Raw genomic sequence first — 72,089 nt, 5'->3', positions numbered from 1 at the left:
AAATTACACTGCGACTGACCCTTAGCAGAGATAGGGCAATTTGGATTTTCTATAGAAATTATGAATAGAATGATTGAGTTCTGTGGCGTTAAGCATGCCTGCACAGCTGGTTTATCTAATACGAAGGACAAGTGCAATGTTTACTCTGGCTTCTGAAGGCTGTTGACTTTCTTTTTCGTAGAATTCTTATCCAAAAGTTTTAGCTGTTTATTTAACGATGATCTTATCCCTGCTCATTCGATCGTCATAATTAGAAGTAGAATTTTGCAGATGATAACTGGAGCTTGGGCAGACAGTCCCTGGGCAGGTAAACACATTACTAATTTGATACCAGGTCACTGGCCACAGGTACACTTACAGTTGAAGTTCCCACATCTGTACTCTTGGATTTGTTTCTTCATCGCCTGTTCGATGCAATCAGCTAAATCCATGTATAGCACCGCCTAATCTCTCCCAATCTGCACCAGGCCCGATATGATCGCAAGAGGCTCAGTGTGAATTGCGCCCGTTCACCTTGTGATGGCAACACTTCGGCTGGATGATCCGTTTCCTCTCTGTCACCGAGAAGCAAAGGCTTTTGACGGATGTGCATTTACACTGTGTTATCGGATTCATTGTCACGTTGTTTAGCGGTGACGAGAGCGCGGATATGCTGAAAAATTAAATATAAAAGTTGCGATGAGTTTAATAATTGGTAGCAGTTGTAGGTCGCGGTCTGTTCAGTACCGTGACTCGTTCGTGTTCTACACTAGATTTATTCTCGCCGCTGCCACGTTCTCCAATGACCGCCAGTTCTGTAGTGTCAAGGTAGTAAACACCGTGAAGAGCATAAATATTTTTTAGTAATTATTTGAATAATTGACATGAGCAGGTATTTCACTTCGCTCATGAACGGCGCTCTGAACTTGGGCTAAGTTACCCCATAAATAAACGTATTTGTGCAGACACTTAATTTCATCACCATGTAACACACTCAAAATGCTGGTGGAACGCCGTAAGCCAGTCAGCATCAATAAGAAGAAGTATGGTCGACGTTCGGGCCGAGACCCTGACTCTAAACTAGAACAAAGTCTCTGCCCACCATTTTATCAAACTTCCGTTCCACCCCTGCATCATCCATAACCACATATCGCAATCACTCTTACGATTAATAGTTTAAGAGAGACTTAAGCACAAAACCCACTTGATCAATATACAGGCTAACCACACGGCATCCAACGAAACCGATCCCGGACGATACCCCCACCATGAACCGCTCCCCAGCGTCATTTCTCACATGGCACACATTCTACACCATCACTCTTCTTCAAAAATAACCCAGACGGGCTGAGAGTAGAACAAACTGCTCTGACAGAGCTGATAAATGAAATACCGAGATCATAGTAGTGAAGATATGAATATCTATCTATCTATCTATTTATTTATCTGTGTTGGTATTGGAGATGGAAAGTCGATGTGGAAAGGATGTTTCCCATTGTGAGAGAGTCGAGGACAACAGGGTACAGCCTCAAGATAGAGGGGAGCTCTTTCAAAACGGAGATGCGGAGACATTTCTTTAGTCAAAGGGTGCTGAATTTGCTCAATTTGTTCGCACATGCAGCTGTGGAAACCAGGTCGTTGGGTGCATTTAAGCATGAGATTGATAGGTTCTTGATTGGATTTGCATCAAATGTTACGGGGAGAAGGCCAGGAAATGGGACTGAAGAGGAGAAAAAAAAGGATCAGCCATGATTGAATGGCGGAGCAGACTCGATGGGCAAGATGGCCAAATTCTGCTGCTATGTCTTATGGGCTATGGTCTACAGGATCTGTAAACTGTCAACATCAGGACTGTAAACTGTAAATAAACTGTGTAAATGCAGATAATAAATGCAGCATCTGTGGAGAAGAATAAACGCCGCATATTTTGACCTCAGACCCTTCATCAGAACTGGAGTGGAAGGGTACAGAAGCAGAAGATAGCTACTACCATCCTTCTCTTCTCCTCCCCGTCCTCGTAATTACCCATCACCCCCTCTGGTTCCTGTCTCATCCCCTTACTCCACTGTGCACTCTTATCAGATTCATTCTTTCGACTACTTTCTTAACGTGGAGAAAATCCCGGAATCTGAGATGCAGAGGGACCTAGGAGCCCTTGTTCAGTACATCCTGAAGGTTAACTTGTAGGTTGAGTCAGTGGTGAGGAAGGCAAATGCGATGTTAGCATTCATTTCAAGAAAGATTTAATATAAGTGCAAGGATGCGATTGTGAGGGATTATAAGGCACTGGTGAGGCCTCACCCTCAGCGTTGTTAATAGTTTGGGTGGCCATCTTAGAAAATATTTTCTGGCATTAAAGAGAGTCCAGAACAGTTTCGCAAGGATGATTGCAGGAATTAAATGCTTATCATACGTGGAACGTTTGACAGCTCTCGGTTTGGACTCGCTAAAGTTCTGAAGGATGAAGTGGGGAATCTCGTTGAAACCTTTCGAAGGCTGAAAGGCCTAGACAGAGTAGATGTGGAAACGTTGTTTCCCATGGCGGGAGAGTCTAGGACAAGAGAGTATAGCGACAGGACAGGGGGTCACCCTTTTTAACAGAGATGCGGAGACAATTCTTTAGCTAAAGGGTGATGAATTTGTGGAATTTGTTGCCACATGCAGCTGTGGAGACCAGGTCGCTGGGCGTATTTAAGGCATGGATTAATAGCTTCTTGATTGGACATGATATCAATGGAAATGACCAGGAACTGTGGTTGAGAAGAAGATCAAGAAAAAGGATCAACAGTGATTGAATGATGGAACAGATTTATAGACAATAGACAATAGACGATAGGTGCAGAAGTAGACCATTCGGCCTTTCGAGCTTGAACCGCCATTCTGAGATCATGGCTGATCATCTACTATCAATACCCGGTTCCTGCCTTGTCCTCATAACCCTTGATTCCCCTATCCATAAGATACCTATCTAGCTCCCTCTTGAAAGCATCCAGAGAATTGGCCTCCACTGCCTTCTGAGGCAGTGCATTCCACACCTTCGCAACTCTCTGGGAGAAGAAGTTCCTCCTCAACTCTGTCCTAAATGACCCACCCCTTATTCTTAATCCATGCCCTCTGGTACTGGACTCCCCCAGCATCTGGAACATATTTTCTGTCTCTATCTTGTCCAATCCCTTTATAATCTTATATGTCTCAATCAGATCCCCCCTCAATCTCCTTAATTCCAGCGTGTACAAGCCCAGTCTCTCTAACCTCTCTACGTAAGACAGTCCAGACATCCCAGGAATTAACCTAGTGAACCTACGCTGCACCTCCTCCACAGCCAGGATGTCCTTCCTTAACCCTGGAGACCAAAACTGCACACAGTACTCCAGGTATGGTCTCACCAGGGCCCTGTACAAACGCAAAAGGATTTCCTTGCTCTTGTACTCAATTCCCTTTGTAATAAAGGCTAACATTCCATTAGCCTTCTTCACTGCCTGCTGCACTTGCTCATTCACCTTCAGAGACTGATGAACAAGTACTCCTAGATCTCTTTGTATTTCTCCCTTACCTAACTCCACACCGTTCAGATAATAATCTGCCTTCCTGTTCTTGCTCCCAAAGTGAATAACCTCACATTTATTCACATTAAACGCCATCTGCCAAGTTTCTGCCCACTCACCCAGCCTATCCAAGTCACCTTGAAATCTCCTAACATACTCATCACATGTCACACTGCCACCCAGCTTAGTATCATCAGCAAACTTGCTGATGTTATTCACAATGCCTTCCTCCAAATTATTGACGTAAATCGTAAACAGCTGTGGTCCCAATACCGAGCCCTGTGGCACCCCACTAGTCACCACCTGCCATTCCGAGAAACACCCATTCACTGCTACCCTTTGCTTTCTATCTGCCAACCAGATTTCTATCTATATCAATATCCTCCCCCCAATGCCATGAGCTCTGATTTTACCCACCAATCTCCTGTGTGGTACCTTATCAAATGCCTTCAAAAAGTGAAGGTACACCACATCCACTGTATCTCCCGCGTCTATCTTCCTAGTTACATCCTCGAAAAACTCCAATAGATTAGTCAAGCATGATTTGCCCTTGGTAAATCCATGCTGGCTCGGCCCAATCCTATCACTGCTATCAAGATATGCCGCTATTTCATCTTTAATAATGGACTCTAGCATCTTCCCCGCTACTGATGTTAGGCTAACAGGACGATAGTTCTCTGTTTTTTCCCTCCCTCCTTTCTTAAAAAGTAGGATAACATTAGCCATTCGCCAATCCTCAGGAACTGATCCTGAATCTAAGGAACATTGGAAAATGGTCACCAATGCATCCGCAATTTCCAGAGCCACGTCCTTTAGTACCCTAGGATGCAGACCATCTGGAGCTGGGGATTTGTTAGCCTTCAGTCCCATCAGTCTACGCATCACAGTTTCCTTCCTAATGTCAATCTGTTTCAGTTTCTCTGTTACCTTATGTCTTTGGCCCATCCATACATCTGGGAGATTGCTTGTGTCTTCCCTAGTGAAGACAGATCCAAAGTACTTATTAAATTCGTCTGCCATTTCTCTGTTTCCCATAACAATTTCTCCCAATTCATTCTTCAAGGGCCTAACATTGTTTCTAACTATTTTCCTTCTCTTCACATACCTAAAAAAAAACTTTTGCAATCCTCCTTTATATTCTTAGCTAGCTTGCGGTCATACCTCATTTTTTTTCTCCTCGTATTGCCTTTTTAGTTAAGTTCTGTTGCTCCTTAAAAATTTCCCAATCATCCGTCTTCCCACTCAGCTTAGCTCTGTTATACTTCTTATTTTTTAATACTACGCTACCTCTTACTTCCTTTGTCAACCACTGTGGTCTCCCCCCCCCCCTTTGAATCCTTCCTTTTCCGGGGGATGAACTGATTTTGCACCTTGTGCATTATTCCTAAGAATACCTGCCATTGCTGTTCCACTGTCTTTTCTGCTAGGATATCCGACCAGTCAACTTTGGCCAGCTCCTCTCTCATGGCTCCATAGTCTCCTTTGTTCAACTGCAATACTGACACTTCTGATCTGCCCTTATCCCTCTCAACTTGCAGATAAAAACTTATCATATTATGGTCACTACCTCTTAATGGCTCCTTTACTTCAAGATCACTTATCAAATCCTGTTCATTGCACAACACTAAATCCAGAATAGCCTTATCCCTGGTCAGCTGTCGTACAAGCTGCTCCAAAAATGCATCCCGTAGGCACTCTACAAACTCCCTATCCTGGGGTCCAGTACCAACCTGATTTTACCAGTTCACCTGCATGTTGAAATCCCCCAGAACTACTGCAACATTTCCTTTGCCACATGGCATTGTTAACTCCCTGATCAATTTGCACCCAATATCCATGCTACTGTTTGAGGCCTGTAGATAACACCTATTAGGGTCCTTTTTTTCCCCTTACTGTTCCTCAGTTCTATCCGCACTGACTCTACTTCTCCTGATTCTATGTCCCCCCTTGCAAGGGACTGAATCTCATTCCTCACCAACAGGGCCACCCCATTCCCTCTGCCCACCTTTCTGTCCCTTCGATAGCACGTATACCCTTGTACATTCAATTCCCAGGTCTGATCCCCCTGCAGCCATGTCTCCGTTATCCCAACAACATCATAGTTACCCATTTGCACCTGAGCTTCAAGCTCATCCGCCTTATTTCTGACACTTCGCGCATTCAGATATAGAATGCTTAACCCTTTGTTCCTCTCTCTGTTTAAATCGCTACCTATTGTGCATAACCCAGCTCCCCAAACTTTCAACGGGCTATACGCCCCTTGAATTTTGCTGTCCTTCTTAAATTTACTTACTCTCTCTGCACATTTAACTCCATGCTCCGTCAGACCATCCCTCTGCACATGTATCCTCCTTATCACTCGTTCCGCCTCACCTTTCTCTACTTCACACTTAATAGTCCGGAACCGTGTGGTCCTCACCTGTCCTTTATGCTTCATCTCGCTATCCTCTCTCACATTCTGGATCCCTGCCCCCTGCAAATTTAGTTTAAAACCCCCCAAGCAGCACTAGCAAACTTTCCTGCAAGAATGTTAGTACGCCTCCAGTTCAGGTGTAAACGGTCCCGTCGGAACAGATCCCACCTTCCCTGGAACAAAGCCCAAATATCTAAAAACCTGAAGCCTCCCTCCTGCACCATCCTCTCAGCCACGTATTGATCTGTATAATCCTTCTGTTCCTCGCCTCACTCGCACTTGGCACAGGTAGCAATCCTGAGACTGTTACCCTGGAGGTCCTGCCCTTCAGCCTCGCACCTACCTCCCTGAACTCACTACGCAGGACCTCCTCACTCTTCCTACCCGCGTCGTTGGTCCCTACATGGACCACAACATCTGGATTCTTGCCCTCCCTCTCGAGAATAACCTGCACCCAATGTGAGATGTCCAGGACCCCGGCACCATGGAGGTAACATACCATCCGAGACTCCCGATCTCCCCCACAGAATCTCTTATCTGCCCCACTGACTATAGAATCCCCTATCACTACCGCTGTCCTCTCTTCCCTCCTCCCCTTCTGAGTCGAGGGTCCAACCTCAGTGCCAGAGACAGGACCACTGCAACTTGTTCCTGGTAGGTCATCCCCACCAACAGTATCCAAAACGGTATATTCCTCCAGTCACAGGTCTCCAATCAGAGAGGCAACCATCTGCTACCACTACCTGCCTTCCCCCACAACGTCAATGTCTACTCCCATTTACTACCTCGTCTTGAATGCCAAGAGAATGACCAACATATTATGAGGGACCTTGTCAAATACCTTGCTAAAGTCCATGTAGACGTTATACAGTGTTTTGCTTTCATCAACTTTCTTCGTAACATTTCTTGTAACTTCTTCGAAAAACTCTACACAGTTGTCCAAAATACACAAAGTCATGTTGAATATCCCTATTCAGTCCTGTTGATTCAAATACTCATTATTCCGGTCCTTCCAATGCATTTCCACTTCTGCTGTCGGACGCACCGGCCTACAATTTTCTGGTTTAATATTGGAGACTTTTTTTTTAAACAGCGGAACAAAATTAGCTATCCTTCAATGCTCTGGTACCTCTCCTATCGCTGAACATTTTCAACGTATCGGTTACACTCCTACAATTTCCACACTCGCCTCCTTCAGGGTCCGAAGGGTGAACTTGTCAGTCGCTGGGATTTATCAACTCGAATTTGTCCAAATTACTGAACACTTACTCATCCGTAATATAACATTTATGGCCTCACTTCTAGAGATTCTGTGTCTTTTTCCCGAGTGAACACAGCTGCAAACATCCACTTAAGAACTCCTCCAGCTTTTTTGCTCTATGCATGCATTACTATTCTGATAATCCAGACGATCACTTTTGTCCACTGCAATCCTTTTGCTTTTAAAATACCTCTATAATCCCTCACCCTGTCTGCCAGGAGAACCTTATGCCACCCGATAGCCTTCCTGGTTTCTTTTTCCTGTGTCATTTTGCATTTCCTCGACTCCATTAGCACCTCACTTTTTTCCTACCTGCTTACACCAGCTATGCACCTCCTATTTTCTTTTCTTTTCCAGGTCCTCAATATCTGTTGAAAACCAAGGTTCCCAAGAACTGATATTTATGAATCTGATAGACTCATAAATACTTTGAACTCTAAAAATTCTATCTTTCAAGGTCTTCCACTTACCAAGTTCGCATTTGCCAGAATATAGCCTGACCCAATCCACACGAGTCAGATCCTTTCTGATACCATCAAAATTGATATTTCTCCAATTTGGAATTTCAACCCATGGAGCAGAGGTATCGTTGTCCGTACTTCCTTTGAATCTGATGGCACTGTGATTACCAAATGCAAAGGGTTCTCCCACACAGACTTCTGTAACTTGTGTCCTGTCTCATTCCCTACTAGGACAACAAGTATCACACACTCTCTCTTTGGGAATTCAATGTACTGATTAAGGAAGCTTTCCTGAACATATGAATCAAAGTCATCAGTATATCTGCTCGATATGCAGTATGAGAGTTCCAGTCCATATGTGGAAGGATAAAATCTAATGATAACATATAATGTTTCTTGCAATATTCAGTGACTTCTACTAACTTTTTCCTCTAAATCCCGCGGACTCTTGGGTGGTTTATCCCTCATGCTATGTCACGTCGAAACAACGGAACTTCAGAATATTGATCTGCTACTGCTCTGCAAGTCAATAATGGCATCGATATTATAATTCCATCTGTTGATCCACGACCTGAGCTCATCTGCCTTTCCTTCAATACTTCTTGCACTGAAATATACGCAGCTCAGAACATTAGTCACAAATTGGTTACCTTTCGATTCCTGACTTTGTCTGAGATCTTAACAACATCTGTTTGAGAAAGTTGGATAGGTACATGGATGGGAGGGGATGGAGGTCAGGTCAATGGGACTCGACGGATTAACAGTTCGATACGGAGACCGGAAACCGTGCACAGTAAAACTCCGGGCGTGGGAAAGGGAGAATGAAAATCATGCACCGTAAAAAAGCCGGCGTGATAGGATCCAGAGACCGTGCATCGTTTGCGGAAAAATACCCATGTGAGATTGGCGACCGGGAAACGTGCGTGGTAAAATCCCCGACTGTGGGATACCAAGACCGGGAACCGCAGTCTCACGCAGGATTAGTTCAGTGACTAGTGATAAGCCATGACGAACATCTTGCCACTGTGAAAGAATAAATATTTAGTCCAATAATTCTGGCCTCTTTCACTTGTCCATACCTCCTGACCGCCGCTCTTCAGCCTGCTCTCTTCACCAACCTTCTCCCTCACCCCTCCGAAGTCACTTCACTCTACTCGCCACCCGTCAACCTCACCCTCCTTTCTCATCATCGGATTAGCGCTCACCCTCCTACCCGTCCGCAAACCACACCTTCACTTCTTCTGCCCCAATCCCGGCTCCCACACTGTTCCGTCATTCATGTTATTCTCAGTCTCCCGTCTTTTCTCGTCGCCCAACTCGGTCACACATCCTCCTCACTGTACAGGCCACCACCCCTCCCTCCTCACCTTCCTCCTCGTTCATCCCTCTCTCCTTACCATTCTAGATGCACTCCTTCCTCGCTGCACCCCTCGCTCACCTAGTCCTCCTCGACGCCTCATGCACTCCCCTTCTTCCACATCCCATTCACTCATCCTGTCCTCCACACCATTTATACCACATTCCCCTCCACTCTCCCTAATTCCCTCTGTCACTCCCTCACTACTCAAGTCATTCACTCTCCCTAACATTTACTCCTTCAACGCTCTCGCTCCTCTCTCTCCCCTTTCCTTCGTCTTCTGTCCTATCCCACGCCCCTCACTCTACGCCTCCCATTACCTTCTCACTTCTTGTCTCTCAGTCACTCCATCACTCTACCAGCTTTTCTCCCCGTCTTTGTCCCTCCCTCTCTCTTCCCCTTCTTTCCGTCTCCGTATCTGTCCCACTCTCTCCGTCCTTCTCTCACTCCTCTTTCTAGATCTCTCTCACTCTGCTATCCCTCTCTCCACAAACCTTCTCCTCTGTCCCTCCTCCTTTCTCTTCCCACGTCTCACTCTTTCTTCCCTTCTCTCCGTCCATCGCTCTTCCTCCTCTCTCTATCGCCCTCTGCCCTCACTCTCCCCATCCTTCACTCCCGCAGTCTCCCCCCACACTCTCTACCTGCCCCCACACAATTTCAGCTTCACCGTCTCCACCTTCTACACACTCACCCTGCCGTTCCCCCTAACCTGCTCTCCCTATCACTCTCCTCCTTACTCTCACAGTCACCTCCCCTACCCCCCAACATTCGCCCTTACATCAACAGTATTGAAGGGTTTAGTGGGAACAGTAACTGGGAATCAGGCAGGATCATACCCTATATCCTATATCTTATCGTCGCATTATACTGCTGCCGCCAAGACAAAAATGTTTACGATATATGCCTGCAATATGACATCTAGTTCTGATAGCTTTTCCGGGATTGAATCCGATTTATCCATCGGGTTGAGGGCCACTTCCTGTGGTCTTCCTTGTTCCCCAATGACAAACTGACGGACAGAGAGGGACAGACGAACCCAATAACAGACGGAGGCCGTCGTGGGCCAGTCATGACGCTGTTCCGCTCGTTAATGGTGGAAACCCACCTTTTTCGTTTCACTTTCCGGAAAGCCGGACTCTGGTCGCTGCCGATTTGGAGCTGTGCTCACAGGGACATCCGAGGCTTTTTGAAGCAGACGCGCTCCCACCAACCTGAGATGGCACTTGTAGTGCGGACGGTGCTGTCGCAGCCCCGGGAATATCAGCTCATGGACTCAGACACTGGAAACTGGGCGACAGCACGACTACACAATTTCTTCCCCCATTTCATAACTTCCATGCTTAGTTTCTCCCCAGAGCAGTGAAAGTAAAATCGCTGTTGGTGGTCTGTTGTTTTATTTTTAATGTATTTGCATTTAACTTAAGCTGTTAACAAACTACTCGCAGATTAATGTTGTGACAGAAGGCAAAGCTCAGGACTTGACCATCAGTGCAACTTCTGAGAGCAACTGGGAAGCGAACCAGGATGAACTCGTCGAACCACATCCGCACATCACGCCTTCCCCCGTCCCGGGAATTCCTCGACCACCGGCCGCTGGCCACTGCCCCAGTGACACAATCCCCTCTCTGAGAAGAATGGCGGTGGATCTCAGGTGTGGAGCTTGATAACGGTCTCTTTCCCTTTTGTGTCCACAGGCTGGAAGTATCTAACTAAGCTGAGGATCCTCCCGTCCTTCCTGATGCCCCAGGAAACCCGGCGCCAATGGGAAGGTGAGATAAACCCCGCTCGGTGGCCTCCCCCTGGATACGGAGCATGCGCCTGGCGTACAGGGGGATTTGTACCCAGGCATGGACTGAGTCATTCCGCTCCTACCCGAGAGTGCAAAGCATAGAGAGAGGAACTGAACGGTCCCAGTCCTGCTTCCTGACAGGTGCAGCTGTTTGGAAAGGTAACGTGACAGGAGGAGCGGGGATAAGCCGTTACTGAGGAAGAGATAGATACAGACAAACATACAGACGGCGAAAAAGCTCATTGAGCCAAGTCGCACATTACCCGTTCTACAGGTGCCCGTCCTTCCCAGTAACGCAGTGTCTAATCCCGCATTACTCTGGTATTAACGCCCACATCAGGACACTCCGAAATCTGCGCACAGCATCCCCGCCAGTCCTGTTTCACAAACATACTGTCGCTCCAGATCCAGCTAATGCCGTGACGGGGCTGCAGATCGCTGGAGGCCTGTTGACTCAGCCACACTGGGAGGAGCCTGATCCCTCACCCAGCAGCATAGAGACATTCACAATATTTCTTATTTGTTTCACAGAGCGAAGCAAACGCAAACAACCTTTTTCCTGGTAGGTTAGCAACATACACACTGAGAAGCGATAAACCAGACTCTATAAGCAGTGAAAGCTTTGGCAATTGCTCGTTTGTCAATATAAAATGTATACCCTCAAATTCAATTTACGTTCGTCCAATCGAGAGATCTGAGTTTGGGTTCTCTGATACTGTTCCCATAACAACCACAAAATGCCGGAGGAAATTAGCAGGGCAGGCAGCATCTACGGAGAAGTATAAACTGTCGATGTTTCGGGTCGAGAAATTCCTTCCCATAGATGGTGTCTGAACTTCTGGATTTTTCCGGCAAATAGCATGTGTTACTCTAAATTTCCAGAACCTGCAGACTCTCTTGTGTTTACTATTTCGATAGTCTGATTTTAAAATCACACCCATTCTGAATTACCGCTACATCTATATCAAGGCTGAAGAATATTCGGATTCCTTCCTTAACATCTGCTCTACCCTTTGAGCTTCTGTTCTTTCACAGCATCCTGCAATTTGTAATAATGAGCACCCAGACCCAGTCATCTGTAAGCGCTATTTGGCCGGACTCAGACATAACGCTTTCTGAATAGTAAAGAAAACTATTGAGGCTTCTAGAAGGATACCCGCGAGTCTAGGTCCGACCTCATTAAATTGGTTTGCAATCACTCTGTAGTCAGAGCTTTTCTTGTAAAATAACAGGATTAAATTTGCCACCAGCCCACTGAGCCTTCTGCCCCAAGCTTTCGTTCCGCAACACACATCAAAGTTGCTGGTGAACGCAGCAGGCCAGGCAGCATCGGCAGGAAGAGGTACAGTCGACGTTTCAGGCCGAGACCCTTCGAATGCCGCCCGCCGCTTTCTGTAACTGGTCACCCCCCACTGTTTGCTATGTATCGAGGCCTTGAACAGACAAAGTCTTTGCTTCGACAGGACTTTCAGGACATCAGCTCAGAAACACCCACAATAAACACAGTCTCAAACAAAAACCAACATCATTCATCTGAAACGGCAAGTTTTGCTAAAAGGGAACTCATGTTGCCTGAACAGCTCTTCGCACGCTTGCTTTGCAATTGTAACACCTGGTTAGAGAACTGTTCCTAATCTCATCCATCTCTTGCAGACTCTCTGGTGTTCATTATTTTCGTAGCACGATTTCCCTGCTAACATTGATTTACAATCGCACCCTCTTTGCATTACTTGTAACTTATATCAAAATTGAAAAAACATTCGGAATCCTCACTTAACGTCGACGTCGCCTCTTTGCTTTTGAGCTGCTGTTCACACACAGCATTCTTGTGATCTGTAACAATGAGCACCCACCCGGTCATCTTACAGCCGTAATAAATTGAAACAAAGATCGGAAATAAATATCAGAAACTGAATTATTCTCAACTTAATTCACCAAGATAATTGCCAGGTTTACTCTTAATTCACTAAGAGTAAACATAGCAATTATCGGCCCGTGAGTTTGACGTCAGTGGTGGGTAAATTGGTGAAAAGTATTCTTAGAGATGGTATATATAATTATCCGGATAGTCAGGTTCTGATCAGGAACTGTCAACATGGACCTGCAGGGATGGTCATGTTTGACAAATCTTATTGAATTTCTTGAAGTGGTTATTAGGAACGTTGACGAGGGTAAAGCGATGGATGCTGTCTACATGGACTTCAGTAAGGCCTTTGACAAGGTCCCACACGGAAGGTTGCTTAGGAAAGTTCAATCGTTAGGTATTAATATCGAAGTAGTAAAATGGATTCAGCAGTGGCTGGATGGGGACGCCAGAAAGTAGTGGTGGATAACTGTGTGTCAGATTGGAGGTTGGTGACTAGTCGTGTGCCTCAGGGATCTGTACTGGGTCGAATATTATTTGTCACATACAGTAATGATCTGGATGATAGGGTGGTAAATTGGATGAGTAAGTATGCAGATGATACTAAGATAGGTGGAGTTGTGGATAATGAAGTAGGTTTTCAAAGCTTGCAGAGAGATTTAGGCCATCTAGAAGAGTGGGCTGAAAGATGGCAGATGGAGTTTAATGCTGATAAATGTGAGGTGCTATATTCTCGTAGCAGTAATCAAAATAGGACATATTTGGCAAATGGTAGGGCATTGAAGAATGCAGAAGAACAGAGGGATCTAGGAATAATGGTGCATAGTTACCCGAAGGTGGAATCTCATGTGGATAGGGTGGTGAAGAAAGCTATTGGCACGTTGGCCTTTATAAATCAGAGCATTGAGTATAGGAGTTGGGGTGTAATGTTGAAATTGTACAAGGCATTGGTGAAGCCAAATTTGGAGGATTGTGCACAGTTTTGGTCACCGAATTGTAGGAAAGATGTCAACAAAATAGAGAGAGTACAGTGAATATTTACTAGAATGTTACCTGGGTTTCATCACCTAAGTTACAGAGAAAGGTTGAACCAGTTAGGTCTTTATTCTTTGGAACATAGAAGGTTGAGGGTGGACTTGAGGGCGGTATTTAAAATTATGAGGGGGATAGATAGAGTTGACGTGGATAGTTTCCCCCCCCCCCCCATTGCGATTGGGGGAGCTTCAAACAAGAGGACATGAGTTGAGAGTTAAAGCGGAAAAGTTTAGGGGTAGCTTGAGGGGGAACTTTTTTACTCCGGGAGTGGTAGCTGTGTGGAAAGAGCTTCCAGCAGAAGTGGTTGAGCCAGGTTCGATGTCTTTGCTTAAAGTTAAATTGGACAGCTATATGGACAGGAAAGGAATGGAGGGTTATTGGCTGAGTGCAGGTCGGTGGGATAGGTGAGAGTAAGAGTTCGGCACGGACTAGAAGGGCCGACATGGCCTGTTTCCGAGCTGTAATTGTTATATGGTTATATGGAATGTTCAGTTTCCGTGTGGATATATTTACAAGTCGTTTTCTTCCAAATGCATAGCAGACAATCAGGTGAAGTTCAGTTAGTAGCTGTGGGGAGGGGCCGGTGTTGCTGTTCTGTGAGACTCACAGCGCGATTTTCTGTGTGCAAGCGGCTGCCTGTCAACCGGGCGGACTCCGACACGCAGACATTCCTCAGAGCAGGGAGCGGCCTCACGGCTGAAGACAAGCAAGCCAGTTCGACATTTCGCCCTCACATACAACTGTGAACAAAGCTAATTTAAAGCTGTATTTAAATATTTTTGTTACAGAAGAAAAAACTATTGGTGCAGGATAATATATAAAAAAAGTTCCCTGGTGTCTGCAGTCTGCAGGTTTCCTTGTTACAATTGCTATCAGACTTTGTGAGTTTCCAGTATTTTAATTTACCTCAACATCCGATCATCTGTGGCTTTAGTATTATTATTTTTAATGTAATTTCATAAAGAGATCTGCGGCATTCTGAAATGAGACAATTCGCACAGTAAAATTTCACGGATCTCTGTTATTTTGAGTAGTTAGTTTTACTGTGTGTGTGTGTGTGTGAGACAGAGAGAGAGAGAGAGATCGGAGATCGGAGACGGCACCCTGCCCTATGGTACATTTCGGATATCACTATCGGTGTGAAAGTTTCTTCTACACTGACTCAGTAGAAACCGACTGGACTATGTTTGTGATTGAAGGTAACAACATCGTTTCCCCTAACCCATTTGGTAAATAATTCATTCGTTAACTTAAGCATTTCAGAGCTTCTTTCTCTCACTGAATTCCTTCCCGGTCCGGAAAACAGCCGAGCCCCTCTGTAAACGCCCCCTAACTCTGAAGAGTCGGAGACAACACTTACTGTGATGTTGAAACCGGACGGAGTTCAGTGCCGTCCCGGGTGAGCGGTGTACTTACCATGCACAGAGACTTCAGTCCAAGCTGCTACCCCCGAGCTTATTCGGTTATATAGTCTCCGTCGTTCATTACAGATACACTGATCTGATTGAGCTGGTATACGCGCACACGGCCGCAGTTCTGGTTTGCACACCCTCGGCGGCCCGGGACATGTCCGACCGCGGGAGGAGAGAGGACTGCGGCAAGTGGAGCAAACACAGGCAGGAATATCAAAGGCTGCCTTATGGTCCTGTCTGGATTTCCGTGTAAATCTCACGATTTCCCTCCATATCAAAGGCTGCCTTATGGTCCTGTCTGGATTTCCGTGTAAATCTCACGATTTCCCTCCTTGCTCTTCAATCACAACCAAAGGGACGGAGATTCTTTATTTAATTCAGCGAATCACAGGCTGTGGATTTGATCCATCCTGGGTTCTGGAAGGTTCTGAACTCCACCCTGTGTGAGAACAGAGCTTCCCAGAGCAGGACGAGTTTCAGCTGGAACATCCCTCACCTACCCCGGTACAGGGAGTCACCTTTCTGCTGAAATCAAAACCAAACACGTTCGACAATTTGCCCCCAGGGGAAATCTGAACAACTTTTGTCATAGATTTTCAGTGAGCTTCTCGATTTAGGACAATTTATTAATATTATTTTATTAACACTAACATTCAGAGATTTTTGCTTTTCCATCCGGGCAGCTGTTGCCACCTGAATTCCCTCGCCCACGCTGAAAAACGAGTTTCATTTCACGAGCAATGGTTGCTGATCCACATCCCGCCAGAAACATTTGTGGTGTCTGTCGCTGCTAAAAGTCGCCTATTCCAATTGGACCGAAGTTTTACCGAGGGAGGAAGTTATAACTGACGGGATGGTGAGGTTGTGTGCGACTCACGCCATGGTGTACTCAAATTGTGGAACGCGCGTGGAAGAAGTTTGCTATGAGGAGGAGCTGCCCCCTCCCTATCTCGTCTCCAAACCCCGTCCCGAAATTTCCCGCCCTCTCAGAGGATAGGCCCGGACAGCTCCAGGCTGTGGAGCGGGAAGGGTGTTGTCAAATTGGCCAGCAAAGGCAGCAGTGGGATTCAGAATTGCTGGACTAATAGAGACGAGGTGTCGATTGCGAGATGGACAGCATGGAGCCCCATTATCTTTTGTAGGGACACAGGTGTGGGGAGAGAGTGGTAGTGTTCAGAGATAAGTGAGGGATTTTGCCAACAAAAGGGAGGAGAGAGGTAAAGAAGATAATAAACCGTCCTTCAAGCTCTGTGTCTTCCCTCTCTCCCTCGCCGTACCGCTCAATGCCACTCTCTCTATCTCTCTCTCAGCACCCTCGGTCTATGCCTTCGCGATAATCTTTGCTCTCTCATCTGTAGATCATCTCTCCCCTTCCTTTTTTCTCGCCTCTCTCCTTCCTTTTTCTTTCCTTTCATATTCTCTCTGTTAAACCGCTCGCCCTTTCTCCTCCCTCCACCTCCCCACCTCTCCATCTGTCTCATACCACTCCTCCAACCTTCTCATTTCCCCTCCCCCCTCTCCTCCACCCACTCTTTCTACGTCCCTTTCTCCACATACCCTTTTATGCAATACTTCTTGGAATGGAATGCACGCAGCTCAGAATATTAGTCGTACCAAACTTAATCTTTTCATTCCCGACAGGTCAGAGATATTAACATCTGTTTGAGAAATTTGGATATGTAGTGGGATGGGAGGAGTAGGGAGACCAAGTAATGGGTCTCGGTAGTTTAACGGTTCGGCACGGAGATCTGCAACCGTGCACATTAAACCTCTCAGGGTGGCAGATTGGGAATTATGCGCAGTAAAACTCCCATGTAGCATGCGGAGACTGGAAATGGTGTGCGGTGGGATATAGAGACTGGTAATCGTGTGAGGTAAAACTATCGATGTGGGACATGGAGAAAGGGAACAGTGCGTGGCAACCCCCCGGGTTTGCGATACAGAGACAAGGAAATATAATCTCACTGTGAACTTGTTCGGTGACTTCTGAACAACCGGGAATAACTTCATTCTCGCTGTGGAATGAATAAATAGTTAGTCTAACAATACTGGCCAGACCTCCCTCCACCTGCCTTTTGCCATCACCTCCCCTTCCTCGCCATATTCATCCCTCCTTGTTTGCTGCGTCTCTCTCCCAGCCGTCTCTCCTCACTGCCCCTTCCCACCCATCCCTCTTCTCCATTCCTCTCAACTCACCCCTCCTATCTCGCCCAAGTTTCCTTCCTTCCTCTACCTGCTCTTCTCACTCACCGATCGCGCATGCTCAGCCCTTCGTCCTTACCCCACTCCTTCACTCCTTCTGCCTCACGCTCGTCTCCCTCACACCGACTGCCTCATTGCCCTACCAAATCTGTCACCGTTCCTCCACTCCTCACATCCCTTTCATCCATCCCTCCTCTCTACCGATCTTCACCATTCCTTTCTCCTCGCTTCCTCAAACACTCACATTCACCACCCACTCCCACCCTCACTCTCCCTCTTTTCCCCACTCTCCCTCTCACCATAATGTCATCAACCGCATCAACTTTCCACATACCCATCCCGTCAACTTTCTCCTCGTCCCTCCGTTGCCCCTAGAGACGGTTCTTAGATTCACTTTTCCACTCCTTCCCCCTCATCCTCCGCTTACACTCCCCATCGCCCTCTCCCTCTGTCACCGCTAACTCTAAACCTCACCTTAAACCTCATCCTCAAACTCGCTCACCCTCCCCCCACACTCACTCTTACTCTCACTACCACCGCCCCCGACACTCACCCCGAACTTCGCTCTCGCCTCATCATAAACTGTAGCCCAATGCTCACCCTCACTCTCTCCCTTTTCCTCACACCCACCCTCACACTTACATATAGAGCATTGAAAATGTAAGTGGAAATTTTAACTGTTCCATTCTCCAGATAATGTTGTTGTTTTTTTTATATTAAAGAATGTTGTTGTTGAGACGCAATGGGCTGATTAACCAAAAAGAATCGTGAAGAATATTTTGTTGAGAAAATTGGAGTCTAACATCAATTAAAGACTCGTTTTAAACAAAATGTATGTTAGAGTATGAAGTGTTCGTCCCTGCAGCAGAAATGGTTAATTACAGTATTAAAGCGACTTTGCTCACATCTGAAGGTGAGTGTTTTGAGGAACGGATGAGACATGATTTCAGTCGGAAAGCCGCACCCTGTTCTCAGAAATGTGCTACAACACGCAGCTGCTTACGAGAGAACCTGAACTCCGAGTCTTACAGAACAACAACCTGCACCTGAAAAATCAGTCAATTCTCCTCCTTCCCTCTTCATTTCCAGTCCTCATGAAAGCTATCGGATTGAAACATCGACTGTTCACTTGCAGGCATGGATGCTGCCTGACCTACTGAATTCTTACAGTATGCTGTGTATTGCCGTGGTTGCAAAATAACCCCGATAGGACTCCTGTGGGGCAGTGAGTCGGGCGAGTTGAAATCCACGACTTGAAAACATCGACAATGTCAGAATATTCTTGGGCAATAGCCAACGCCCGCTAGATTTTGAAAACATCTCATTTCAGATGAGTACATGAATATATATTCTGGGTAGATTGTGAGCGTTTGTAATATCTCACAATGGCCAATGGAAGCAAAGTTTTCGATTACATTCAAGGGCCAGATGATCGATAAACGTGGGGGTGAAGAGCTCTATGAAGCGGGCGTGCTGGATGTGGGAATCTGACAAGCAAAGTTTAAATCAGTTTACTGCCAGGAGTAGCGTGAGTGGCCTATGCGCATTAGTATGTACAGAAGGAAATCAATGACACATGCCAATTGTTCGTAGGTTGAAGAGAAAATTAACATTGCACTAAATAGGCTTATTATATCCAAAGCGGTAACGAATCAGCATACGGGAAGGAGATTGACCAAGTAGCAAGACCAAGGAGCTGCTTATAAATTCAAGAGGAGGAAACCAGAGGTCCATGAGCTCCTTAACGTTATTATTTGGAAGGCCTGGACTGGGCCCAGAATGTAAATGCAGTTACCTAGGACGCATGCCAGTGCCTCTACTTCCTGAGTAGTTTGCGGAGATTTGGCATGACATCTAAAACTGACAAACTTTTATAGATGTGTAGTGGACAGCACATTGGCTGGATACAACACAACCTGTTATGGAAACACCATTGCCATTGAACGGAAAGTCACATGAAAAGAACTGGATACGGCCCCATCCATCAGGAATAAAGTCGTTCTCACCACTGGGCAGATCTACATGAAACGCATCATCCATCATCAGAGAACTCCGCCATACAGTCCACGCTCTCCACTTGCTATAGCATCAGGAGGAAAGTATACAAGCCTCAGGTCTCAAACTAGCAGATTCAGGAACAGTTATTACTCCTCAAACATCAGGCTTTTGAACCAAATGCAGAAACTTCACTTAACTTCTCTTGCCTCATCATTGAAAATTTCCTACAACCAATGGACTCACTTTCAGGAGTCCCTCAGCTTATGTTCTGAATATTTATCATTATTATTATTATTATTATTATTACACAGTTTGTTGACTTTTTTACATTGGTTGTACGCCCTCGATGGCGTGTTTTTTCATTGATAAATTATTCTACAATAGATTTATTGAGTAAGCACGCAAGTAAAAAAAAAGAACCTCAGGTTGGTGTGTGGCGATGACACATTAATTTGAACTCTGAACGTTGAGTGCGACAATGATGTGAGTTCCTGTTATAACGAGCTGAATAATCCGTCACCTTCAGACTGAATCAGAAAAAAAAAATCCGAGGGTGGTTGATATGTTAGAAGCAGGGCAGATGTAATTGCGTGTGTAGGCAGTACGTCTCCATCAGACCCCCAGTGAGATGGTTCAAGTTACAATGTACAGGAATGAAAGCACAGTGTTTTGGGCCCGGTTTAATCACTGATTCTGACACAGTGAGAGGGTTGATTTGCTGTAAGGAAGCGATGTTAATGGAAGAAGACACGGAAGCGTCATCAATTAACAGTTGTTTAGCAGAAATGATCAACCTGTACGTTATCTTGACAAAACAGATATTCGCAATGGCGACAAAGGGATGCCATCTGGTTTATTTCAGGTTGGAGAGGGGTGTGGGGTTTTGAAATCAATGCCTTGCGGTGCCACCATCGTTAATTTGTCATGTCCGGAGTGGTGGATCACACAGCACGGAAACAGGCCTTTGGCCGGCCATACCTGTTCTGACCATCCACTCACTGTCTACACTGGTCCAATTTATCAGCACTCGGTTCATAGCCGACTGTATCTCGGCAGTTTCAATGTTCATCCACTTCGTAATGTTGTGAAGGGACCTGCCTCCACCACCACCTCGGACAGTGTGTTCCAGATTTCAGCCACCCTCTGAGTGAAACATCACTTCCTCAGATCCCTCTAAACCTGGCCGACATGGGCATCAGTGAGGCCTTTGATAAGGTTCAGCATGGTAATTTCCCGCGGAGAGTTAGATCACAATGGATTCAGGGAAAGCTGACTAACAGGATGCTCATTTGACTTGATGGTAGCAAGCAGAGAGTGATGGCGGCAGGATCTTTATTGGACTCGAGGCCAGTGCCTAGTGGTGGTCCCCACTGTTACGCCAATTGCAACTTGTCAACTATATCAATAACTTGGTTGTGAATGTACAGGGTATGAGTAGTGAGTTTGCAGCAAGTAAGTTCCAACAATTACTTTTTTTGAAAGCTGATAAGTATAAACACTCCCTTCCGTTTCCTTCTCCCCACTTAGCCTCCCCCTTCCCCTCCCGCCTTCTGTCTCCACCCCACATACCACCTGTCTTCCCTCTCCACTCTATCTGTCCCTCTCTGTCCTTCAGAGTTCCCAGATTTGGGGTGAACGGTGAAATGTTTAAGGGAACCTGAGGGGCGATTCACGCAGAGGATGGTGACATTTGGGAACGAGCTGCCAGCAGAAGTGATTGATTGGGGCTGGATTTCAATATTTAGCAGAAATTTGATCGGTACAGGATGGGAGATTTGTGGAGGAGATGATGCAGCGGATCGAAACAGCAAGATAAAAACAGGTCAGCAGGGACTAGAAGGGCTGAAGGGCCTGTTTCAGTGCTGCTGGGCTCTGTTAACCTAATAGTATTCTGATTTGTAATTTCCACAGTCAGTGCTTTACTGCTGATGACTGAACCCAGAAATTTCAGAATGGGTGAAGAGGTTGCGCAGTGACTAGTCCTGTGTTCAATGTTATTGGGACGTCTCTTCACGGTAAAGATATTGTCTTCTCCAGTCGTTTTCTCTCAGTCTGTAACGGAACAAGTTCATTGCCTACAGCAAGTCACAGAACTGACAGAGAAAGGAACCCACACGGAGGGTTTCCCCACACTTTCTCAGTCTGGTAATGGAGAAAGTTTCCCAGTCCCAGGGAGTGATGTGGGAATTTTTTGTGGAAATGAGGAATGCCTTGGTAAAGATGGACAAAATGATTAAAGAAGTTCTCGAGCTCGGTGTGTAACACACTGAAATGAAAATTACATTGAAACATTGTAGACTGAACAATGTTATAGAACATAGACATAGAACATAGAACAGTATAGCACAGAAACAGGCCCTTCGGCCCACAATGTTTATAGTTCCCTGGAAGTGGCCAAGTAAATTTGCAATCCAACGGCTATAGATACTAATCCATTATTCTTTCAGAAAATCCATCTCCTTCCATTTTCCTCACAGTCATGTTCCGATCTAAGAGTCTCTTTAAAGTCTCTACTGTATATGGTTCCACCAAAACACTCGGCTCTCATCCTCGGCACTCCGAAACTGTGTAAACGAGCTTGCCTTTCACGCAAGGGTTTCCTTTCTTCTTTGAACGTACGACCTCTCACATTAAATGCAGATCCTTTGGTATTAGACATTTCAACAACTCAACAAAGATACCGTCTGACACGAGGAAATCTGCAGATGCTGGAATTTCAAGCAACTCACATAAATGTTGCTGGTGAACACAGCAGGCCAGGCAGCACTCTAGGAAGAGGTATAGTCGACGTTTCAGGCCGAGACCCTTCGCCAGGACTAACTGAAGGAAGAGCTAGTAACAGATTTGAAAGTGGTAGGGGGAGGGGAGATCCAAAATGATAGGAGAGGACAGGAGCGGGAAGGATGGAGCCAAGAGCTGGATGGTGATTGGCAAAAAGGATATGAGAGGATCATGGGACAGGTGGCCCAGGGAGAAGAAAATGGGGGAGGAGGGGAGCCCAGAGGATGGGCAAGGGGTATAGTCAGAGGGACAGAGGGAGAAAAAGGAGAGAGTGAGAAAGTATATATATATATTTAATCCGGACAGTAGAGGAGGCCGTGGATAGACATATCAGAATGGAAATGGGATGTGGAATTAAAATGTCTGGCCACTGGGAGATCCTGCTTTCTCTGGCGGACAGAGCGTAGGTGTTCAGCGAAACGGGCTCCAGGTCTGCGCCGGGTCTCGCCAATATATAGAAGGCCACATCAGGAGCACTGGACGCAGAATATCACCCCAGCCGACTCACAGGTGAAGCGAGTCGACCTACTATATATATACCTCTCATAATCTTATAAACCTCCATCATACTGCTCCTCACACTCCACCGCTCCAGAGAAAACAATACGTTTGTCCAACCACATACCCTCTAATCGGGCTAATAGCCTGGTAAACCTCTTCTGCACTCTCTCCAAGGCCTCAGAATCTTTCCAAGAGTGAGGCAACCGCAATGGTTCGCAATACTCCAGATATGGCCTGACTAGAGTTTTATCAGGTGCACATAACTTCCTGACTTTTGGACTCAGTGTCTCGAGTAAGAAAGTCAAGTATGACAAATGCCTTCTTAACCAAATAATCAACCTGCATAGCCAATTTCAGGGAGGTTTGAATTTCAATCCCAGATCGTTCTGTTCATTAACACCTAGTCAGCGTCTTGTACTTAACAGTGTATTGTATGTTTACATTTGACATATCGAGGTGCAAGAACTCATATTTGCCTGGGTTATACCCCATCTGCCATTTCTCTGTCCATGTCTGCAACTGATGTGCAGTACATCCCACTCTATTCTTTGCCAGTCATCTGTGCTATCCATACCCCTGTACATTTTCAGCCAGGTCAGTTATATACATCATAAACTGCAGAGGTCACAGTACCGATCCCTGCGGAACACCAGTAATCATAGAGCTCCAGCTAGAATAGGTCCATTCATTCATCACCTTCTGTCTTCAAAGGGCAAACTAATTCTGAATTCAATAATGGCCAAATCACCACTGATGCCATGCATCTTAATCTTCTGGATGAGCCTCCCATGTGGGACCTTGTGAAATGCCTTTCTGAAATGAGGTGAAATAGCAACCATAGTTCTACCTTTATCAATCATCCTCGTCACCTTATCAACAAAATCAATCAAGGTAGTAAGACACAATTTGCCAAACGAAAGGTCATGCTAACTCTCCCTAATCAGGTTTTCCAAATACTCATGAATACTATCTGTCACAATACTCCCGTACCTTCCCTGCCACTGAGGTGAGACTTGCCGGTCTATAGTTTCCATGATTATCCCTGATGTCCTTCTTGAATAATGGAGCAACATGAAATTCTCATCAGTCCTCCAGGACCTGGCCTGTGGCTACGGAGGACAGAAGTATATTTTGTCAAGGCCCCAGCAATCTCTTCATTTTCCTCTCAATTATCTGAGGTATATCCCATCAGGCACTCGGAACCTATCCAACTTATTGCTATTTAAGATACCGAGCACTGTCTCCTCCCATACTTCAAAAAGCCCCAGCATAATAGTACTCTTGGCAATGATCTCCGCATCCTCCACGTCCTTCTTTTTGGTAAATATTGATGTAAAATACTCATTCTGGACCTCACCCACATCCTTTGAACTCAAGCAAATACTCCCCCCACCCTCTCACTTTATCGTTGTGTGTTTCCAACCCTCTCCCTTGTTATCTCTTGCCCCTGATGTATATAGAGCATACCAAGGGCATTTCATTGTCCATCCTAGCTTTCCCAACTCCCCTCCTAAGTTATTTTCTGGCTTCTTTATAATCCTCCAAGACACCCTTTGATTCTAGCTTCCTCAGCTTTACCTATTTTTCATTTTTATTCTGGACTACACGCATGACCTCCCTCGACATCCACGGTTCTCTTACCCTGCCATCCATGTCCTTCCTTCTGACTGGAACATACCTGTCCTGTCGTCTGTGCAGTTAGACATTAATTACCTTCCACATTTGGTTGTGGACTTGCTCAAATGCAGCTGTTCCCAATTAACTCTCCCTAGGTACTGCACGGAGCTCTCATAATGTAACTTGCTCCATTTTAACATCCTTTCACAAACTCCATGTTTATCCTTATCTGTTGCTATCGTACAATTTAAGGAGATGTGGTAGCTGTTTGGTCTGAAATGTCGGTCAGCTGGCCAGGTTCATTACCTAACGTCAGATCCAGTACAGCTTCTGCTCCTGTTGGACAATATACATACTAATTTGATAAACCCACCTGGATGCCGCCTCTAAACCACTTGTACTAACAATGTCCCAGCTTACCTTCCTTTCTTTGCTATGATATCGGTGATCATGGTCTTTCCATGACGCTCATTGTTTGGCAATTTTTTTTTGACAGGAGCGCTTTTCTATTGCCTTCTCCCAGAGATTATCTTTACAAGGCAAATGACTCCAGCCATGATCAATGCTATTCAGATGTTGTCCGCCCAGTGTCAGTGATCACATAAGCACAACTTGAGACCTGCGTTGATTGCTCATGCTACCATCCACCACATTCTTCCACAGCTTCACATGGCCCTGATTCGGTAGAGACGCATCTTGTACAAATCTATCGAGTCGACTCTCAACCTCCTTTGCTCCAAAGAGAATGTACAGAATGTCTTATCCAAGCAGCGTCATGGTAAACATCCCATGCAACCTGTATAAAGATTCCGTATCCTTTCTGTAACGAGGCGTTCAGACCTGAAGACAGTAATCCAAGTGTGATCTAACCAGGATTTCAGAGTTACAACAGTAGATTGCGGCTCTTAAACTCAAGCCCCTGACAAATGAAGGCAACTCCCAATATCCCTGCTTAATCACCCTATCAACTTGCTAAGAAGCTTAGAGTGATCATTGGATCTGGACCCTATCATTGTTCTGTTCCACCACACGGCTAACATTCCTGTCATTAACACTGTGCTCTGCTTTCAAATTTGTCCTTCCATGGTGAATCACTTCTCAGCTCTGCTCTGCATTCTGTCCATGTCCTGTTGTAACCTACGACAATCTGTAACACTGTCCACAACTCTACCAACCTGGCATATCATCCGCCAATTTACTAATTCCTCCCTTCCACTTCCTGATTCAAATCATTTATAAATATCACAAAAGTGGAGGGAGTGGGTGTGGTCCGAGACCAGATCTCTTCAGAACACCACCTCTGTGTGTAATCATCCCTTGTCAAAACTTATTCTGAATCCTGCAGCTATCATTCCCAGAAGACCACGCCTACTTACTTTCTGAAGGACACAACCATGGTAAACCTTATCAAATATCTTATTAAATATCACTAGATCAAACTCTCTATTTTTATCATATGCTTTGTCACATCAGAGACTTCAAGCAGGCTCGTGTAATTTCCAGCACATTCTCTCTCTTCAGCTGGTTATGTTCCAGCACATCAGCCCAGTTAACGCCCTCACAAACATTAAGATCTCTCTCACTGGTGAATACTGAAGTAAAGACAGTTGTCTTGATGGTAGGAAGCAGAGAGTGATGGTGGGAGGCTGTTTATTGGACTCAAGGCCCGGCCCAGTGGGGTTCCCCAGGGTTACACCCCATTGCTGTCATTATTTATTGATATTTAATTATATTTGCATTTACACAGTTTGTTGAATTCTATGCTCTACTTGATCTTTCACTGATCCTGTTACTATTCTATAAATTTGCTAAGTGATCCTATAGGAAAAATTATCTCAGGGTTGTAAGTGGTGACATAGGTACTCTGATAATAAAAGTTACTTTGAAGTTTGAACATTGCTACTTGTCATTTCGATCAATAATTTGGTTGAGAATGTACAGGGTATGGAGAGTAGGTTTGCAGCAAGTAAGTTTAAACAAGTACTTTTTCTGAAAGATATTAAGTATAAACTCTCCGCTCTGTTTCCCTCTCCGCACTCGACCACCCCCTACCCTTACTGACTTCCCTCTTCACCCCGTCTTCCCTCTCACCCCCACATTGGACATAAGTTTAGGGTGAAAGTGAATTCTTTCAGGGGAGTCTGAAGGGGAATTCCTCACTCAGAGTTTGGTGGGAGTGTGGAATGAGCTGCCAGTGGAACTGGTGGTTATGGGTTTGATTTAGACACTAAAGAGAAACTTGGGTGATGACATGGATGGGAGGTGTATGGAGGCTATGGTGCAGGTAGTTGGAACTAGGCAGTAAAAACAAAAACAGGTCAACATTGACTAGAAGAGCCAAAGGGCCTGTTTCAGTGCTGCTGGGCTCTGTGACTCTGATAATATTCTGATTTGTAATTTCCACAGTCAGTGCTTTGCTGCTATTGACTGAACACAGAAATTTACCCAAGCAAGAATTGAAAGAATCTTAGCTGGCTACAAAAAGCGTTTTTCAAGCTGTGATACTTGCTAAAGGGGGTGTTACTAAGTACTGACCATGCAGGGTGCCCAAACTTTTGCTTCGGGCCCTTTTCCTTTTTCATTATTTTGAAACTATAAAAGATGGAAATAAAAATGTAACCTTGCTTAAAATATTAAAGAAATGTGCCATGTTTAACTTTATGCCTTTTGGAAATCAGGTCATCTTTTACTCGCTTAGCTATTCACAGTAACAGAAATTTAACCAGGGGTGCCCAAACATTTACATGCCACTGTATATATCCTGTGCCTTCCGAATTGCTTCCAGTAATTCCTGCCATTGCTGCTCTGTTTTCATCCCTGTTGTGCTCTTTGCAAATCACTTTTGACCAATTTTTCTCTCATACCTCTCGAATTCTCTTTATCCCACATCTTACTTTAGCTTCTCCTTCTCTAATGTCAGGGTGAAATTGATCATATTAATATCACTTGCGCCTAAGGGTTCTTTGAATTTAAGTGACCGAATTAATTCCAGTTCATTACAACACCCAATCCAGAATAATTGATCTCCAAGTGGTCTCAACCACGAATTGCTCTAAAAAAGCATCTTGTAGGCAGTCCAGGAATTCCTCCTCTTGAGACCAACACCATCCTAATTTTCCTAATCACCTGCATGACAATCCCCCATGACTATTGTAACATTGCCCTTTTGTCACGCACTTTCTATCTCCCATTGTAATTTGTGGATCACATACTCACTACTGTTTGGAGGTCTCTATACAATTCCCGTCAGGGATTTTTATTACACTTGCTGTTCCTTAATTCTACCCACAGGTTCTACACCTTCCAACAATACGCCACCTCTTTCTAATGATTTTATTTAATATTTTACAAACACACCCACAGAATGCCACTGCCAGCTTGTTCTTTCAAGAAGCATGCAAGTATCTGGGAATCAAGAGGACCTGCAGATGCTAGAAATCCAGAGAACTACACACAAAGTGCTGGAGGAGCTCAGCATATCAGGCAGCATCTATGGATGGGAATCATCAGTTCGGGCCAAGACCCTTCATCGGGACCCTTGATCCTCACATACCTGGAATATCCACAAGCAAGGAAAATAGAAAGTAGTGCAAAATAGGGAAAACCTTTGACAACATTTCGTTCAAGGCTTTAAAAAACCTGCCAAGTAGAACTCAAAGTTAACAAATACAACAAAGGCAATAAACACTTGTATCAATACCGACATTGACTTTTTTTATATAAAAATATCTTTGTCCCATTTCAATCAGTAAAATTTACAACGATAAATAACTCTAGAAAACTTTTCTAAGACTATTTACACTCAAACTCACTTAGATTAACACTACCTTGGACAGAATAAGGTAGAGAAATAACACACTTGAAAAAAAAATCACACAACAGAAAGTATATATTTTCATCAAAAATGAACAGAATTCAGCACTCCATGTGTGTCTATGCAATCGTGATAAGAAATACAGAGCAGAAAACTTAAATGAGAGGCCAACTCAGAAAAATGAATCACCACTGTCAAAGAAAACATTAACCAGTGGAATGAGTATGACCCTCCATGGGAGGCATCTCAACGATCTGAGCAGATGAGATGGTGACAAAGAAGCATCGAGCACCTGACTGAGAGTTGGATTCCTCTTCCCAGAAACAGTGGGGTTCCTTTCAGAAATACAGGACAAGGCGGTTAACAAAAGGGAAAAAAAAATGAAAATACATGAAATACAAACAAACAAGGCAGCAAGTGCAGAAAATGCCAAGAGAAACCAGACACAATCCAACACATTCCAGGATCCTGCATCAGTTTAACTCAATCTGATTACTTACAAAGGTACAATCAAGTGGCAAATATCATTCACCAAAATCTTGCTTTAAAATACAAACTCATGAATGCCCTCCATCAATCCATAAAGGCACCATAAATTCAAGCCTGATCCAGTTTTAGTCAAAATCTAACAAATTATATGATAATCAGTACATTATTTCAGATAGGACAATCCATAATAGCTATCCGGATATAATATTACAGGATAAACAAGCAGGAACAACTTCCTCAATAGATATAACCATCCCAACACACACATTTTCCTTGATCAATGGAGCACTTCACCACGGGTATTGTTTGGGTCATCAGTCAGACAACCAAGATATTTTCTCAGTCAGTCAGCTTCCAAATGTTGCTACTCTGTTCTTTGCTGCCACGCCCCGTTGCTGATTCCCTTCTCCTCATCATACGTTCTTACCCTGAACATCGTCTAGAGCCCCAAACTCAGCCCTGTCCATACCTGCCTCTGGTTTCTGACCCTGCTTCGTTGAACATCCAACTGATGGTTTCCCATTCTGCTTTCAGTCTTTAGAGGACAGGGGTGTTTTCTAACAACCCTTTAGAAGCAGGGAAAATGACCCAAAATGTGGAAATGAGCCATCAATAAGGTTAACTACCAATGTTATTCTTCCTCAGCCGAGAGATTAGAGGGGCAAAGAACATCTCAGACAGAACTGCAGTCAGCTCGATTTCATCAGTCTGCAGAAAATTCAAGGGGAACCTCTTCACCCGCAGAGTGGTGACTGTTTGGAACCCATCACCACAGGGGGAGCGTGACATGAACAACAGGGGAGGATTTAAAAGGACTGTCATGGAACAGAATCACTGGCAGGGTCCAGCCGGCCTGAGTTGCCTCTTTACTCTATATTAGGTGTGTTATAAATTCACTAAGTACCGGAGACAGACTTCAAAATAGAACTGATTTATTTGTCTCAGATCCAGAATATTAAATTCCAGTCCCATTAAAGGTGAATGTGCAGCAGAAGAAACTCCTCCCATGCCCAGTGACCAGGGTGCAGAACTGGGTGTGGTGAGCAGCAGCAATAATTGCAGAGTTCAGCACCGACAGTCACTCTCAAAATTGCATTGAGAAACAATGATGGACAAATATCCAGCATGAAGCTTATTGAAACTTTCTCCCCAGTGTGAACCCAGTGATGTGTTACAAGGTTAGATTACTGAGTGAATCCCTTCTCACATTCACAGCAGGTGAGCGGCCTCTCCTCAGTGTGAACTCAATGATGCACATTTGATGGAGATGGCTGAGAGAATCTCTTCCCAATCTCTGAGCAGGTGTATGGCCTCTACCCAGTGTGAACTCGCTGGTGTCTCTGTAGGCAGGATGATTGCAGAAATGCTTTCCCACATTCATAGCAGGAGAGCAGCCTCTCCTGTATGAACTGACTGGTGTACCAGTAGTTGGGATGACCAAGTGAATCTCTTCCCACATTCTGAGCAGGTGAACGGCTTCTCCCCTGTGTGAACTCGCTGATGACTCTCTAGGCTGGATGACCGAGTGAATCCCTTCCCACAGTCTGAGCAGGTGAACAGCCTCTCTCCAGTGTGAACTCGCTGATGTGCCTTCAGATTAGATGAGCAAGTGAATCCCTTCCCGCAGTCTGAACAGGTGAATGGTCTCTCTCCAGTGTGAACTGACTGGTGTGCCAGTAGCTTGGATGACCGAGAGAATCCCTTCCCACAGTCTGAGCAGGTGAACGGCCTCTCTCCAGTGTGAACTCGCGGATGTACCTTCAGTTTAGATAAACAAGTGAACCCCTTCCCGCAGTCTGAGCAGGTGAATGGCCATTCCCCGGTGTGAACTCTCTGATGTTCCTTCAGTTTAGATGACTGAGTGAATCCCATCCCACAGTCTGAGCAGGTGAATGGCCTCTCCCCAGTGTGAACTCGCTGGTGCACCAGTAGGTCAGATGACGGAGTGAAACCCTTCCCGCAGTCTGAGCAGGTGAATGGCTTCTCCCTGATGTGAACCCGCTGGTGCGCTATTAAATTGGATGACTGAGTGAATCCCTTCCCACAGTTGAAGCAGGTGAACGGCCTCTCCCCAGTGTGAACTGACTTGTGTACCAGTAGGGTGGATGACTGATGGAATCCCTTCCCACAGTCTGAGCAGGTGAACGGTCTCTCCCTGGTGTGAACTCGCTGATCAGCCATTAGGTCAGCTGATTGAGTGAATCCTTCCCCCCAAATTCAGCAGATGACCAGCCTCTGCCCAGTCTGAACTGACTGGTGTGTCCACAGGTGGGAAGACCGACTGAATCCCTTCTCACACACAGAACAGGTGAATGGCCTTGTCCCAGTGTGAACTTGCTGAAGTACCTTCAGTTGAGATGACCGAGTGAATCCATTCCTGCTGTCTGAGCAGGTGAACAGCCTCTCCCCAGTGTAAAATGACAGGCATGCCAGTCGGTCAGATGATCGAGTGAATCCCTGCCCAGTCTGAGTAGGAAGGACGATCAAGTGAAGCCCTTGCTCCAATTCTTAAATATCTGGACAGTGTCAGAAAATTTGTCGTGTTGTGCTCGAGATTCCTGTAGATAAATTCCTTGTCGTTTTTAACCTGTGAAAACATTTACAAAATCCATCAATGGCTGAAGGACAACATTTCAGATGAGATCACTTTAGTCAGCAAGCTGTGATCTGACATCACACTGTTACAGTGAGCTTCAACCCAAGCTGGAGAGAGAACTCATCTTCGAACTGGCACAGTGCTGGTATCTAGGATTAAATGTCAACTGGAATCCATCCCTCTGATGCTTTTCCTGTCTCTATAAGAATGGGGCATTTCTGCCATCTCCAATCTGTGCCTCCATTGGTATTATTCCCTCTTCCCACTGAGCTACATGGGTGTCTCGTTCCACAGTAACTGAAACACTCTCACACAAATAGCCTTTGTTGACCTGCAGCTGGGACTTTCTTTTATGCACTGTTAGATTAAAGTGCCACGGTTTTAACGCCATATAAAAATTTGCTGCTGAGATGAACGGTCGGTCTGATAAAAGGAATTAGAGTGAATATTAATACTATTTAAGGTTCTTGTCACAGTCATAGAAAAGTACAACACAGAACAAGACCCTTCAGCCCATCTAGGTTGTGCTAACTATTTGAACTTTCTACTCCTATATAACCTACTATCCAGGTACTGACACAAACCTCCGAAATGTTGAAATTGAGGTCACATTCACCACTTGTGCTGTCTGCTCATTCCACTCCCGGATGACCGTCTGTGTGAAGAAGTTTCTCGTCATGTTCCCCTTAACATTCCATCTTTCACACTAAACTCATGACCTCGTGTTGTTGTCCCACCCCATCTCAGTGGAGAAGGCCAGCTTGCATTTACCCTATCTTTACTCCTCATAATTGTGGTACACCTCCATCAAATCTCCCCTCAATCTTTTACATTACAAGGAATAAACACCTAACCTGTTCAAGCTTTCCTTATAACCTAAGTCCTCCAGACCTAGCAACATCCTTATGAATTTTCCCTGAACTCTTTCAACCTCTTTTTCATCTTTCCTGTGGGTAGGCGACCAAAACTGTATACAATACTCCAAATTAGGCTTCACCAATGCCTTGTACTATGTCAACATAACATCCATCTCCTGTACTCAGTACTTTGGCTTATGAAGGCCAATGTGCCAAAATCTTTCTCTCCATCCCTATCTAACTGGGGTACCACTTTCAGTGAATTACAGACCTGTGTTCCCAGATCCCTTCCTTCTACAGCACTCCTCAGTGCCCTACCAGTCACTGTGTAAGACCTTGTTCCTACCAACGTGCAACACTTCACACTTGTCTGCATTAAATTCCTTTTTCCGTTTCTCAAACTATTTTCCCAGCTGGTCCAGATCACACCACAAGCCATGATAGTCTTCCTCACTGTCCACTACACCCCAATCTTGGTGTCATCCACAAATTTGCTGATCCAGTTAACCACACTATCATCCAGATTACTGATATAGATGACAAACAACAACAGATCCAGCACCGATCCCTGTGGCACACCACTAGTCACAGGCTTCCAGTCGGAGAGGCAACCATCTGCTACCACAGTCTGGCTTCTCCCAAAGACAGTGTCTCATCCAGTTTACTATCTCATCTTGAATGCTGAATGACTGAACCTTCTTGACCAACCTCCCATATGAGACTTTGTCAAGTGCTTTGCTGAAGTCCATGTGGACAACATCCACTGCCTTGCCTTCATCCACTTTCCTGATAACTTCCTCGAGAGACTCTATAAGATTGGTTAGACATGACCTACCGTGCACAAAGCCATGCTGCCGATCCTTCATCAGTCCACATCTATCCATATACTTAGATATTGACTTCCTGCACATACGTTCCAATAACTTCCCCACAACTGATGTCAAGCTCACCAATGTAGAATTTCCTATTTATTTTTAAAGCCTTTCTTGAACAGCAGAACAACATTGCCTGTCCTCCAATCCTCCAGTCCCTCACCTGTCACTAAGGACGATTTAAATATCTCTGCTTGGGCTCCAACAATTTCTGCACTTGTCTTCCGCAGGGTCCCAGGGGAACAACTTGTCAGGTCCTGGTGATTTATCCACGCTTATTTGCCTTAAGACAGCAAACACAGATTCCATGAAGTTGATGCTGCTTTGCCTCACTTCTATAGACTCTGTGTCCATCTCCTGAGTAAATACAGATGCAAAAATACTACTTAAAATCTCCCACTTCTATTTTGTCTCCTCATATAAATTATCATTCGGATCGTCAAGAGTGGGCCTGTTTCTGCACTGAACTTCTCCATGTTTCTGTTCCTCCCCGGGGAACCGGCATCAAACCGACGGGCCGAGCGGTCTCCTCCTACCTCTCAGCGATACATCAGACTCCGGCCGCAAGAGACGCTTCACAAACGCCCCAAACTTCCCTCGGAGGGAAATAGAAATAAATCAGAAAGCGGGACATTTACTTCGGGTTTTGTTCTTCTTGGACGGGGAGTTTAATGCGGCTGCGGAGATGTCAGTGTTGATGATCAGAGGGGTCTTAGACTCCAAGTCCATCGCTTCCTGAAAGAGACTGCACAGATTGATCGGGTGGTTAAGAAGGCAAATGGCGTGGTTGTCTTTATTAGTTGAAGCACTGAGTTGAAAAGTCGGGAAGTTGTGTTGCGGCTGTTGCGAGCCTGCGGTCGGACTGTGACTGTGTCTTTAAGAGCGCCGCAGTGAGGAGGCGGGACTATGACGTCAGTCACAGGCTGACAGCGCTAACTGTGGATTTAACCATAAGAGAGAGAGAGCGATCTGCAGACAGGCAGTCGGCCAGTCTAAAGAGAGAGAGAGAGAAAGAGAGAGAACGAGAACCCATATCTGATAGGAGAGGAGAGTGGAGAATAGGAGAAAGGGTTGGAGCAGTGGACCCAGAGAGAAGTGATCAGCAGGAGAGAGGACTTGAAAAGTCAGAGAGGAATTGAGGGAGTGGGATGGAGAGGTGACGGGGAGATTTGTTCACCGGAAGGAGAAATCGATATTCATGCCGTCAGGTTGGAGGGTACCCAGACGGAATATGAGGCGCTGATCCTGGACCCTGAGGGAGGCCTCATCTTGGCACAAGAGGAGGCGATGGGTTGACACGTCGCAACAGGAATGGGAATCGGAGTGAAAATGTTTGGACACCGGGAAGTCCCGCTCGGAGCGGATAATTCAAAGGTTAATTTATTATCAAAGCAGGTATCGATAAACAGAGCAACACACATAAGAGTTGCTGGTGAACGCAGCAGGCCAGGCAGCATCTCTAGGAAGAGGTGCAGTCGACGTTTCAGGCCGAGACCCTTCGTCAGGACTAACTGAAGGAAGAGCTGGTAAGAGATTTGAAAGTGGGAGGGGGAGAGGGAGATCCAAAATGATAGGAGAAGACAGGAGGGGAAGGGATGGAGCCAGGAGCTGGACAGGTGATTGGCAAAAGAGATATGAGAGGATAATGGGACAGGAGGCCTAGGCAGAAAGAAAAGGGGGATGGGGGAAACAGAGGATGGGCAAGGAGTACAGTGAGGGGGACAGAGGGATAAAAAGGAGAGTGAGAGAAAGAATGTGTGTATAAAAATAAGTAACAGATGGGGTACGAGGGGGAGGTGGGGCCTAGCGGAAGTTAGAGAAGTCGATGTTCATGCCATCAGGTTGGAAGCTACCCAGACGGAATATAAGGTGTTGTTCCTCCAACCTGATGGCATGAACATCGACTTCTCTAACTTCCGCTAGGCCCCACCTCCACCTCGTACCCCATCTGTTACTTATTTTTATGCACACATTCTTTCTCTCACTCTCCTTTTTCTCCCTCTGTCCCTCTGAATATATCTCTTGCCCATCCTCTGGGTCCCCCCCTCCGCCCCTTGTCTTTCTTCCCGGACCTCCTGTCCCATGATCCTCTCGTATCCCCTTTTGCCAATCACCTGTCCAGCTCTTGGTTCCATTCCTCCCCCTCCTGTCTTCTCCCATCATTTTGGATCTCCCCCTCCCCCTCCAACTTTCAAATCCCTTACTCACTCTTCCTTCAGTTAGTCCTGGTGAAAAGTCTCAGCCTGAAACGTCGACTGCACCTCTTCCTACAGATGCTGCCTGGCCTGCTGCGTTCACCAGCAACTTTTATGTGTGTTGCTTGAATTTCCAGCATCTGCAGATTTCCTGTTGTTTGCATCGATAAACAGAGTTTTTTTTTGCTCCTCCAGGGAGCCACGAAACAAAGAAAGAAAAAGAAAGGCTTTCAGAGAGAAAAAAATCAAACTCCCACCCCACCCCCGTATAAAAAAAGAACGGCATCCCGATCATCAACCCCCAAAACCCACCCCTCCCACAAATGGGAACAATAACATCGATCCCCCAGTAAAAACAACCCGACCCCGCACAACTGCGGAGGAGCCGGTGTCACCGGTGTAGAGGAGCCGCATCGGGAGCAGCGGACACAACGGGCGACCCCGGAAGATTCACAGGTGAAGGGTCGCCTCACCTGGAAGGATGTTTGGACAACGGGGAGAGTTCGGCCGTCCGGCCCTTTCACTGTGACCCCCGAACTCCACATCAAATCCGTCCAAACGAATCTGGGTGAACTTTAATGACCAATAAATATAATTCCTCTCTTTGATCAGCTGTCTGAATGATTCCCTGACTCTGAGAGGAAGGGGTGTCTATGATCCACATTGTCAGGGTGTTGAGTTTACCAGGAGACAAAGACTGCAGGGACGGGAGGTTTTCTGGTCACTAATACACTGTGTGTGGACCCCGCTGGCAATTCTGGTGTTGTGACCCGAATTGAGACAAACACCACGCTGCCCACTCCACCAACAACACGGCACAGCCGGACACATAACAGGGGACTTTACATCTCACAACACTGGATTCAGTGATGAAACCCGTGATTAATGTTGTTGTCCCACTGAAATCATAAGAAATATCCATTCAGGTGTTTTTAAATACCAGCGCTCCACCACCCGCCTGACGTCACACATGGTTCCCCTCGCGCGTATCGACGTCACACACGCGCTGCTGCGCTCTTGCTGAGGCAGTTTAATGGGCTGAGCTACCGACCACGAGACCCCTCCACCCCTCACCTCCGCTGCACTGTAGTCATTGGCCCGAAGCGATGTCAATCACTGATTACGCCCAATAGCGGAGGCGGACCAGCCGAGAGGGCGTTACCCCGCTGACATCTCTTCTCAAAGAGGAACAAACCCCAAAGTAAATGTCCGCTTTCTGATTTATTTCCATTTCCCTCCGAGGGAAGTTGGGGCGTTTGTGAAGCGTCTCCTGCGGCCGGAGTCTGATGTATCGCTGAGAGGTAGGAGGAGACCGCTCGGCCCGTCGGTTTGATGCCGGTTCCCCGGGGAGGGAGAGGATGAAGACGGTGAGAGAGGGGGCGGACAGGATGTTTGTCCCGGTGGGGACAGGAGGGGCTCATCTGTGGAAATGTCTGAGCCCACGGTGGTGGCGATTCACCACATTGGGGGGCAAACACCGGCAGACTGTTGCCCTGCAAGCGGGGACAGGACTGGAGTTGGGAGGGTGGGTGAGGAGAGGAGATTTCGGATAGTGGGGGTAAGATCTCGAAAGATGATTGCTAATGCCTCCACATCCCTTCAGCCACCTCTTTCAGATCTCTGGTGTGTTCACCATCTGGTCCAGGTGATCTATTTACCTTCAGACCATCTCTGTTTCCCAAGAAACTTCTCCCGAGTAACGTAACTTTACACATTCTGACCACTGACATCTGGGACTTTCATATTCCTGCCAGTGTCTTCGACAGATAAGAGTGATGTACAATACTTATTCAGTTCATCTGCCATCACCTTGCACCCCCACCCCATTAATACCTCTCCAGCATCATTTCCCAGTGGTTTCCACCTCTCTTTTACACCATATGTACCTGAAGAAAAATTTGGTATCCTCTTTAATACTACTGGCTAGCTCACCTATGTGTTCCATCTTTTCCTTCCTAATTATTTTAGTTGCATTCTGTTGGTTTTTAAAAGCTTCCCAATCCTCTAACTTCCCAGTAATTTTTGCTCCATGCCCTCTCTTTGGTTTTTATGTTGTTTTTTGGTTTTCTCTTATCAGCCACGGTTTTGTCACCTTACCTTTAGAATACTACTTCCTCTTTGTGATTTATATATCCTGTGCTTTCCGAATTGCTTCCAGAAATTCCAACCATTGCTGCTCTGTTTCATCCCTGCCCGTATTCTTCTCAAACCAGTTTGACCAATTCTGCTGTCATGCCTCTCTAGTTCACTTTATTTCACATCTGACTTTACCTTCTCCTTCTCTAATGTCAGGGTGAATTTGATCATATTAAGATCACTTGCCCCTAAGGGTTCTTTAAACTTAAGAGACCTAATTAATTCGGGTTCATTACAACACCCAATCCAGAATAGCTGATCCCCAAGCGGGCTCAACCATGAGCTGCTCTAAAAAAGCATCTTGCAGGCATTCTAGGAATTCCTCCTCTTGAGACCAACATCATCCTAATTTTCCTAATCACCTGCATGACAATCCCCCATGACTATTGTAACATTGCCCTTTTGGCTCGCACTTTCTATCTCCCATTGTAATTTGTGGCCCACATACTTACTACTGTTTGGAGGTCTCTATACAATTCCCATCAGGGATTTTTTTTTTTACATTTGCTGTTCCTTAATTCTACCCACAGATTCTACACCTTCCAACCCTATGCCAGCTCTTTCTAATGATGTTATTTAATATTTTAAAAACAGACCCACACAACCCCAATACCAGCTTGTTCTTTCAAGAAGCATGAAAGTATCTGGGAAACAAGAGGACCTACAGATGCTAGAAATCTAGAGAACTACACACAAAGTGCTGGAGGAGCTCAGCATGTCAGGCAGCATCTATGGATGGGAATCATCATTTCGGGCCAAGACCCTTCATCTGGAATCTTGATACCCACGTATCTGGAATATCAACAAGGAAAATAGAAAGTAGTGAAAAATAGGGAAAACCTTGACAAAATTTAGTTCAAAGCTTAAAAAAACCTGCCAACCAGAGCTCAATTGTTAACAAATACAACAAAGGCAATAAATACTTTCATCAAAACCAACATTGACTTTTTTAAATATAAAAATACCTTGGTCCCATTTCAATCAGTAAAATTTACAAAGATAAATAACAACCTTAGAAAAGCCTATTTACACTCAAACCCATTTAGATTAACACTACCTTGGACAGAAGGAGGAAGAGAAATAACACACATGAAAAAAAAACACAACAGTCAGATAAAACTTCTAAGTATATATTTTCATCAAAAATGAACAGAATTCAGCACTCCAGGTGTGTCTATGCAATCACAATAAGAAATACAGACCGGAAAACTTAAATGAGAGACCAGCTCAGAAAAAGGAATCATCACTATGGAAGAAAAGATTAACCAGTGGAATGAGTATGACCCTCCATGGGAGACATCCCAACGATCTGAGCAGACGAGATGGTGACAAGGAAGCATCGAGCACCTGACTGAGAGTTGGAGACCTCTTCCCAGAAACAGAGGGAGTCCTTCCAGAAATACAGGACAAGCTGGTTAACAAAAGGGGGAAAAAAAATCAAAAATACAGGAAATACAAACAAACAAGGCAGCAAGTGTAGAAAATGCCAAGAGAAACGAGACACAATCCAACACATTCCAGGATCCTGCAGCAGTTTAACTCAATCTGATTAATTACAAAGGTACAATCAAGTGGTAAATATCATTCACCAAAATCTTGCTGTAAAATACAAACTCATGAATGCCCTTCATCACTTCATAAAGGCACCATAAATTCAAGCCTGATCCAGTTTTAGAGTCCAAATCTTACAAATTATATGATAATCAATACATTATTACAGATAAGACAACCCATAATAACCATCCGGATATAATATTACAGGATAAACAAGCAGGAACAACTCCCTCAATAGATAAAAACCATTCCCAACACACACGTTCCTTGATCAGTGGAGCACCTCACCACGGGCATTGTTTGTGTCACCAGTCAGACAAACAAATTATTTTCTCTGTCAATCAGCTTCCAAATGTTGTTGCTCTGTCATTCGTTGCCATGCCCCGCTGCTGATTTCCTTCTCCTCATCATACGTTCTTACCCCGACCATCGTCCAGAGCCCCAAACTCTGCCCTGTGCAGACCCGCCTCTGGTTTCTGACCCTGTTCTGTTGAGCATCCAACTGATGGTTTCCCATTCTGATTTCAGTCTTTAGAGGACAGTGGTATTTCCTTACAACCCTTCAGAAGCAGAGAAAATGACCCATAATGTGGGAATGAACCCTGAATAAAGAGGTTAACTCCCAATGACATTCTTCCTCAGCCCAGAGATTTGAGGGGCAAAGAATATCTCAGACAGAACTGCAGTCAGCTCGACTTGTTCAGTCTGCAGAAAATTCAAGCAAAACCTCTTCACCCACAGAGTGGTGACTGTTTGGAACCCATCCCACAGGGAGAGCGAGAGATGAACAACAGGGGTGGATTTAAAAGGACTGTCGTGGAACAGAATCACTGGCCGGGTCCAGCCGGCCTGAGTTGACTCCCTACTGTACACTAGGTGTGTCATAAATTCACTAAGTACCAGAGACAGAGTTTAAAATAGAACTGATTTATATGTCTCAGATCCAGAATATTAAACTCCAGTCCCATTAAAGGTGAATATGCAGCAGAAGAAAGTCCCCCCGTACCCAGTGACCAGGGTGCAGAACTGGGTGTGGTGACCAGCAGCAATAATTACAGAGTTCAGCACCAACAGTCACCCTCGAAATTGCATTCAGCAATGGTGATGGACAAATATCCAGCATGTAGCCGATTGAAACTTTCTCCCCAGTGTGAACCCGGCAGTGTGTCACAAGTGTAATATGCTGAATAAGCTGTAAGTTTCACTGCTAATGTAATGGCCTCTCTGTAATGTTTCACTGCTGAGGTAATGGTTTCTCTGTAGCAGCAATGTTTAGGTTATGACTACAGATAACAGGATTTTGGAATGCGGGGTTATCCAGTGAGAGAAATGTTGTTCTTTCATGTGAGTCTGGAAGAGAGATTTTCCCAGTCTTTTGCCGGGGAGAAATGAGAAGACACGAATGGAGAGAGTGGGCCCCTTTTCTTTTTTTGGTTTTCCTTCCTGACCCTATAGTCAAAGTAAGAATTATAAAGCTCAATCATATAATCACATACTCTGTACTGTTTTTGTTATTTCGGGGTACTGATTTGTAACAGGGGACACATCACGCAGCATTCAACCAAATGAGATTTCTTAAGTTTTCCCAGGCTGGGGGGCTATCACCCCCTATAGTAAGCTGCTAGCCAAAACGGGATTTACACAAGGATAGATGACTGAGTGAATCCCTTCCCGCATTCACAGCAGGTGAACGGCCTCTCCCCAGTGTGAACTCAATGATGCACATTTGGTTGATTTGGCTGAGAGAATCTCTTATCAAAGTCTGAGCAGGTGAAAGGCCTCTCCCCAGTGTGAACTCTCTGATGTACCTTCACTTTAGATGACGATGTGAATCCCTTCTCACAGTCTGAGCATAAAAATGCCTCTCCCCAGTGTGAACTCGCTGGTGTACCTTCAGTTTAGATGACGAAGTGAATCCCTTCCCACAGTCTGAGCAGGCAAATGGCCACTCTCTGGTGTGAACTGACTGGTGTCTCAGTAGATCAGTTGACAAAGTGAATCTCTTCCCACACACTGAGCAGGTGAATGGCCTCTCGCCAGTGTGAAGTCGCTGATGTACCTTCAGTGGAGATGACGAAGCAAATCCCTTCCCACAGTCTGAGCAGGTGAATGGCCTCTCTCCAGTATGAACTCGCTGATGTTCCTTCAGATGAGATGACAGAGTGAATCCCTTCCCACAGTCTGAGCAGGCGAATGGCCTCTCACCAGTGTGAAGTCGCTGATGTACCTTCAGTTGAGATGACCAAGTGAATCCCTTCCCACAGTCCGAGCAGGAGAACGGCCACTCTCCAGTGTGAATTCGCTGGTGTACTATTAGGTAAGATGACCGAGTGAATCCCTTCCCACAGTCTGAGCAGGTGAATGGCCTCTCTCTGGTGTGAACTGACTGGTGTTTTAGTAGATCAGATGACATAGTGAATCTCTTCCCGCAGTCTGAGCAGGTGAATGGCCGCTCCCCGGTGTGAACTCGCTGATGTACTTTCAGGTGAGATGAGCAAGTGAATCCCTTCCCACAGTCCGAGCAGGTGAATGGCCTCTCCCCGGTGTGAACTCGCTGGTGAGCCATTAGGTCAGATGACTGAGTGAATCCCTTCCCACAGGCTGAGCAGGTGAATGGCCTCTCTCCAGTGTGACCTCGCTGATGTACCTTCAGTTGAGATGACGAAGTGAATCCCTTCCCACAGTCTGAGCAGGTGAACGGCCTCTCACCAGTGTGAAGTCGCTGATGTACCTTCAGTTGAGATGACCAAGTGAATCCCTTCCCACAATCCGAGCAGGAGAACGGCCACTCTCCAGTGTGAATTCGCTGGTGTACCATTAGGTAAGATGACCGAGAGAATCCCTTCCCACAGTCTGAGCAGGTGAACGGCCGCTCCCCGGTGTGAATTTGCTGGTGAGCCATTAGGTCAGATGACCAAGTGAATCCTACCCCACAAATTCAGCAGATGACCAGCCTCTGGTGTCCACGGGTGGGAAGACTGACTGAATCCCTTCTCACACACAGAATAGACGAATGGCCTTTCCCAGTGTGAACTTGCTGATGTACCTTCAGTTGAAATGACCGACTGAATCCATTCCCACTGTCTGAGCAGGAAGGATGATCGAGTGAATCCCTTGCTCCACTTCTTAAATATCTGGACAGAGACAGCAAAACTGGCGTGTTGTGTTCGAGATTCCCGCAGACAAATTCCTTGTCATTTTTAACCTGTAAAAAGATTTACAAAATCCATCAATGGGTGTAGGACAACATTTCAGATGAGATCACTTGATTTGTCAAGGTGTGATCTGCCATCACACTGTTACAGTGAAGTTCAACCCAAGTTGGAGAGAGAAATCATCTTCTAACTGGGCACTGTGCTGGTATCTGGAATGACCATCAAATTCTGATGCTCTTCCTGTCTGTATAAGAATGGGGCACTTCTGCCAATCTGTGACCTGGCTCAGTTTGACTCTCTCCATTGGTATTATTCCCTGTTCCCATTGAGCTGCATGGGTGCCTGGCCCCACAGTAACTGAAACACTCTCACACAAATAGCTGGCAGTGCATTCCACGCACCCAGCACTCTCTGTGTAAAAAACTTACCCCTGACTTCCCCTCAGTATCTATTTCCAAGCTCCTTAAAACTCTGCCCCCTTGTGTTAGCCACTTCAGCCCTGGGAAGAAACCTCTGGCTATCCACACGATCAATGCCCCTCATCATCTTATACACCTAAAAATGGCTTTAAACATAAACAAGGAAATTATACATTGCATTGAGGATTTGTGAGAAGTATACAAAATTATAAGGGTATAGATAGGGTAAATGCAAGCAGCTTTTTCCACTGAGGTTGGGTGGGATGACAACCAGAGGTCATGGATAAGTGGGGAAGTGAAAATTTAACGGGAACATTTGGAAAAGCTCTTTACTGATGTTTTTAAGAAGATCCAACACTCCCTCTTCCTTAAACTCCACATTGTCCAGCACACAGGCCTGTTCTAACTTGACCTCACCCTGATCAAGATCCTTTTCAATTGTAAATACTGAAGCAAAGTATTCATTTAGGACCTCCCCAACCTCCCCCACCTCCAGGCACATGTTGTCTTCTTCATCCTTGAGCAGCCCCACCTTCATTCTTGCCATCCTTCTGTTCTTCACATTCGCATAGAACGCCTTGGGGTTCTCCTTAATCCTACATGCCAAGGCCTTCTCATCATGCCCCCTTCGAGCTCTCCTAAGTCCTTAAGCTCCTTCCTGGCTACCCTATATTTCTCATAAGCCCCTCCTGCTTCCTGCTTCTTATATCTAACATATGCTTCCTTCTTCCTCTTGACAAGTTGAATCACGTGTTTCGTCAGCCACGATTCCCTTTTCCTACCATTTTTTCCTTGTCTCAGAGGGACAAAACCTATCCTGAACCCAGCACAAGTGGTCCCTAAATTTCCTCCACATTACTTCTGTGCTTTCACCCTTGAACATCTGTTTCCAATTTACTCTCGCTAGTTCCTGCCTCATCCCTTCATAGTTAGCCCTTCCCCAGTTAAGCACTTTCCCATTTTGTCTGTTTTTATCCTTTTCCATAGCTATGCTGAAGCTAAGGGAGTTGTGGTCACTCTCACCAAAATGCTCCCCCACCAAGAGGTCTACCACCTGAACAGGTTCATTACCCAGAACTAGATCCAGTATGGCCTCTCCTCTCATCAGCCAGTCCACGTACTGTGTCAGGAATCCTTCTTGAATGCACCTGACAAATTCAGCCCCACCTCTCCCCCTTGCAGTCAAGAGGTGCCAGTCAATACGAGGGAAGTGGAAATCACCCATAACTACAAATCTGCACCATTCTAAACTCTGTCTGCTTATCTGCTCCTCGGTGTCCTGAGGGCTATTTGGGGGCTACAGACTACTCCCAGCACAGTGATTGATCCCTTCCTATTTCTGACTTCCACCCACACCGACTCAGTGGACACTCCCTCTGCAGCATCCTCCCTTTCTATAGCCGTGATACTATCCCTGACCAGTAATGCTACTCCCCCGCTTTTCTACCTCCCATCCTATTCCTTATAAAACACCTGCATCAGCCAATCCTGCCCTTCCTCCAGCCAAGTTTCAGTAACAGCCACAACGTCATCGTTCCATGTACTGATCCATGCTCCAAGTTCATCCCCTTTATTCCTAACACTCCTACTGTTGAAATAGACACACTTCAACCCTTTTAACTGGCTACATTTATGTTTTGTCCCCTGCCTGTCCTTCCTCACCAACTCATGCCATAGCATCAAATCCCCTATCACTACTGCTCTCCTCTTTTCACTCCTTCCTTTCTGAGGTAAGGGTCCGGTCTCAGTGCCAGAGACGCGACCACTACAACTTGTCCCTGGCAGGTCGTCCCCATCAACAGTACCCAAACTTGGAGAAGTTCAGTACAGAAACAGGGGCCCACCTAGTCAATGGTGAAAAAACATTCAGGCTGTCTAATGTAACTACCTGCACTGGGACCTCCTTCCTGCCTTTTCTGGCATTCTGACTCCAATCCCCCCTGCAACTTGAGTTTAACCTCCCCACCCACCCCAGCACACACCAGCACCAGCAAGCCTTACCACTAGGATATTAGACCTCTGCTAGTTTTAATTCCCTAACTAACAAATCCCCTATCAACCCTTTGACATTCCTCTGCTAGGTAATCCTCCATAACTGTGTCTAAAGTGGTCTACCTGTTGTTGTGTGGGATGGCCACAGGAGTACTCTGCAATGGCTATTTAACCTCATTCCCCTACCTGACTGTCACCCAGTTTCTTATGTCCTGCATTTTGGTTTAAATCACCTCTCTTCATGACATATCTATCACCCATCCAACTCCTGGATGATATGGAATTTATCTGCTCCTCGGTGTCCCGAGGGCTATTTGGGGGCCTATAGACTACTCCCAGCACAGTGATTGATCCCTTCCTATTCCTGACTTCCAGCCACACCGACTCAGTGGACACTCCCTCTGCAGCATCCTCCCTTTCTACAGCCGTGATACTATCCCTGACCAGTAATGCTATTTTCTACCTCCCATCCTATTCCTTATAAAACACCAGATCCAATGCCTGAAAGTGCAGGGGTTTTTTTATGTTTCAAAATATACTATATTCAAAAATAAATATATACAATAAACCATTCAATAACTTCCCATCCTTTACATACGTTTCCGTTATAGTCTGTACATATCCATATTTATGGCCACCCACGTGGCACTCCAGTTGTTCACCTTACCGTATCATTGTTGAGGGGTATACTCCCCGCCACCCGGCCCCTCCCACTCTCACGGGAGAAGAACTCTATACTGTGGTCCTTCCCCACCGGGCCCTTGCGGTGGCTGCACTGAGTTTCAGTGCGTCCCTCAGCACGTACTCCTGCAGCCGAGAATGTGTCAGTCGGCAGCATTCTCCCACGGACATCTCCATGTGCTGGTAGATCATCAAGTTTCGGGCCGACCAAAGAGCGTCTTTCACCGAGTTGATGATCTGCCAGCAGCACCGGATGTTGGTCTCCGTGTGCGTCCCCGGGAACAGCCCGTAGATCAGAGAGTCCTCTGTTACGCAGCTGCTGGGGATGAAACGTGACACTAGCCCGTCCATCCTCCTCCACACCCTCTCTGCGAACTGTCACAGACTCCTCCTCACTGCAGTCCTCCCGTGGGCAGTGGGGTGCGGAGACGACGTTCCGGGCATATAGGAGGGCTCTGACTGGGAGGGTCCCTCTCACCGCCAGCCAGGCGAGGTCTTGGTGCCTGTTGGTGAGATCTGGCGATGAGGCATTTTGCCAGATGAACTGGACGGTCTGCTTAGGGAACCACACCACTGTGTCCATCACGTCCTTCTCCTGCAGTGCCTGCAGGACATTATGTGCCGACCACTGCCTGATGGCCCCGTGGTCAAAGGCGTTCTCCTGGAAGAACTTTGCTACGTAGGACAGGTATGCCAGCAACGACCAGCTGACTGGGGCGTTGCATAGGAGTGGGGCCAGACCCATCCTTCGTAGCCAGGGCGACAGGTAGAGCCTGGGCACATAGTGGTACTTGGTGCCCACATACCTGGGTTCTACACACAACCTGGTGCCCACATACCTGTAGTCTACACACATACGAAGCTGGCCATTAGGGTGAGGGCGACATTGGGGACGTTCTTGCCCCCATTGTCCAGGGACTTGTGCATGACGGTCCGTCTCACCCGCTCTATCTTGGATCCCCAGATGAATCTGAAGACAGCTCGGGTGATTTCCGAGCTGTTGGAGTGGGGGACGGGCCACACCTGCGCCAAGTGCAGCAGCCCTGAGAGCACCTCACACCTGATGACCCGGTTCTTGCCCGTTATTGACAGGGAGCGCCCTCCCCACTGTCCCAGTTTCTGTTTCACCTTGGCAGTCCGCTCCTGCCAGTTCTTGTTGCACGCCTCAGCCCCTCCGAACCAGATCCCCAACACCTTCACGTGGTCAGACCTGATGGTGAAGGGGACGCTGGATCGGTCGGGCCAGTTGCCGAAGAGCATGGCTTCGCTCTTCGTGCGGTTGACCCTGGCCCCCGACGCTAGCTCGAACTGTTCGCAGGTGCCAATCAACCTGTGAACTGACCTCGGATCAGAGCAGAAGACGGTGACATCGTCCATGCACAGGGAGTTTCTCACTTGGGTCCCTCCACTGCCTGGCAGCGTCACCCCCCTTATGCCCTCATCCCTCCTGATGGCTTCCGCAAAGGGTTCTATGCAGCAGACAAACAAGACAGGGGAGAGGGGACAGCCCTGCCTGACTCCCGACCTGATGGGGAAGCTGTTTGTTTCCCACCCGTTGACCTGGACTGCACTACGGATGTCTGTGTAGAGCAGTCTAATCCAATTCCGGATTCCCTCCCCAAATCCCATTTTGGAAAGCACGTCCGCCATGTATGTGTGTGATATCCTGTTGAAGGCTTTCTCCTGGTCCAAGTTGACCAGGCAGGTGTCCACCCCCCTGTCCTGCACGTAGGCGATGGTGTCCCTCAGCAGTGCGAGGTTGTCTGAGATTTTCCTGCCCAGTACAGCACAGATTTGGTCCGGGTGAATCACCTGTCCTAGAGCAGACTCGACCCTGTTGGCAATAGCCTTGGACAGGATCTTGTAGCACACATTCAGGAGAGAGATGGGTCTCCAATTTCTAATGTCCTCCCTTTCCCCGTTCTGCTTGTAGATGAAGGTGATGATACCCTTCCTCATGGACTCTGACATACTGCCGGCCAGAAGCATAGCGTTGTACACTTCCAGCAGGTCTGGGTCCATCCAGTTCCACAGAGCCGAGTACAACTCAGCCGGTAAGCTGTCACTTCCGGGAGTCTTACCCGACCCAAAGGAACGGATGGAGCCTGTCAGCTCGTCCAGGGTCAGTGGCCGATCCAGACTCTCCTGCTTGCCGTCGTCTAAGACCTGCGTGATAGACGACAGGAAGTTACGGGAGGCTGTGGATTCTGTGGGGTGGGTATGTCGAAGCTGCAGCTGGATGCACATCTTGCAGGTGAGGGCATCAGGGACACTGGAGGTCTCCCCACCTTCCCACCAATGTCCTCTCTAATTTGTAATGACCAGTGTGCCAAAAAATCTTGTGCTGTGCAATTTTTACCCAGTGACAACAACATGTGCACACTGAACTTTAAATAGAGAGGGATTTATTTTAACAGCTAGCAAATCACTATTAATAAGAACTTTGATATCCTCTGGGTTTCATCAAGTTAATCTGCACTCTCACACAATCTGTGTTGCAGGCCTGTAGAGGGTTATGAAGGATTTTCTCACACCAGCTTTTGCACACCGTCCATATCTGATTTGCTTGCTAAATGACACTTTAAAAAGTCAGATTTCCAAATATCACTCCACTTCCTCCCACTTGCAAGTTCTCCAGCAACGTTTGCATCGTCACAATACACACAGGTAACACCAGTTTCTGTATTGTACATAAATATTTCCCCTGAACCCTCCCCCAGGTGACTGGCGGCCAGTGAATATGAAGGGAAGGGCAGTAGTCTGTCTCATTGGAGTCTGGCACTTGTTGTCAAGGACAAAGGTGCTTGATATCATTGTGTCCTCAGAGAGAATGGGTCAAAACATGTCCCCACGGGTAGAAAGGTCCAGAACAAGAGGAGGTAGAACAACCAACACACACAAAATGATGGAGGAACTCAGCAGGCCAGACAGCATTATGGAAAACAGTACAAATGCTGAATTCCTCCAGCATTTTCTGTGTGTTGCTTGGATTTTCAATATCTGTAGATTTTATCTTATTTGTGATGGGAGGCAGAACAAAGGTGAATTTCTCAACAGCTGATGTAAAAGATTTCGTTCCCTTTCTCCGAGTTCCCAATCCTTGCATTTAGACAGCTGGAGCTCAGCTCTGTCTGAGAGATCCATCGATTCCCATTCCCTCATCAGCCGGAAGCTGCCCGGGGCCCGTGTACGGATCGTGTGGCTGAGAGAGAGGGAAGAGAGCAGGACCGTCCCGGGATTGCGGGCCACGGTATCCGGAGCTCACAGCAATTGTTCCGAATCCGGCAACCGAGGAATATCTCTTACCTGGAGCTGATTTACCGAGGCCTTTATGTACTGCGCGCATGCGTGACATTCGGGACCATCCGCAACCCTGACGCATGCGCATTCGATCGGCGCTTCAGCGGCAGCGACAATTCCTACGCAGAGCTTTCTGGGTAATCACGGTGCCATTAAACATTTCTGCAAACACCGGTTCCATGTTCATACCTCAGTTTTTTTTGGGGGGGGGCGGAATTCAGCAGCTCTTTTAATGGAGAAAGCAGCTTTCATAAACAATGCACTTAATATCAGCAAACTTTCCGCGTGTTTAATGCCGAAGTAGAATCTTCTTACAAATGCAGATATGAAACACAAGAGATTCTGCTGCTGCTGGAACTGTCGACACATGCACATAAAATGCTGGAGGAACTCTGCAGTTCAGGCAGCAACTAAGCAGAGGAGTACACAGTCTAGGCATACTGAAGGGGCTCGGCCTAAACGTTGTCTATTTATTCCTCTCCACATTTGCGGCCCGATCTGTTGATTTCCTACAGTATTTTGCACAGGTTAACCACCCTTTTTTTCAATCGAACAATTTCAAAATGTTTCTGATCTTTCATTTGTGGCCACATCCTGGTGGTCTGATTCCTCTCCCTCCTCCTCCTTGTAAATTCTAGGCCCCATTTCCTTTCTGGCGCCCCAAAGCCCTGATTCAGGGTGGTAACTCTTTGGTTTCTGACTCTGCACCATCGAAGATTCACTCGCTAGTCTGCTGTCAGACTTTAGAGGCGCATTGCAACAATCCAGCTGTCTGAGGCACAGACCTTTGAAATGAGTGAAAATGACAGAAAACTTTGAAAAGAGCAGGGAAGAAGGAGCTTAACCACCTTGCTCCAGAGCCCTGAAGAACGTCAAAACCACAGTGAGCTCATCGCGTTCTTCAGCCTGGAGAGAAGCATGCAGGAAATTCATGCAGGTGTATAGGATGATGAGAGGCATTAGTCGTGTGTATAGCCAGAGGCTTTTTTTTCCAGGGCTGAAACGGCTAACACGAGGGGGCACAGGTTTAAGCTGCCTAGAAGTAGGTGCAGAGAAGGTGGAAGAGCTAAGTTTTATAAACAAAGTGTTTGGTGTGTGTGTGGAATGCACTGCCATCGACGGTGGTAGAGGTGGATACAATCGGGTCTTTTAAGAGACTTGTAGATAGGTACATGGAGCTCGGGAAAATAGAGGGCTATGTGGTAGGGTAACTCTAGGCAGTTTCTAAAGTAAGTTACGTGGTCGGCACAACGCTGTGGGCCAAAGGGTCTGTAATGAGCTGTAGATTTCTATGATTCTATGAAATTCAAGGAAAATCTCCTATCCCAAGGAGTGGTGACTAGTTACAACCTGTTATCACAAGGAGAGTGAGAGGGGAACGGCAGGGATAGATTTTGATATACTGATATGGAACAGAAACATGGGCAGGGACCAGATGGGCCGAGTGGCCTCTCTAGTGTGCATTGTGAGTGTGGTAGATACAGTAAGTACTTGAGACACGGGATTTGATACAGAACTGATTTATCTTTCACAGATCCACAATATTAAACATCAGTCCAGTTTAAGGCTAATATCAGCAGAACAGAATCCCCCAATGCTCAGTGACCAGGGTTCAGTCCTGGGTGCGATGAGCAGCCACAAGAACTGCAGAATCTGACAGTAACAGTCCCTCATGAACCTGCAGCTGCCTTCAGTCACCATGTTGGTCAAACATTTAACACAAAGCCATGCATTTGAGAATTTAGACATTTCTATTTTTCTGAGCTTCTCATAAATGTGTACAGTTTAGTTAAGTTCTGCTCCAGAATTTCCACACAATTAAAATAGTTTATTACATCTTTTATTTCTAGTTTTGCAACATTTATATAATTTAACAATTTAATATGTACATTATTGCAATTCATAGTTGTTACCGCAGATGGTAATGCGAGATTGAAGCCTTTTCTATTTATCTGCATTCCTCAGAAATAACAATAGTTCAGTTAAGTTTCCTTCTGTGATTCCAAAGCAGAAGCTCGGTCTGTCTAATATTTACACACAATTAAAATGGGGAATTTGTTTATCATTATCATGTACTGAGCTACAGTGAAAATCTTGCCTGACGTACCATCCACACAGATCTATACATTACGGCAGTACATTGATCTGATATACGACAAAACAATAACTGTAACAAAGCATTATGGCTGCAGAGAAAGTGCAGTGCAGATAGACATATGGTGCAGGGTCATGTCGAATTACATTGTGAGATCAAGTCCATTTTATCGGACTGGAGACCATTCATTTGGCTTATAACCGCAGACAGGAAGTCGTCCTTGAGCCTGGTTGTATGCGCTTTAAGGCTTTTGTATCTCTTCCCTGATGGGGGAGCAGGTTTGCAGCAAGAATGTCTGGGTTGTGAGGATCTTTGAGTATATGACTGGCTTTTCCAAGGCAGGGGAAGTGTAGGAAGAGTCCATGGAGGGGAGGTTTGCTTCTCTGATGTTCTCTGCTCTCCAAAGTTCTCTGCAGTTCCTTGCAGTCATGGGCAGAGCAGTAGCCATACGAAGGCGTGAGGTATCAACAAGGAGCTCAGAGACCTCGGCCTTCACCCTGCCTTGTGTAGCTGGATCCTGGACTTCCTGTCAGATCGCCGGCAGGTGGAAAGAGTGGGCTCCCTCACCTCTGTCTCTCTGACCCTCAGCACTCATACGCGCAGGGTTGTCTCCTTGGCCCCCTCCTTTACTCTCTGTATTCCCATGACTTGTGTCCCCACCCACAGCTCCAATCTGCTAATTAAATTTGCTTACGACACTACATTGATTGGCCTAATCGCAAATAATAACGAGGCAGCCTACAGAGAAGAAGTCATCATCCTGACACAGTGGTGTCCAGAAAACAACCTCTCCCTCATTATCACAAAACCAAAGGAGCTGGTTGTGGACTACAGGAGGAATGGAGACAGGGACCAAAATTCAACATTTCCAAGTCTGTTATTGACACAAAATGCACATTTTAATATTGATCACGACACAATGTATTTTATATACTTTTAATGACATAAAACGTATTTATAGATTGTGACTGACAGAGAATCGTATAATTTGTGTTCCGTGTGTTATCTGAATGTACTTGCCTGTGATGCTGCCACAAGTCAGTGTTTCTCTGTACCTGCACCTTCCCGTACTTGTGCACTTGGCAATAAACTCAACAGGACCTGAGAAATCTCCGTGAGTTTTGATTAGTGATGATCATCTTGGCAGCTTGGTAGGTCGAATGTATTGGACAGTACACTGTTAAATGCAAAACCCTGAACAGTGTTGATGATCAGAGGGATCTTAGACTCCAAGTTCAATGCTCCCTGAAAGAGACTGCACAGATTGATCGGGCGGTTAAGAAGGCAAATGGCGTGGTTGTCTTTATTAGTTGAAGCACTGAGCTGAAAAGTCGGGAAGTTGGAGATACATATATATATATATCTGCAGACAGGCAGTCGGGGCGAGAGAGAGAACCCAGACAGAATATAAGGTGCTGATCCTGGACCCTGAGGGTGGCCACATCTTGGCACAAGAGGAGACGATGGGTTGACACGGCGGAATGGGAAGGGGAATGAAAATGTTTGGACACGGGAAGTCCCGCTCGGGACGGATAGTTCAAAGGTTAATTTATTATCAAAGCAGGTATCCATAAACAACTCTGAGTTTTTTTTCTCCTCCAGAGAGTCACGAAACAAAGAAAGAAAAAGGCTTTCAGAGCGAAAAAAATCGGACTCCCACCCCACCCCCGTATAAAAAAGAACGGCATCCCGATCATCGACCCCCCAAAACCCACCCCTCCCACAAACGGGAACAATAACATCGATAACTTTAATGACCAATAAATATAATTCCTCTCTTTGATCACTGTCTGAATGATTCCCTGACTCTGCGAGGAAGGGGTGTCTATGATCCACATTGTCAGGGTGTTGAGTTTACCAGGAGACAGAGACTGCAGGGACGGGAGGTTTTCTGTTCACTAATACACTGTGTGTGGACCCCGCTGGCAATTCTGATGTTGTGACCCGAATCGAGACAAACACCACGCTGCCCACTCCACCAACAACACGGCACAGCCGGACACATAACAGGGGACTTTACATCTCACAACACTGGATTCAGTGATGAAACCCGTGATTAATGTTGTTGTCCCACTGAAATCATAAGAAATGTCCATTAAGGTGCTTTTAAATACGAGCGCTCCACCACAGGTGACGTCACACCCCCCCCCCCCAAGTTCAGCACCGACAGTCACTCTCAAAATTGCATTGAGAAACAATGATGGACAAATATCCAGCATGAAGCTTATTGAAACTTTCTCCCCAGTGTGAACCCGGTAGCGTGTCACAAGGTTAGATTACTGAGTGAATCCCTTCTCACATTCACAGCAGGTGAACGGCCTCTCCCCAGTGTGAACTCAATGATGCACATTTGATGGAGATGGCTGAGAGAATCTCTTCCCAATCTCTGAGCAGGTGTATGGCCTCTACCCAGTGTGAACTCGCTGGTGCCTCTGTAGGCAGGATGATTGCAGAAATGCTTTCCCACATTCATAGCAGGGGAACAGCCTCTCCCGTATGAACTGACTGGTGTGCCAGTAGCTTGGATGACCGAGAGAATCCTTTCCCACAGTCTGAGCAGGTGAACGGCCTCTCTCCAGTGTGAACTCGCTGATGTACCTTCAGTTTAGATAAACAAGTGAATCCCTTCCCACAGTCTGAGCAGGTGAATGGCCATTCCCCGGTGTGAACTCTCTGATGTTCCTTCAGTTTAGATGACCGAGTGAATCTCATCCCACAATCTGAGCAGGTGAATGGCCTCTCCCCAGTGTGAACTCGTTGGTGCACCAGTAGGTCAGATGACCTAGTGAATCCCTTCCCGCAGTCTGAGCAGGTGAATGGCTTCTCCCTGATGTGAACTCGCTGGTGCACTATTAGGTTGGACGATTGAGTGAATCCCTTCCCACAGTCTGAACAGGTGAACGGCCTCTCCCCAGTGTGAACTGACTTGTGTACCAGTAGGGTGGATGACTGATGGAATCCCTTCCCACAGTCTGAGCAGGTGAATGGCCGCTCCCTGGTGTGAACTCACTGGTCAGCCATTAGGTCAGCTGACCGAGTGAATCCTTCCCCACAAATTCAGCAGATGATCAGCCTCTGCCCAATGTGAACTGACTGGTGTGCTTACAGGTGGGAAGACCAACTGAATCCCTTCTCACCCACAGAACAGGTGAATGGCCTTGTCCCAGTGTGAACTTGCTGATGTACCTTCAGTTGAGATGACCGAGTGAATCCATTCCTGCTGTCTGAGCATCCCCAGTGTAAAATGACAGGCATGCCAGTCGGTCAGATGATTGACTGAATCCCTGCCCAGTCTGAGCAGGAAGGACGATCGAGTGAATCCCTTGCTCCAATTCTTAAATATCTGGACAGAGTCAGAAAAACTGGCGTGTTGTGTTCGAGATTCCTGTAGATAAATTCCTTGTCGTTTTTAACCTGTGAAAACATTTACAAAATCCATCAATGGCTGAAGGACAACATTTCAGATGAGATTACTTTAGTCAGCAAGCTGTGATCTGACATCACACTGTTACAGTGAGCTTCAACCCAAGTTGGAGAGAGAACTCATCTTCGAACTGGCACAGTGCTGGTATCGAGGATTAAATGTTAACTGGAATCAATCTCCCTGATGCCTTTCCTGTCTCTATAAGAATGGGGCATTTCTGCCATCTCCAATCTGTGCTTTGCCTCAGTTTGAGTCTCTCCATTGGTATTATTCCCTCTTCCCACTGAGCTACATGGGTGTCTCGTTCCACAGTGACTGAAGCACTCTCACACAAATAGCCTTTGCTGACCTGCAGCTGGGACTTTCTTTTATGCACTGTTAGATTAAAGTGCCACAGTTTTAACACCATATAAAAATTTGCTGCTGAGATGAACGGTCGGTCTGTTAAAAGGAATTAGAGTGAATATTAATATTATTTATGGTTCTTGTTACAGTCATAGAAAAGTACAACACAGAACAAGACCCTTCGGCCCATCTAGTTTGTGCTGAACTATTTAAGCTTTCTACTCCCATATCCCTACCATCCAGGTACCTAAACAAACCTCTTAAATGTTGAAATTGAGGTCACATTCACCACTTGTGCTGTCTGCTCATTCCACACCCGGATGACCTTCTGTGTGAAGAAGTTTCCAGTCATGTTCCCCTCAATATTTCACCTTTCACCCTTAACCCATGGCCTCTTGTTGTTGTCCCACCCCATCTCAGTGGAGAAGGCCAGCTTGCATTTACCCTATCTTTACCCCTCATAATTGTGGTACACCTCCATCAAGTCTCTCCTCAATCTTTTACATTCCAAGGAATAAACACCTAACCTGTTCAATCTTTCCTTATAACCAAGTCCTCCAGACCTGGCAACATCCTTATGAATTTTCTCTGGACTCTTTCAACCTCTTTTATATCTTTCCTGTAGGTCGGTGATCAAAACTGTACACAATACTCCAGATTAGGCCTCACCAATGTCTTGTACAATGTCAACATAACATCCATCTCCTGTACTCAGTACTTTGGCTTACGAAGGCCAATGTGCCAAAATCTTTCTCTCCATCCCTATCTAAATGGGGCATCACTTTCAGTGAATTATGGACCTGTATTCCCAGATCCCTTCCTTCTGCAGCATTCCTCAGTGCCCGACCAGTCACTGTGTAAGACCTTGTTCCTACCAACATGCAACGGTTCACACTAGTCTGCATTAAATTGCATTTTCCATTTCTCAAACTATTTCCCAGCTGGTCCAAATCACACTGCAAGCCATGATAGTCTTCCTCACTGCCCACTACACCCCAATCTTGGTATCATCCACAAATTTGCTGATCCAGTTAACCACACTATCATCCAGATTACTGATATAGATGACAAACAACAACTGATCCAGCACCAATCCCTGTGGCACACCACTAGTCACAGGCCTCCAGTCACAGAGGCAACCACCTGCTACCACAACTTTGGCTTCTCCCAAAGCCAATGTCTCATCCAATTTACCATCTCATCTTGAATGCTGAGTGACTGAACCTTCTTGACCAACCTCCCATATGTGACTTTGTCAAGTGCCTTGCTAAAATCCATGTAGACAACATCCACTGCATTGTCTTCATCCACTTTCCCGATAACTTCCTCGAGAGACTCTATAAGATTGGTTAGACATGACCTACCATGCACAAAGCCATGCTGCCTATCCTTAATCAGTCCACATGTATCCAAATATATATTGATTTCCTGCACATACTTTCTAATAAATTCCTCACAACTGATGTCAAGCTCACCAATGTAGAATTTCCTATTTATTTTTAGAGCCTTTCTTGAATAGCAGAACAACATTGGCTGTCCTCCAATCCCCCAGTGTCTCACCTGTCACTAAGGATGATTTAAGTATCTCTGCTTGGGCCCCAACAATTTCTGCACTTGTCTTCTGCAGGGTCCCAGGGAACAACTTGTCAGGCCCTGGTGATTTATCCACGCTTATTGGCCTTAAGACAGCAAACACCTCCACCTCTGTAATCTGTACCGGGTCCATGAAGTTGATGCTGCTTTGCCTCACTTCTATAGACTCTGTGTCCAACTCCTGAAAAATAGAGATGCAAAAATACTATGTAAAATCTCCCCCATCTATTTTGTCTCCTCATATAAATTACCATTCGGATCTTCCAGAGTGGGCATGTTTCTGCACTGACCTTCTCCATGTTTCTGTGACACGGAAGCTGGCCAAACTTGTTTGGAAGGGAAACTGGCAGGAATGACGATGGAGCAGCAATGGCTGGAGTTTCTGCAAGCAATTCGGGAGGTGAGTGATGGACACATCCCAAAAAAGTGGAAGCATTAGAAAGGCAGGAGGACACAACCATGGCTGAAGTGAGAAGCCAAAGTCAACATAAAAAACAAAGAGAGGGCAAATAATGAGCAAAAAAGATTGAGAAGCTTTTAGAAACCAACAGAAGACAACTAAAGAAAGATGAGCTCAGGGTGTGGAAATATGATATTGTAGTCATTAATGTGCTTTGGTAGCACCCAACAGCCTGAGGCATTTACAGGAACAAAATATCTGAGGCTTCAATATCTCTTGAAAACCAAGGTTCCCTGCACTAGTTACAATTCAACTTTTATTTTGACAGGCACATACAAACTCTACACCCTCAAAATTTCACTTCTGAAGAACTCCAACTTACCACGTACTCCTTTGCCAGAAAACAGCCTGTCCCTATCCACACTTGTCAAATCCTTGCAAATACCATAAAAATTGACTTTCTCCAATTTAGAATCTCAACCCCTGGTCCATACCTCTGTTTTTTCCGTATTTACTTGGAATCTCATGGCATTATGATCACTAGACATAACGTGTTCCCGTACACTAATTTCAGTCACCAGCCCTGGACCATTTTCTAATAGCTTACTGCACACTTCAACATCGGAAATTTTCCATACTAATTAAGGCACATTTGACAACTAGTCCTTTTACAGTATGGGAGTCCCAGTCAATATATGTGTAAGGGGTTTCTTCTTTTATGTTACTGTGTACAGTAACCAAAATGGCTTCTTTGTTATGTTAACTGCTGAGAAAGTTTTCTCTCTAGCTGCTTGTTTGGGTTACAAAGAGAGTAGTATTCAGTTGCTAACCAATTGGGATAGACGTTATTTTTTCTTGTGTGTCTGTAAGCTAGTGTGATGCGCGGGCTTTGGCGCAGAAGGCACGATGGGGACAGAGACAGTGGACACGATGCTGTGGGCTGGCCGATAGGATGGACCACGAGCCAGAGTCCAAGGCCCAGGGTCTTCAGCGAGGAGAGGAGACGAAGACATACTCGTGTGGAGCGTCTGGTCGACCACTGTGGTTGGTCCCAGGCGGCGGGTCGAGGTGGTTGGAGGGGATTGAATGGTGGAAAGAAGACCCCGTTACTTGAGATCCAACTGTTGTGCACAAAGTGAACTTTGATAAGTTTGGCGCCTTTTATTTCCTTTTATATTTTATCTCTATTAATTACATAGTTCCAGTAATATCTATAAATTGTAATCATTTAATGGCATATGCTGTATTGTCTGTTATTTTGCGGGAATGTCACTGATCCTTGAATGTGGAGGCGGAGATGCTGGAGAAGACAGCGCACCATACGCTACAAGAAGAGCCCGGTCACGTGTCCATGTCCGTGATTAATTTGAAGGTACAAAACCTAATCTTCTAACTGGCCACAGCATCCACACAAACTTGATTACCCAGTTTGGCGGGGCCGAAGGCTGCTTCCCCTAGATGAAAGCGAGTTGAGCGAGCTGAGGTTTACCAGGGGGCTACATATGGGAAGTTATAATCACTTACAATATCAACTTTTGTTTCTTGGTATAGTCTGTGAACTCTCTACAAATTTGTTCCTCCTAATCCCTCAGACTGTTGGGTGCAACCAGCTCCCAGTGATGCCTACAATATCATAATTCCATGCCCTGGGCTCATCTGGCTTTCCTACAATGCTTCTTGCATTGTGATATACACAGCTCAGCACATTCATCGCACCATGCTCAACCTTCTGATTGCTGACTTCGTCTTAGGTCTGAACAAATCTGTCTGGTGTCCAGGAAACAACCTCTCCCTCAATGTCAGAAAAACAAAGGAGCTGATTGTGGACAACAGGAGGAATGGAGACAGGTTAACCCCCGTTGACACCAATGGATCTGGGGTTGAGAGGGTGAACAGCTTTGAGTTCCTCGGCATAAACATCAACGAGGATTTAATGTGGTCTGTACATACCGGCTGTGTGGTGGAAAAGGCACAATAGTGCCTCTTTCACCTCAGACAGTTGAAGAAGTTTGTTATGGGCCACCAAATCCTAAGAACACTCTATAGGGGCAATATTGAGAGCAATCTAATTGGCTGCATCACTGCCTGGTTTGGAACTGTACTTCCCTTAATGGCAGGACTCTGCAGAGAGTGGTGCGGACAGCACAGCGAATCTGCAGATGTGAACTTTCCACTGACAGGACATTTACAGAAACAGCCACCAACTGTTCTAGCTGCTACCATCTGGGAAACGGTACCACAGCGTAAATGCCAGGATCAACAGGCTCCGGGACAGCTTCTTCCAGCCAGGCCATCAGACTGATTAATTCATGCTGATAGAACTGTATTTCTATGTTATATAGACTGTCCTATGTACAAACTATTTGTTATAAATTACTATAAATTACACATTGCACATTTAAACGGAGATGTAACGTAAAGATTTCTACTCCTCATGTATATGAAGGATGTATGTAATAAAGTCAATTCAATTCAATTCACCCTCTCCACTATCTGTTCTGTCATTCTGGCTCCCGCCCCCCACCCCCCTGCAACTTTACTTTAACCAACACTCCCACCCCCACACTAGCAATAGCAAGCCTTACCACTAGGATATTAGACCTCTGCTAGTTTTATTTCCCAAACTAACTAATCCCCTATCACCACTTTGACTTTCCTCTGCAAGGTAATTCCCCCCCCCCCCCCCCACCGCCCAACAAGTTTCTAAAGTGGTCCATCTGCTGTTGTGAGGGATGGCAACAAGAGCACTCTGCGATGGCTATTTAACCTCATTCCCCTTCCTGACTCTCACCCGGTTTCCTGTGTCCTGCACCTTGGGTGTAACTCACCTCTCTTCATGTTATATCTATCATCCCTTCTGACTCCCAGATGATCTGGAATTCATCCATTTTGAGTTCCAACTCCTTAAAGTGTAGCTGGATACACATCTTGTAGGTGATGGTGTCAGGGACACTGGAGGTCTCTCCACCTTTCCACCAATGCCCCCTCAAATTTGTAATGACAAGTGTGTGCAAATATCTTGCGCTGTGCAATTTTTAACAGTAACAAAAATGTGCACACTGAATTTTATATAGAGAGGTATTGATTTTAACAGTTAGCAAATCACAATCAATAAGAACTTTGATCTCCCCTAGGTTTGATCATGTTCATCTGTACTCTCACACAACCTATGCAGCAGGCCTGTAGCGGGTAATGAAGGATCTTCTCAACAGAAATTTTGCACACTGTCCATATCTGATTTGCTCGTAAAATGATACTTTAAAAAGTCAGATTTCCCAATATCACTCACTTCTTCCCACTTGCAAATTCTCCAGCAACTTTTGCATTGCCACAATACACACAGGTAATACCATTTTCTGTATTGTACATAAATATCTCTCCTGAACCCTCCCCCAGGTGACTGATGGTGGTGAACTCATTGATGGCAATGCCAATGAATATGAAGGGAAGGGCAGCAGTCTGTCTCATTGGAGTCTGGCACGTTTGTTATGTGAAAGCTACATGTTGCCCAGGACAAAGGTGTTTGATATCATTATGTAACCGGACAGAATGGGTCAAAATATGTTCCCACGGGTAGAAACGTCCAGAACAAGAGGAGGTAGAACAAGCAACACACACAAAATGCTGGAGGAGCTCAGCAGGCCAGGCAGCATCTATGGAAAATAGTTCTATTTTACCTATTTTATGTGTGTTGCTTGGATTTCCAGCATTTGCAGAGTTTCTTTTGTTTGTGGTTGAAGTTAGAACAAAGGAGATTTTCACAGCTACTGATGTAAAAGATTTTGTTCCCTTTCCCCGAGTTCCTAATCCTTGTATTTAGACAGCTGGAGCTCAGCTCTGTCTGAAAGTTGCATCGGTTCCCACTCCCTCATCAGCCGGAAGCTCCCCGGGGCCCGTGTACGGATGGTGGGGCTGAGAGAGAGAGGGAAGAGAACAGGACTGCCCCGGGATTGCGGGCCACGATGGCAGGAGCAATTGCCCCTCAGTCAGAGTCGAAACCCCCCGCCCGGAATATGCCCTTCCCTGTAGCTGATCGTTCCGCGGCCTTTTGTGTACTGCGCGCATGCGTGATATTCGGGAACGTCAACAACCCTGACGCCTGCGCATTTAATCGGTGCTGCAGCGCGGGCGTTATTTTTAAGGCACCGCTTTCTGGGTGATCACGCTGACTTTAGGTTTCTGCAGGCACCGGTTCCATGTCCATGCCTCACTGTGTTTTGTGTGTAGAAAACTCAGCAGCTGTTTTCACGCAGAAAGCAGCTTCCATAAATAATATACGCAATATCAACAGGCATTTCACGTGTCAGGAGCCAAGGTACAATCCTCTTACAAAATGCAGATATAAAACACAAGAGATTCTGCTGTTGCTGGAAATGTAGACACACACACACACACACACATACTATTCTGGATGAACTCTGCAGTTCGGGCAGCAACTAAGCAGAGGAGTACACAGTCTAGCCATGCCGAAGGGGCTCGGCCTAATCGTTATCTATTTATTCCTCTCCACATTTGCGGCCTCATCTGTTGATTTTCTCCAGTATTTTGCAGACATTAACCACCTTTTTAAAAATCAATCAGCATCCAAATGTTTCTGTAGCCACATCCTGCTGGTCTGATTCCTCTTCTTCCTCCTCCTCCTCATAAACTCTAGACCCCATCTCTTTCTGGAGCCCCAAAGCCCTGACTCAGGTTGGCAACTCTTTGGTTTCTGCCTCTGCTCCATCGAAGATTCACTCGCTAGTCTGCTGTCAGACTTTAGAGGTGCATTGCAACAACCCAGCTGTCTATGGCACAGTCCTTTGGAAATGAGTGAAAATGATAGAAAACGTTGAAAAAAGCGGGGAAGGAGGAGTTTAACCACCTCAGTTCAGAGCTCTAAAGAACATCAAAACCACAGTGAGTTCATCGTCTTATTCAGCCTGGAGACAATCATGCAGGAAATTCATGCAGGTGTATAGGATGATGAGAGGCATTGGTCGTGTGGATAGCCAGAGGCTTTTCCCAGGGCTGAAATGGCTAACACGAGGGGCATAGGTTTAAGCTGCTTGGAAGTAGGTACAGAGGAGATGTCAGAGCTAAGTTTTTACACAAAGAGTGGTGTGTGTATGGAAAGCACAGCCAGCGATGGTGGTAGAGGTGGACACAATAGGGTCTTTTAAGAGATTCTTAGATAGATACATGGAGGTTAGGAAAATAGAGGGTTATGCAGTAGGGTAATTCTAGACAGTTTCTAGAGTAAGTTACATGGTCGACAAAACATTGTGGGCCAACGGGTCTGTAATGTGCTGTAGATTTCTATGATTCCATGAAATTCAAAGAAAATCTCCTATCCCACGGAGTAGTAACTAGTTGCAACCTGTCATCACAGGGAGAGTGAGAGGGGAACGGCAGGGATAGATTTTCATATACTGATATGGAACAGAAACCTGGACAGGGACCAGATGGGCCGACTGGCCTCTCTAGTGTACATTGTGAGTGTGGTAGATACAGTAAGTACCTGAGACACGGGATTTGATACAGAACTGATTTATCTTTCACAGATCCACAATATTAAACATCAGTCTAGTTTAAGGCTAACATCAGCAGAACAGACTCCTCCAATACTCAGTGACCAGGGTTCAGTCCTGGGTGCGATGAGCAGCCGCAAGAACTGCAGAATCTGACAGTAACAGTTCCTCATGAACCTGCAGCTGCCTTCAGTCACTGTGATGGTTAAACATTTAACACAGGGCTGATTTGAATTAAAAAATACCATGAGAGGTCATCTATTGCATCCAGTGCTTCCGGTGCGGCCTCCTCTACATCGGTGAAACCCGATGCAGATTGGGGGACTGCTTTGTCGAGCACAATAGACAGTATCTCCTGGTTGCCACCCACTTCAACTTTGCTTCACATTCCCATTCGGGTATGTCCATACATGGCCACCTCTACTGCCATGATGAGGCTAAACTCAGGTTGGAGGAGCAACACCTCATATACCGTCTGGGTAGTCTCCAGCCCCTTGGTATGAATATTGAATTCCCCAACTTCCGGAAATTCCCGCCCCCGCCTTTCCCCTATCCAAGTTTTACTCTGCCCCCTCCCCCTGCTGCCTACCACCTCCCTCATGGTCCCACCTCCTTCTATAACCATTTAACCATATAACAATTACAGCACGGAACCAGTCCATCTCGACCATTCTAGTCCGTGTCGAACGCTTACTCTCACCTAGTATGTACCACACAACCAGCACACCATCCTTCGAATCCATATTCTTCCCCATTTCCTCGATTGGTAAATGCTGTTTGATGCTCTCCAAACGGAAGCACTTAGCCTGGGCTGCCACTGCGGCCTCTTCAACCTCCGGCAATCGAGATGTCCTCTGACTCTTTGACTCCTCGACCTCCACCCGCAGTCGCAGCAGTTCTGACCCACGCTCCGTGTCCATCTCTATCTGGGACGCAATTACACCACCAGCTTCTTCCAATCTGTTCTGGGTCGATTTCTTGAGCTTCTGCTGATCCTTTCGAAGGTTGGTCATTGCAGCGTCTCTTTGGATTAATTCATCAGTAATGACCGCAGTTTCGGCTCGGAATACCGTTTCCCCGTCTCCACTTTGATGAGCATGGACTCCAATCCTTCAATGGTTGTCCCAAAATTGCAGCACTCAGTCTCCATCCTGCATTTCTGAGCGTTCAGTTCAGCGGTACAAATCTCCTCTCTCAGCCAAACACTCAGGATCTGCGTCCTTCTCCAGAGCTGGCATTCGTCCAAAGAAAGTTTTACTTAGTTTATCCCTAGTCTCCCGGGATCCCTCACTCGCCTCAATTCATAGCTTTCCATGGTGAATCCCAATGCTAGGAGATCATCCAAATACACCAAAACTCCAAACAGGTCCACATCCCCCGTCCCCCGCGGGAAGGTTGCAAGGGCTCCGGATATGCCCTGTGGCATCTTTTCGGACTGGAAGAATCCTAGGGGACCTATAACTGCCGTCTTCTCCTCATTGGCCTCACTCATCGGGATCTGGCAACATCCACTCCTCAGATCCAGCACATTAAACCACATCGCACCATTCAGACAGACCATCGCGTCTTCGGCCATCAGACCCGTATTCAGGTCAATGACAGTGCGCCTTGTCAGGGTCCTATAATCCACACACACGTCCTTCACGGCTGCAGGGGCCAGTCGCCGCGACCTCTCTCTCACCGAGGTGTCTTCAACGGTCAACTCCCCTCCTTCGTGGTAGTTTGGAGCTTCCACTAAGAGGGTCTCACCCTCAGATACTTCCCCCAGGCCGTACCACCATCGGCTCTCGTTTAAATTCGGTACTGGCCCAATGCTGTTACACACGTCCAGATGAAAGTTCGGCCAATGTTGTTCATATCACTACATTTTGCGACTTTCATTTACAAGGATTTAATATTCTGTATCTCTGTTTCTCTTACATAAAAAAGCCATCCTTAAAGGCACGCGCCTCTGACTTTTCAGGCGGCCCTAAATTCTGGGAGTGGAATCAGCAAAATGGTCCAGTTCATTCAAAACATCATCGGGCGTGATTTCTTTTTATATATCATATGCATATACCAGAACCGAGCAGCCATGCATTGTGTCGGTTAAGGTTGGGATATTCAGATCTGCTGCCGCAGACAGAGCTAAGTGCTCTTCAGCGTTTCTGTAATTTAATAGCTATCGGGTTCTCATAATTGCCAATACACGAAACGCTATTGTTTTGGAGCCAGATGATAATTTACGATAATATGTGTTTCTTGAAATCAAACAATTTGATAAACAAGTTACTAGACGTTTACTAAATTCGATATAATTTTATCTCACTGCACTACCCAAAACACACTATTTCTTAGAGCTACAGCGCACGGAATCGATCAATTTGGCATAGCACGGCGGTGGCGTCTGAAATGCCAATAATAGCTAGTTCTGTTTTTCCCTATGGTTAGCACCTATCCCACTAAGTCTTTCTTCCCAATATCCAGAAATTCTGGTAAGCATCACAGGCAAAGTAAATAGAAATGGTATCTGAAAACAAATATTTCGAACATAAGAGGAGTTTCTAAGTGCTGTGAAGAAATTCAGAATTTTGTAACACAAGAGACAGAAGAACAGACGAGGTGGCCGAGAGGTTAAGGCGATGGACTGCTAATCCATTGTGCTTTGCACGCGTGGGTTCGAATCCCATCCTCGTCGTGACCTCTTTATGTGAGGGGCCATCTGTTCAACTATTACTGTACTTTAAAGCTTCCAAGTCTCCAATATTTGCCAGATAGTTTGCTTTGTGAGTCATGAAAAATAATGTTCACAATTGGAATTTGTCTCCAAATTTGGTCATTTGGAGAGGAATTAGGCCATTCCGCCCATCGGGTCTGCTCTGCCGTTCCAGCATGGCTGATATACTATCCCTTTCAACCCTATTCTCCTGCCTTCTCCTCGTCACATGTGACCCCCTTACTGATCATGAAACTGTTAATATATCGAATGACGTGGCCTCCACAGCTATCTGTAGCAATAAATTCCACAAATTCACAACCATCAGGCTACAGAAATCTCTCCTTACCCCAGTTCGAAAATGACTTCCTTATATTCTGGGCTGGTTCCCTCTATTCTTAGACTTCTCCACGACAAGAAGCATCCTCTCCATGTCCACTATCTCCAGGCCTTTCATTATTCGATAAGTTTCAATGGGATACCCGCGTCATTCTCCGAAACTACAGCAAGTATAGTCCCAAAGTCATTAAACGCTCTGCATATTTCGCCTTGTAATTCCCAGGATCATTCTCGCGAATGTCTCCTGGGCGCTTTCCAATGCCAGCACACCCGCTTTTGGTTAAGGAACACACGCTGCTCAATAGATTCCAACTGCGGTCTGACCAATGCCTTACAAAGACTCAGCATTACATCCTTGTTCTCCTTTTCCAGTTCTCTCGAAATGTAAACTGTCACTGCATTTCCCTTCGTTAATACTGAGCCAACCTGCAAGTTGATCTTTCGGGGATCCTGTACCAGGTCTCCCGCTTCCTTCTACACATCTGTTTTCTGAACATGCTCGCCGTTTAGAAAATAGACCACGCCTTTATAGCTTCTGCCTAAGTGAATGACCATACACTTCCCAATATAATTTTACATCTCTCTCCTAATCAGTTCAGTTCCTTCTGCCAAGGTCCTGCTGATCAATACTCACACAGCATAACCATCAACCTATATTTATACCGTTTGCAAACTGGCCAGAAAACTATCAATCCCCTTATTCAGATTATTGACATATAACGTGAAAATAAGTGGTCCAAGCACCAACTGGTCACCGGCAGCCGACAAGAAAAACGCTCCATTTAATTCCACTCGCTGCCTCCGGCCATTCAGCCAATCTTCGATCCATGCTAGTATAACTCCCGTAAGACCATCGGCTCTCCTCTTGTTAAGAAACCTCAAGAGTTGCACCCTGTGACATTCCTTCTGATTTTCTAGGCCAGCAACATCCACTGACCCTTCTCCATTTATCCTGTCTGTTATTTCCTCGAGGAATTCCAACAGATTTGTCAGGCTAAATTTCCCCTGAGGAACACCATGCTGACTTTGCCCTATTTTAATATGTGCCTCGAAGTGCCCCGAAACTTCATCCTTAATAATGGACAACATCGTCCTAAACACGGAAGAAGACTAACGGGCCTAACATTTCCTGTAACACAGATAAAAGTTGCTGGTGAACGCAGCAGGCCAGGCAGCATCTCTAGGAAGAGGTGCAGTCGACGTTTCAGGCCGAGACCCTTCGTCAGGACTAACTGAAGGAAGAGCTAGTAAGACATTTGAAAGTGGGAGGGGGAGAGGGAGATCCAAAATGATAGGAGAAGACAGGAGGGGGAGGGATGGAGCCAGGAGCTGGACAGGTGATTGGCAAAAGAGATATGAGAGGATAATGGGACAGGTGGCCTAGGCAGAAAGAAAAGGGGGGTGGGGGAAACAGAGGATGGGCAAGGAGTACAGTGAGGGGGGACAGAGGGATAAAAAGGAGAGTGAGAGAAAGAATGTGTGTATAAAAATAAATAACGGATGGGGTTAAAGGGGGAGATAGAGTATTAGCGGAAGTTAGAGAAGTCAATGTTCATGCCATTAGGTTGGAGGCTTCCCGGACAGAATATAAGGTGTTGTTCCTCCAACCTGAGTGTGGCTTCATCTTGACAGTAGAGGAGGGCGTCGATAGACATATCAGAATGGGAATGGGACGTGGAATTAAGATGTGTTCAGAATGGGAATGGGAATGGGAATAAAATTTCTTGTCTTTTGTTTCTCTCCCTTTAAAGAGTGGAGAGACATTTCCAATTTTCCAGTTCTCCTGAACTGTTCCAAAGTCTGCTGTTCCTTGAACGATCAGTACAAATGCGCCTACAGGGGAAAATGTGTGAGTGTCACTATAAGTTGCGATGTTTATCAGTTTCCCCATTCAGCCTCCGTCTCTTCGCAACGATGAAGGGCGGATGGAGGTGCATGCGGAAATTCTGAACTGGGAGTTGAGCGCACAGATCCCGAAGCAGGTGATTTTCAAACCTTCCTGCAGAACACGCGTCAGAAACGTTTAAACACAGCGCGGTGTCGATTAATACTCGAGTGTACCGAACTGATATCAAAGACAGATCGAGCGGAGTATGTTCTCGTCATCCGATTCCGGAGACAGCAGAAGAGCGGCACAACGTCCGGACCGAGTAAGTGAAATGCATCAACCGCGGCCCCGCAGGCGAGGAATCTACAAGTAAAACACAAACTGAAGGAATTTCCATACAGCGCATGAATACTGTGGGCGGCACCGATTAAACCGCGATTTCCCCACCCATCTGTCTCTTTACTTCCGATGTACAGTTTTATGTTTTCTCCCTTCCATTCTGCTGATACCTCCGGATACATTTTGACTGACATTTCTGCAACTTCAGTGATACATATTTTATATCGACTGTGGGCAGATTGGAACATCAGTGGTAAGTCCGCCATCAAGACATTGAATAATGTACGTAACAGTGGCCGGTTTGATGAGGATAACTGACCCTTTATTTTAATAATGTAATAGAAGTAACAGGGTGCCGAGGGAACATCGGGAGCTATGTGTTGAGTCACAGGGCAAAGTGTATACCGAAATATAAACTTATTCGTGACGTTAAAGACGAAGAAAAGAAAAACATCACTGGTTAATTACTCATCTGCATGCACGCGTGGGATATTCCGTAAGTAGTTACATGTTGCATCAATACTCAGCAAGACCGACATATTAAAATATAGTGACTATAACTCTATACCGATATACGATCTGTCATCATTATCTTGTCTTGAAACAAAACGGTTCCCAATTCCCTTGCTCTGTAGATTATGCACGAGATTTTTGAGCATTCCTTTTCAATTTCCCGCAGGGGTATTCCCATGATAATAAATGTAAATACGAACGTAAAAGTTCGTAGGATCTTTGAGATCACATGCCTCCTAAATCCTGGAGCCTAAAGGGTGTTTCTGTCCAGGATTGAACTGGAGACCTTTCGCGTGTAAAGCGAACGTGATAACCACTACACCACAGAAACGCTGCCAGGAGAACAATGTTCTACGCTTTTGAGCACGGACCAGACACCCTGCACCTCCGACTGTCTATTTATTCATCCTGTTCTTAAGGACAATTTTTTTCTGCCCGCAAGCAATAGAAAACGAAATTTTGCCCACTCTTCCTTCCCACTTCAGGAACAAGGGCCAACTTTATAGTGCATATTTATTAAATTCACGACGAATTTGCTGTGATGTTTTGGTCAGGGCGCAACATCCAACAACATCTCACCGTACCTCTTCCTAGAGATGCTGCCTGGCCTGCTGCGTTCACCAGCAACTTTTATGTGTGTTGCAACAAAAAACGTATCGGCCGCTGCAGTGTCCTTCAGTCACCACATGGTGGCTCCCCGCCTCTCAAGGATAATTCAGTGGTAATTTTGACATTTCTCGCTATATTAGTTCTTCGCCAGTCTTCGCCAATCTTCCGTTCTCGTCACTCTCGCCAGAACGTTAATTGAAGGAAATAATTCATAGACAACGGAAATAGTGAAAACAAGAGGAAATAGCATCTGTAGAGTCAAAACCAATGTCTTTAGCCCCGCCTAGTGCACAAGCGAGCTATTATTAAACACACAATCACACTAATGTTTCATTAATTCCATCTTAATCTTCATTTTCCAAACTGCTCCGTCGTATCTGAACCAGACCCACTCATCTGCGGATAATTAAACAACCTATTTTGGATGGAAAATTATATTAATCACAATAACCATCAGGAAGCGAGGCCCGTGTGACAGGAGAGCGGGAATGTAAGCATTTTACAGCAGCGCTGAGTCGGTCACATCAGAGGTCGCAGGTCACAGAGAGCCTGAAGGATCTGATAATCGGCATGTCAGTAGATTTGGTGGAGGGCTCCATTCTTTAACAGCAGCTTGGTAAAGCAAGTCAGAAATCGGATTATACTGGACATGGAAGAACTGATTTATAATTCTGTTCCAGAATGGAATCGTCTCAACTGCAGGTTTCAATAGTTTAGTGTGAAAAGTAACCAAGGAATTGCCCATTTCCGGACCTTTTAGTTTTCATTCCGTGCGCTCACCTTGTATTGTAACGACAGCCGCAATGACATGGATAATTCCTCCAGTTTAACCCCATGTCAGGGTGCTGGAAGATGGAGTTTGATACTGTCCTCCAAGCATTTGCAGCGCGGCGCGTATGCTGGGTACATCACATGTCGCACGGTTTCACTGGGTAACTGATAGCTTGCATATCGGCCGGGACTCCACCTTTGATTTAATGTCATGTACAGCAGGAACAAATCCATGCGGGGTTTTATCGGGATTATTGTTTTAATTTACGCTGGCAGATCAGTGCACATATTTATTACGTGAGTGAGACGTGGATGTGACTCCGTTCAATGCAGAGGTAATTTTAGCAACGTGGAGAAACTGTAATGGTGTTTCTATCGCATGTTTCAATGAGGGACGGACTTTGGTGGGCAGAGAGATTCTCTCCTCGACCTGTTCTTTTACGCTGGGTTAACCTATGTGAAGAACAGATTGGCTTCAATGATGAGAGCTCCGGCCAGTCTGTTTGGAGAGTGGATGGTCAGCTCTTTCCAAAATTAATTACAACATGAGGACTCCACTTGTAAAAAACAATCTACGTTCAATTTAGTGACACAATCTTAGCCACTGTTTTACTGCGCTGGGGTGGAAGGAGAATCGATGTACGGGATCATCAGAGGTATGAGAGATTTCTGTTACAACTGCAGGGTGGTGAATGTCGGTTGCGACCAACCGCCCAACGACAGCTTCTCGAAAAAGCACAGGGGGACATTCGAGCCGTGGCTGTGTTGTGATTCGAAACCCCTTCACTTTAAAGACAGGAGACAGAAACCACTCGGCTACACTACCCGTGAGCAGATTACATGATGATCTGAAATTGATTGCACACGGTTCATGTATTGAAGTTCCCAACAGAAAAAAAAAACACACGCATGGAAAGCAGTGAAAACCAGGTGGAAAAGTGACAGGTAGGGGCAGTTGTCAGCAAGAGGGATAGATGGGGCGGGGGGGGGGGGGAGTGGTGGCAGGGTGAGCGCAAATGGAAATTATGAAGTAAGGTAACCCGAATATAACACTCTGAGGGTCACCTGTGATCGTAAAAAGTAGGTCCTGTGTCTCTGGGAATTATTTTGTGTCTTAAGACTGCCAATGCGAGTAATCTTTGCATTTGGTCTACCACGTGGGAATTAATGGAGACTCACTTTGCTTTCTTCGGGTTGCTGGTCCGAGGTGTTCGAGGGCGGTGGTGTAGATAGCGTCTCTGAAGGCCGTCCACTGTTCCTCAACGCTGGTCCCGTCATCCTGTGGTGTGTCTGGCAGTCTGCCTTCAAGGTCATCGACGAGTTCTTCTGCAACCCTGCTGCTTTTCAGCTTGGAGACATTCAGCCTCTTTGCAATCTTCTGCCCTTGGGGTCTTCTCATGGGCAGAATACGAAGCCTGAACTTGGACACAATGAGGCGGTGATCGGTCCAGCAGTCGGCACCACACATGGCTCTCGTCACTCTGACACCCATCCTGTCCCTCTTCCTGGTGATGATGTAGTCAATCAGATGCCAGTGCTTCGAGCGTGGGTGCATGCATGACGTCTTCTTACGGGTAGGTAGGCGGAACAGGGTGTTGGTGATGACAAGGTCGTGTGTGGCACATGTCTTGAGGAGCAGAAGGCCGTTGTTGTTACACTTGCCAGTGCCGTGTCTTCCAATGATCCCTTCCCAGGTTTGGTAGTCTGTCCCTACTCTGGCATTGAAGTCCCCGAGAACGATGAGCTTCTCTGACTGTGGGATTGCTGAGATGAGGGCGTCGAGTTCTTCATAGAACTTGTCTTTAATGTCATCTGGGTTGGTCATGGTGGGAGCGTAGGCACTAATCAGCGTAGCACTCTTCTTGTTTGCAATTGGGAGCTGAAGTGTCATCAGGCGGTCGTTGATGCTCTCTGGGTGCTTGGTGAGTTTACGGGCGAGGTTAGAATTGATGGCAAATCCCACGCCTGCTTCTCGTCGTTCAGCGCTGCTGCGACCGCTCCAGAAGAACGTGTATCCACCACTACGTTCTGTCAGCTGGCCCTTGTCTGCTAGGCGTGTTTCGCTGAGAGCTGCTATGTCCACGTTGTAGCGAGCTAGCTCTTTTGCAACCAGTGCAGTTCTTCTCTCTGGTCTGTCTGCCTTCACGTTATCTCGCAGAGTTCTCACGTTCCATGTGCCAAGGTTGAGCACCATCACTTTCTTCTTCACTGTCGTAGGTCGACCGCTATGAGGGATCCCCACCAGCCGCGGTAAGCTGGCCAGGGTGAAGTGAAGCAGACTATGTTTGACGCACCTTTTCTAGCCCCTTCCTCCATGGAGGTGAGCAGAGCGATCCTAAAGAGGGCTGCTCAGACACCCAGGGGGCTGCCGAACTGAACTGCTGCTTTGGTCCAGTACAGAGCGACCCTATGCCCTGGGCCGCCTGTGTGCAGGTTTGTGTCTGCAGCTTCCAGTGTATCCGTACCTGCCGCTTCGCCACTCCCCCATCGCCACAGGACTTTAGGCTGCGCGTTGGGTTTGAAGTCATGACTTGTGCTTGACTTGGATTAAAGTGAGGGAGAGTTGCGCAGGTCGTCAGCCTCACTCTCTCGTCCCGGCCCATCTGGACCCAGTGGCAAGACATAGTCGAGACGGCTGGAGATAGGTCAGGATGCAGTGGATGGCCAGCAGTGTTCTGTGTGTCTCACTGTGCCCTCTTAGCGCTCCACGACGCATTGCTGAGAATCGCCTTTCTGCCCGTTGAACCAGTGATGGTTTCCTCCGCGCAGTCCGCCGAATCCAGACTTCACACGCTAGGTAGACAAGCCCTGAGTGTTGTGGGTCTACGGCAGTTCTTGCGGCGTGCTCGCAAGCCTCCCTACCCATTGTTGGGCATCCTCATCCGCCTTTGCAGCCGTTGGGAGATGTCTCCTCTTCCGCCTGCTCCGCCGTTGGGATGATCACCTTGGTTACCGGCCTATGGAAGTGGGCTCGCAGCTCGCCGCCACGCTGGCCGTACCAGGCGGCGGGGGCGGGCGGCGGCGGTCGCGACGAGCGGCAGGCCAGCTTCAGGCCTCGGGCCTCGCCCCCTCCGCCCGCCGCCGCCTCGCACTGGCTACACGCCGCCGACGGTGCGGTGACGGCGGGCGGCCCCGGGCCGGGCCCCGGCCTCGGCCTCACCAAGAGGCGGCATCAGGGTACGCACCTGCTGGGACCGCAGCTGCTGAAGGACGGCGGCCATGTGGTCCACCTCCAGGCAAACGTGGTGGATGCCGCCGCCAGAGTATCATTGATACTCATTTGGTGTGACCACGTTAATGTAACAATTGAATCTGCACGAGCACTCGCAGACTGTGAGTCGTGATAGGACATG

The 72,089-nt window shown here is 46.3% G+C and overlaps 1 long non-coding RNA gene and 2 other non-coding genes across 3 annotated transcripts; 2 read left to right on the top strand and 1 right to left on the bottom strand.

Moving 5' to 3' along the window:
- The first annotated feature begins 36,251 nt into the window (after positions 1 to 36,251).
- On the top strand, positions 36,252 to 38,108 carry LOC140207685 (uncharacterized). The gene is made up of 2 exons (XR_011888619.1): positions 36,252 to 36,339; positions 37,769 to 38,108. It is a non-coding gene; the product is annotated as an uncharacterized lncRNA (long non-coding RNA).
- A 26,129-nt stretch (positions 38,109 to 64,237) lies between these two features.
- On the top strand, positions 64,238 to 64,319 carry trnas-gcu (transfer RNA serine (anticodon GCU)). Its single transcript has one exon. It is a non-coding gene; the product is annotated as a tRNA-Ser (tRNA).
- Positions 64,320 to 67,614: 3,295 nt separating this feature from the next.
- trnav-uac (transfer RNA valine (anticodon UAC)) lies at positions 67,615 to 67,687 on the bottom strand. The gene has a single exon. It is a non-coding gene; the product is annotated as a tRNA-Val (tRNA).
- Between the last annotated feature and the right edge of the window lie 4,402 nt (positions 67,688 to 72,089).

The sequence above is a fragment of the Mobula birostris genome, chromosome 13 (assembly GCF_030028105.1).
Source record: "Mobula birostris isolate sMobBir1 chromosome 13, sMobBir1.hap1, whole genome shotgun sequence".
Taxonomy (NCBI): Eukaryota; Metazoa; Chordata; class Chondrichthyes; order Myliobatiformes; family Myliobatidae; genus Mobula; species Mobula birostris.
This window is presented reverse-complemented; position numbering and strand designations above follow the sequence as displayed.